The sequence below is a fragment of the Drosophila suzukii genome, unplaced genomic scaffold, assembly GCF_043229965.1.
Source record: "Drosophila suzukii unplaced genomic scaffold, CBGP_Dsuzu_IsoJpt1.0 scf_12, whole genome shotgun sequence".
Taxonomy (NCBI): domain Eukaryota; kingdom Metazoa; phylum Arthropoda; class Insecta; order Diptera; family Drosophilidae; genus Drosophila; species Drosophila suzukii.
In genome coordinates this window covers 644135-716223 of record NW_027255899.1, presented here as the reverse complement: position 1 = coordinate 716223, position 72089 = coordinate 644135, and the positions used below count along the sequence as shown (strand labels likewise).

The window sequence follows — 72089 nt, the reverse complement described above, 5'->3', positions numbered from 1 at the left end:
ACCACTTTTCCGATCGTTCCTATGGCAGCTATGTGATATAGTAGTCCGATTTTGATAAAATTAAATTCAAAACTAATTAAAAAATGTTATTTCCAAGCCTGGGAGGTTAAATGTACAAAAACACAAAAGATATATTATTTTTTAGTTTTTTTTTTCTATTATTCCTATGGGAGCTATAAGATATAGTTGTTCGATCCGACTGGTTCCGACTTATGTACACCTGCAAAAGGAATAAGACTTTTGGGAAAGTTTCAGCCCAAAGATATAATTTTTTTTAGGTTTTTTTTTAGGTTGTTCCTATGGGAGCTACAAGATATAGTTGTCAGATCCGGCTGGTTCCGATTTATATACTACCTGCGAAAGAAATAAGACTTTTGACAAAGTTTCAGCCCGAAAGCTTTAAAACTAAGAGACTAGTTTGCGTAGAACTGGACGGTCCTATACTAAGTGCAAGGGTACAATAATAATCCGATTTTTATTAACTTTAATTCGAAATTCCTAAAAATACTCAATTCACAATAGTATAAGATAGTCTGGGTATTCCCAAAACTGTTGAATTGCTGAGTTGTTGAATTTTAATCAGCTGTTTGTCAGCTGTTCCATACAAAGTCAACTGTCAGAAATTTCAGGAATTCAACAGCCTCGGGGCTGCTGAAAATTTTGTTTAATTGCTGAAAATCAGAGTTGTCGCTGTTCTCGACTTAAAGTTAGAGGGTAACTCTGGCCACTTGTAAACATGGAGGAAGTGCAATCGTATAAAATATGCAAGTAAAGGATATCTGATAGGATGCTGCCTGTAAGCAGTTCTAATAGTTTAGTTTTTTGGCATCTCGGCATTTTCTTTAATTTTAAACATAATCTATGCTAAACACAGCCTGGCAATTTGTCAATCTGACAAACAGCAGACATCTTAAAATTGAAATTTCAACTTCCTCTGACAAAATATCCACATCGACTGACTTGCTTAAATTTATAAGGCGTAATTTCTAATGAAAGAGGGTGATGGATATAGATCTCTTTGATGAAAAGGAATAGGAACTGTTTTGCGTTTTTGTGCCGATGAAATATTCTATGAGGTTGTGGAACTCTGAACAGTGTGTCCCCATATGAAATTAAATAGGCTGCTGTCAATCCCTCAATATATCCATATCCCACAATCGGCTATCCTGAATCTTCATTCGCCCCTGAATAAACCCCATTTTTTCATATACTCGGCTGCTGTCGTAGTAATATTTGGTCCCTCCTGATTGGCTTCATACTTTCTTCATACTTACTTCATAGTTTCCGTGATTAAGTTTTTTAGTTACTTTATATGGGACGAAACATTTTGGACGGAGTTTCATTCCAGTTCCATACTGTGTTCTTTTTATGGCAACCAATTCACCTACAGCATATTCAGTTTCTACCTTCCTTTTTTCCTTAAAACTCATTCTCTTTTCTTGCTGAACTTTCTCTATATTTTGCTGAGCTTTCTTTCGTATCTCTTCACGTTCGTCATTTAGTTCTTCTATTACTAAGTTTTCAAAAAGTTTCGAGAATTCGTCATCCCTCTTTCTCATATTCAATCCGGTCAAGATTTGGGACGGACTGTACTTAGTTGTTCGAGGTGGAGTGTTGTTAATTATCTGCTGAACTCTATCTACCCGACGATACCAATTCAGAGGGTTTTCCTGGCACATTTTGCTGAGCATCGGGCAATGACAATTTTGTGAATTCTTTCCACTTGGCCGTTACCTATGGGTTCACCTGTGGTGATGTGTAGAGGCTGGATTCCTTCACGGTTGCAGTACTCGTGCCCCTGTCAGTAACTATGAGGCGAGGACTGCCAAAAACTAAGACTAACTAAGACTTCTTCGGTTCCAGTCGACTTTGTTGGATAAAGCCAAACAAACTTGGAAAATCCATCCACGACAGCCAATATGTGGTTATAGCGTTTCTTCGTGTCGGTGAGGGGTCGAACGTGGTCGATGTGATAGGTTCCGAGAGGTTCCTGAGCTTTGTCAATGGAACTGAGTAACCCTTCCTTTTTTCCACGCTTGGAGTCGATGATCAGGCATTCCACGCATCCTTCGACAACTCGTTCTACATTCTGTTGAATTATATGGATATAATACGACTTTTCCAGAATATTGCGAGTCTTCTTTATACCGAAGTTGCCCTCCTTGTGTGCTACGCTAATAATTTCCACTTCCATTGAATTAGGAAAAAGTAGCAGTTTAAGAACTGCTTCCTTGTACAGGATATTATTTTTTAGGAAATAGTCTTTGTAGTCATCGTTGTTGGTTTATATGGATTTAACAGCTTTTATCCAGCTGTCGTTGTCCTGTGCCTTCACTAAACGTGACTTTGTGGAATCTGTGATTAGAAAGCATGACAATCGGCTAATGCATCCACGTGCCTCATCTTGGTTACAGCCCTGTGCTGTACCTTAAATTCAAACTCTTGCAGAGCCATGGCCCATCTGGCAACTCTTGGTGGTAGGTCATCCTTCTTGATCGTTATTGCGAAGGCGTTGCAATCGGTAACCATGGTAAAACACTTACCAAGGAGGTAAATTCGCCATTTTTTCAACGCATTTACGATTGCTAAAGCCTCGAGCTCGTAGGAACTGTACTTTTCTTCACAACCGTTTGTCTTCCTGCTCATGAACTCTACAGGATGAAACTTATGATCCTTCGAGTCTCTCTTCATTAAAACGCCTCCAAAGCCATATTTGCTTGCATCTGTATGCACTTCGGTTGTAGCTACCGGATCGAACAGCTTGAGTACTGTTGCTGATACTAGTATCTGTTTCAAGAGGTTAAACGAAAGTATTTCTTGCTCTGTCAACGTGAGATTTCTGTCGTCCTTTTTGTTGCTTTTCATCCGAAGAAGGTCGCTTAAAGGTTTCGCTGTGAGTGCGTAGTCTTTAATGAAGCGTCGCATATATGCGTGACATATCGGCAGAAAACAGCAGGAGAGTTTGAGATACCAAACGGTACACGAGTACCTTCCTGGATTCTTCGTCAATCGGCACATGAAAGAATCCTTTCATTATGTCCAGGGTTTTGAATATTTTTTCGAGAACATCGTCAATTAGACTCATCGAAAACTTTTCCTTCTTGGTTTTTGATTGAGTCGACGATAATCGCAACAAAATCGTCTGGATCCGTCCTCCTCTGAGGAGCTGGGTACAATGATTCCCTCTACCAACCATTCCTCCACTTGCTTCTCTATGAAACACTTGTTCTTGTATGACGCGTGTCTGGGGCGTTGATATACAGGAATGTCGTCTTCCAAAACGATTCTTATGATTACTTGAGAATCTATTGATTTTATTGGCTTATACTCTGAAACAAGCTTCTGTATCTTTAGCTTTTGACTGTCGTCTAGGTGAGATAAATTAATTTAGTAACTGAGTAGCATACGCCACCTGCTTCAAAATCGATGTCGAAGCATCCTACGGTCACAAGTTCGCCCTTGCATACCTCTCAGGTGCTTAACTTTTGGTTAATCCAATTGCATTTTTCTGTCTTCTACAACTGCTTGAATTTTGCCAATTCCAGTCCACTCAGCTACTCCCGCTCGTACTCTTCTACAATGTCGACATAACGCACTGCCTGATCGTCTCGGCCACTTTTTTGAAATTGCGTCGTTTGGAAGTTCTTGCAGCTTCTATATTCGCCACAGGGAAATTTTTGTTGTAGCAAAAGTGGCCACTCCGTTGCTATATGTCGTCCTTCTCTTCTCTCGCCAATAACTCCCTCGCCTTCGTCGCAAGGATCACCTCTCGTTATCCTCCTCTCACCTTCGTTTTCACCTGCAACCGTGTCGTCGAAATTCGATCACAGGCAATGCATCAAATTGTCGTCTAAATTTTTTTTCGTCGTGTTTCATCTGTATTGCTTTTCTTTCTATACTGCGTACATTATTTTGTTGCGGGTTTTAGCGGGTTAATTTTGTCTAGTCGATTTGTTTAACGGCTTAGATTTTTCTCGGCTTTAATTGTTTATATAACAGGTACTTCCCCCGCTTTTAACTGCTTCTTTTCAGCTTTTACTTCGTTCTTCGTCGCGGCAGTTTTTCGATGTGTTAAGGCACAGTTTTCTCTTTGTTCTTTTACTTGTTCCCGGACGAGCCCGCAATAATTTGTATCGTTTTAAAAATTTAAACGTTTATTTCGGGTATAGTTAAACATAGCTTAAAAGAGGGTGATGGATATAGATCTCTTTGATGAAAAGGGATAGGAACAGCTTTGGGTTTTTGGACGATGAAATATGCTATGAGGATGTGGAACTCTGAACAGTGTGTCCCCATATGAATATAAATAGGCTGCAGTAAATCCCTCAGTATATCCATATCAAACAGCCATTTTACACGTATTTTCAGTACATTTTTCACAACATCTCCGTTTTCTGAGATGTGGAAGAGAGCCAACATTTTTCCATTGTTAAAGCCAAATGGCCAGTTCTATCCTTCCGCTTTTTGCAAAAGCGTCCGGGAATTTTATAGCCTTTCAAATAAAATACTTTTTTGAGAAAACTTCCTTATGACCGACAAACAGTCTGAATTTAGGGAAAAGAGAAGTTATACGACTGCTATGCTAATTGTTGCAGAATAAATCAGAGTACAGCTAAACGACAGAAAAGTAACATTTTTAACTCTCTAAGATCACAGCAGATCCTAGGAAGCCTTCTGTTCCCACAATTTATTTGCTTTATACTTTTTAAAAAAGGCTCTGCATTAAAAAAAAATGTTGGCATGTATATGGATATTAATAATCAAAACCAAATGGCGTGTAACAAACTTGTGCAAGAAGCTCAAGAATCTACATGCCCAGTACCAACTTTTTAGCTTTTATAGTACCTGATCATACGGACTGACAGACGGACATGGCAAGATCGATTCGGCTAGTGATCCTGCTCAAGAATATATACACTCAAGACTATACATGGAAACGCTTCCTTATACCTGTTACATACCTTCCGACGAATCTAGTAAAAAGGCATTACTTTACGAGTAACAGGTATATCCATTTTAGAAACAAATAACTCAAACTTGATACTTATTAAATATTAGAAAACAGGAAAATAAGAGAAAAAAAATGTGTACCAAAATATGGAAGTAGGAACTTAATATGTGTTAGATATAAGTGTCACCCTATTCCTAAAATGCAGTCTGGTGGCATCCTCTTAAGTTATATTTATACACTTTCCGTGTTGAATAATCCGCAAGAGACTGCCATGGGAGAGCCACAGAAGAGAGTCATAAAAAGGCCAACGATCCGAGCAGACGTGATTGCAACGAACGGCAATAACGAACGCTACCAACTAAAACGTCTAATTAAAAATCTTATATTTTATATCCTAACGACAACATTATCATTTGATTAAAGAGTAACTAAAACTAAAACAGAAGGAAGCGTTCCGACCCCATAAATTATATATATTCTTGATCAGGATCACTAGCCGAGTCGATTTAGCCATGTCCGTCTGTCCGTCCGTTTCTACGCACACTAGTCTCTCAGTTTTAAAGCTATCGGGCTGAAACTTTCCCAAAAGTAGTATATAAGTCGGAACCAGCCGGATCGGACAACTATATCTTACAGCTCCCTTAGGAATAATCGGAAAACAAATTTTTTTATATTTATACCCGTTACTCGTAGAGTAAAAGGGTATACTAGATTCGTCGGAAAGTATGTAACAGGCAGAAGGAAGCGTTTCCGACCCCATAAAGTATATATATTCTTGATCAGGATCACTAGCCGAGTCGATCTAGCCATGTCCGTCTGTCCGTCTGTCCGGATGAACGCTGAGATCTCGGAAACTATGGGAGCTAGGCTATTGAGATTTGGCGTGCAGATTCCTGAGCCTCCTACGCAGCGCAAGTTTGTTTCAGTAGACTGCCACGCCCACTCTAACGCCTCAAACCGCCCACAACTGTGGCTCCTACAGTTTTGATGCTAGATAGAAAATTTTAACTGAAATGTAATGTTCTCATCAATACCTATCGATTGACCCAAAAAAAAGTTTGCCACGCCCACTTTAACGCCCACAAACCGCAAAACCCTGTGACGCCCACAATTTTCATGCTAGATAACAAATTTAAACTGAAATATATTGGTCTCGTCAATACCTATCGATTGATCCAAAAAAAAATTTGCCACGCCCACTCTAACGCCCATAACGCTTAAATCTGTATACCGCCGGTAGGTGGCGCATTTTAATCTCGCTTTGCTGCTTGCATATCTCCATTTAGCTGAGTAACGGGTATCTGATAGTCGAGGTACTCGACTATAGCGTTCTCCCTTGTTTTTTTTTAGTATAACATATTCATTTATTTAACTTTGATCGGCCAACTAAATGACTATAAATCGTTGTATATGAAGAGAAATAATTAACATGGATACATAACAGATAGGTGGTTAACAATATTTACAATAATTAAACAAAAACAATTTTACTGCTTTAGGACTCGAGAGACATGACGTCCTCTTGTCCAGAGATCACCGGGGTGCCTTCGCTTTAGTCTTCTTCTAGTCCTTGGGTGGGCCAAGGAAGCTGCTAGATGGTTTGTGTGTGCAGTGAGGCGTTCATTGTACCGACTGGAGTGCCGGTTTATCTGCTCCCTGACTGAGGGAACATGGAGGTCGATTGTTAGGGCGTCATTCCTGATGTACCACGGTGCATCTGCAATCATACGCAGCGCACCCTTTGGACTTTCATGACGTTAGAGTCTGAAGCCATACCCCATAGTTGGATGCAATACGTCATCGAGGGCACACAATTGCTTTGAACAGCAAAACTTTGTTGCCAAGGCTGAGCTTGCTCGTTGGCTTAAGCAACCAGTTGAGTTTCCTCAGCTTAGCTCTACAAGTAGCTGCTATTTTGGTTGTGTGCTGCTTCCAGGTGAGCCGCTTCTCCAGGATCAAACCCAAATATTGCGCCTGAGGTGATTGTGGGATGGTGATATCAAGAAGCTGTACTCTAGGAAGGATCTTTTCTCTCAAGGTGAAATTGCAGTGTTGCGACTTTCTTCCTTTTATGGATATGTTACACCTATTTGTCCACTCTCCGTAGGATTCGAGGAATTCCTGGGTGATCCTTGACGCTTCGATTGGGCAAGAGGCGTTCGCAAGAAAGGCAGTGTCGTCAGCGTATGTAGCCAGAATCGTGCCCGGCTTATTAGGACACGGTAGATCTGAAGTGAACAGGGTGTACAAAACGGAACCCAAAACGCTTCCCTGAGGAACGCCAGCTCGAACGATTCTGATGCTTGACCTTTCCCCTCTCACTTCCGCCATGAAATTTCAGTCAAGCAGGTATGATTTAAGTAAGAGGAATTGGCTAGTCGAGAGTAGGGACTTCTACTTATAAGGTAAGCCATCATACCACACGCGGTCGAAAGCTTCTTTAACATCGAGAAAAATTGCAGAGCTGTATTGCTTGTTTTCAAAAGCATCTAAAATAAGCTGGACAACTCGATGTGCTTGCTCTGGGGTTCCATGATGATGCCTAAAACCAAACTGGTGGTCGGGAATGGCATCCTGCACGCTTCTTACTCCCATGATTCTGCTAAGAAATATTCTTTCGAATATCTAGAGAATGTGGGTAGCAAGCTCATCGGTCGGTATGACTGGACAAGGTTCTCCGGTTTTCCTGGTTTTGGTATCATCGTTATCACAGCACACTTCCATTGAGGGGGAAGGAGCATCAAGGAAGGCAAGTGTTGCTTCAACATCCTCGCGGGTCACGAGTTCAAATGGCTGGAAGCGTTTTTCAAGTTCGTCTGCAAAAGCTAATGAAATTTCTGAGTCGGACCTGCACCACGTGTCATCAGATTTCTTTATGGGGATCTTTCGTAGGGGCTGTCGTTTCATATTCCGTGTGCATTTCCAGAGGTTAAAGCCGTAAGGTTTGGTGGGGTCAGCATTCAGGAGCATCTCATCGAAGTATCTCCGTTTAGTTTCATAAAGAAGCTTTTTAAGATCATCGTCTGCTCGTCGATATGCGTTTTTGTCGACAGGATCTTGAGATCTCATGTATCTGCGACGTAGGGATCGTTTCAGCCTTAGGTGAACTGGAGGGGCTTGATCTTGAGGTTGAGGACTCGGCAGCGATATGGATGTTCCGGACAAATAGCTCGACGGCGTCGTTGATGGCGTCAGGAGAGCGTAACACCATATTTAGGTTAACAAGCCGGTTGACTGCTTCTTGAAAGCGTGGGAGGCTCGCATTCCGAGGAAGGATGCAAGGCCTACGGGAAGTTTTTTGCGCAGCGACTCTTAGTTTCACTATCAATGGGATGTGATCAGAGCTTAGTTCAAGACATTCTAAGATGGAGAGACTCCGGGGCCGAATACCTCTGTAGACAGCAAAGTCATAGCGGCTGGCGTTCTTTGACTGTACGGATAGTGTGTTGGCCCTCCGGTTGCAAGGACCTGGACATTTGATCTTTGTATAAAGTCTGCCAGTGCTCTTTCGCGGGTGCTTGAGTTGCGGGATCCCCAGAGACGGTGGTGAGCATTACAGTCTCCTGCGATTATGAAATTTGTTCCCAGATCGTAAAAGAGTTTTTCAAAGTCGTCAGCAGTACATAGAAAGTTTGGTGGACAATAGATAGACAATAGCTGTTTCACCAAGGTCTGTTTTTACTTTGACGGCGACTCATTGAACATTTGCACTTTGTAGACTATAGAACTGGTAACATTGAAAACAGGATCTTATTAAAATTGCAGAGCCACCGCGTTTCCGATCAGCCGGATGGGTTGCTTGATGTATATCGTATCCTTGCAACTCGTAGTACGACCTCGAGCAGAAGAGTGTTTCACTAACCAAGATAGTGTCAATATTATGACATTTTACAAAGAGCTCAAGCTCAAGGGCTTTGTTGGCAAGGGCGTCAGCGTTCCACACACCAATGTTGAGGCCGATTTGACTCATGGTTGTGCAACATTGACTGGGTGAAACTCAGCGAATGCTGGAGCAGTTGCAGAAGAATTTTGAGGCAAAAGTTTTGAGAGAAGTCCCATCATAGACACCATCACCACGACTACCTTGACCACGGACGGCGTTTGCTTTGGAGTTCTGACCCACAAAGTTGAGGAACAGTGCCACGATGGGATGTGATATTTTTTTGTCGATATGCAACTGGCTGATAGACGACAAAGCCTTTATAGCTTGCTGTATGGTTTCCGCCACAGTTTACGCACTTGATTGGGTGAACATCCTTTACGCAGGCCTCCAAACCGTCTTGTAGACCACATCTGACGCAGTTGGATAGCTTTTGACAATGATTTTTAGTGTGTCCAAATGCTTGACAACGGTGGCATTCGACGACATCATCCTTTTTATAGGGGATTTCAACTTGAACCCGTTGCCGACAAAGTGTCTTAATTTCGTGAATTTCTTTGTTATTTGCTGCCGGTTCTGATTCTACAAAGACTAGATTCACAAACTTGGTCTTGTCGAAGCGTCTTCTAGGTCTATTCACAAATCGAACCTTGTGGCCAGTCAGGGTTAGACTTTCCTTAATGATTTCATCCGGGATGGAATGATGAACACCATGGATGACTACTCGATAGGATCTCTCTTCTTTTAGCTGCCACCAATGGAATGGCACTTTTTTAAGCGTTAGAGACTTGGTTATCGCTCTGTATGCATCTGGATCTGCAGCCAGAATAGAAACATAGTTGTTCGGGTGGCATTTCAGGAATTACTTGGACGGGTCAACGATCTTGTCAGTTGATCTAATAAGTCCGTTCAGATTCTCACAGTGATCAACCACAATTGGGGGTGGTTTGTGGGAGGGTAATTTCTTATGTTTCTTATTGTTGCCAACATTAGTGTTGACTACGTTGTTGTTGCTGGTAGAAGTACTGGCTTTTTCAGTGCCGTTGGGGCTGACCGTTTGAGAAACTTCAACGTCTATGTCCATGTTCGACAGTTCTGAAAAACGGTTAGCAGAGACGATCTTTTTTGGGCTAATCGAATTTCTTATTATTTTGGTGACTGAATTCGGTGATCTGGAGTCAAGACGGCGTTTGCTGTTTACCGATCTTGGAGTCCACCAGTCCTCATCCTCGGCATTTATGGCTGCTAGTTCCGGGTCAACTTCATTGGTTGGTACAGGTGAGTTGTTGTGAGGCGTGACATTATATGGGCGACTAAATTTTGTTAACAAGCAATTTAGCGCATCACTCATTTTCTTCTGTTGTAAAGCAACAGTGTTTCGGATGTTTAGCTCATCTTCGGAGTCTGAAAGACCAGCCATTTTTGCAATTAGGCACTGGTGTGCACTGCTTTACCAATTTGTGGTATACAGAAGGCCTCTGACCAGCCTGCTTTGAGGCGATTGTGGCCTAGGGGGTAGGGCGCAAGTCCCGCAATCGGGCGAGAGGCGGCAAATTCAAAATTTTTTTTTCTTTTGCTTGGAAGAAAATAAAGAATTCAAATATGTTTCGAATTCAAATTTGAACCACCTAGCGGTGATTTGTACGTACGACAAATGCAACTGTTAGTTTTTACTTTCTGTTCCACTTGTTTTGTTTTCGCGACAAGGCACAACTAATGGAGCATAAAAGCACTGACACCGCGACTTTAGAATTCGGATTCACAAAAGAAATAGGTTTTGCCACGGAGGTGGACTTGTCCATAGACTCTTCACAGGGAATTTCGCAGCGATGCAAAAACGCGTATGCACTGCACGAAAGCATGATAGAGACTAGAAAAAAAAACGAAGACTAAAAACAAGAAAGGAAGTTAACTTCGGCAAGCCGAAGCTTGTATACCTTTGCAGTTATATTTATTAAATTTAAAAATACAAAATATGTTATTCCCAATAGTATATATGTCAGAAAAAACCGAAGCTAATTTAATTTTATCAAAATCGGACCACTATATCATATAACTGCCATAGGAACGATCGGAAAATTGGTAGGAAAATAATATGAAACAAATCATAGCTTCGGTGTTTTTTTTTACATATTATCTTATACTATTGGGGATAACATTTTGTGTATTTCTAAGAATTTCACATTAAATTTAATAAAAATCGGACGACTCTAACATATAGCTGCCAAAGAAACGGTCAAAGAAATAATGAAATAATTATTACACCCTTGCATTTATTTTTATATTATTTTTTGTAATTGATTTTGCTTAGTTTTACAGAAATTGGCTTCTATTTCAACTATCAAAGCCCATAGCTTGGCTAAAATAACACGGATTTCAAAATACCATAGCTCTTCTAAAACTCTAACTCAACATTTAATATTTTTATACACTTGCAGAGGGTATTCTGATTTCCGTCAGAAGTTTGCAACGCAGTGAAGCAGACGTTTCCGACCCCATAAAGTATGAATTCTTTTGATCAGCGTCACTAGATGAGTTGATCTAGCCATGTCTGTCTGGCCGCCTGTCCGTCTGTCTTATAGCTATCGGCCTGAAACTTTCCCAAGAGTCTTTTTTCTTTTGCAGGTAGTATATAAGTCGGAACCAGCCTGATCGGACAACTATATCTTATAACTCCCATAGGAATAATCGGGAAAAAAGATTAAAACAAATATATCTTTGGTGTTTTTTAACATACAACCTCCTACGCTTGAAAATATCATTTTTAATTAGTTCTGAATTTCGAATTTTATTTTATCAAAATGTACCATATAGCTGCCATAGGAACAATCAAAAAATTTGTGTGAAAACATACATATTATCTAATACTATTGGAAATAACATTTTGTGTATTTTTAAGAATTTCGAATTAAATTTAATAAAAATCGGACGACTCTAACATATTGGTGTCAAAGAAACGGTCAGAGAAATAATGAAATATTTATTATACCCTTGCATTTATTATTACCGTACAGTAAAAGGGTATACTAGATTCGTCGGAAAGTGTGTAACAGGCAGAAGGACCCCATTAAGTATATATATTCTTAATCAGGATGTCCGTCTGCCCGTATGAACGCCGAGATCTCGGAAACTATAAGAGCTACAATACTGGGATTAAACATGCAGATTCCCGATATTTCTGCGCAGCGCAAGTTTGTTTTAGCAGAGTGCCACGCGCACTCGAACGCCCACAAACCGCCCAAAACTGTGGCTCCTACAGTTTTGATGCTAGAACAAAAATTTTAACTGAACTTTATTGTTCTCATCAATACCTACCCACAAGCCGCCAAAGCCGGTGGCGCCCACAATTTTAATGCTAGATACAAAATTTTAACTGAAATGTATTAGTCTCGTCAGTACGAATCGATTGCCACGCCCACTCTAATGCGCATAACGCTTAAATCTGTCTACCGCCCACATAAACATATTGACATCATGGGTAGGTGGCGCATTGCAATCTCTCTTTGCTGCTTGCATATCTCCATTTCCCTTTGGTACCATAAGCTATGTAACGGGTACGTGATTGTCGAGGTACTCGACTATAGCGTTCTTCCTTGTTTTTTTGTAAAAACTATTTGAATTTGAATTTGAATTTTTTCTTTTAATTTGACTACAAATTTCTTGGAAACTGTTATGGGAGTTATTTTTAGGTGAAAGGTTGGCAAAAATAATAATTAAAGAGAATTTTTTTTAATGTAATTTTAAGTTATACATAAATTAACAAAATTATGGCATCTCCGTATCTTTGCTTCTGTCAAATGGATTTATTTTTTTATAAGTGGTATATTGTGAAATCGTTCTGAGACCATAAAGAGAATCTCGAAACGTTTTACAAAGAATCACTCATAAGTGAAATCGTGCGAAAAATGAACGTATACGAACGATTACGTCAGCAAGAAAGAGCTACAACATAAGTGCGCCACATACCGGCGGTAGACAGATTTAAGCGTTATGGGCGTTAGAGTGGGCGTGGCAAATTTTTTTTTGGTTCAATCAATAGGTATTGACGAGACCAATACATTTCAGTTCTAATTTTGCGTAACAAACTTGCGCTGCGTACTAGGCTACGAAATTTAGATCTGAGATGCCATTTCTCTATCTTTGATAGTTTCCGAGATATCTGCCTTCATATATACGACTTTTTGAAGCTTATGGGCAGTTTGTGGTCGTTAAAGTGGGCGTGGCAAACTTTTTTTTGTGGGTCAATCGATAGGTATTGATGAGAACAATACATTTCAGTTAAAAATTTTATTCTAGCAGAAAAGGAGCCACAGCTTGGGCGGTTTTTAGAGTGGGCGTGGCACTCTGCTGAAACAAACTTGCGCTGCGTAAGAAGCTAAGGAATCTGCACGCCAAATCTCAATAGCCTACCTCTTATAGTTTCCGAGATCTCAGCGTTCATCCGGATAGACGGACATGGCTAGATCGACTCGGCTAGTTATCCTGATCAAGAATATACATACTTTATGGGGTCGGAAACGCTTCCTTCTGCCTGTTAAATACTTTTCGACGAATCTAGTATACCTTTTTACTCTAAGAGTAACGGGTATAATGACCGAGTCAGAGAAATCGTTGCGCGAACTTCAAGACAGATCTCTTCAGCCAAGCGGTATCTCCTCGCCAATCGAAAATTCTCAGAAAGCAAACGAAACTATGCCAGTTACAGAGGGCGGTGCAAACGTACAACAACATGTTAACATTTCTGTGCCTAACAAATCTCAACAAGATATTGCTACTTCTCAGCAACACGGTACGTCCCAGCTACCTCGCACCAATACGTTAACGTGTCAACATAATAACGAGCCCTATTTGCGAAAAATTTGTTTTTATGCAAATGTGTACATAATGACCAACCGCACTTGCTCCTAAAATATCAAACAAAAATTGCATCTATTTACTGAGATATCGACCTGTCAAATTTAACGTAAGCGACAAACCATACTTTAGTGGCCGCGAAAAAAAGTAAGCATTTAGGAGCATCAAACAAAATTGTTCAAGCTTAATTTAAGAGACATCGAATTGGTGGGAAGAAGGAAACCGAAAAACTTCTGTTGATCTTATCTCAAATTTGAATCTGCAAATTTTTGCTTTACGTACTATTGAATATTAAGGTGAGCAGTTGCTCTAGACAACATACAAAATTTTTATTGAAGTAAGTTAAAATTTATTATTTTTATTTATCCATTAAGTTAATTTGTGTTAGTTATCTGTCTTAGAAAAATGTAGTTTGTTCAGTGTTATATGTTAGAAATTCTGTGTTTGCAAGTGTTTACTTATTTTCCTCAAGGTTATTGCAATGTCGCTTGTGACCTGCAAAAGATATACGACTTTTGGGAAAGTTTCAGCCCGATAGCTTTAAAACTGAGAGACCTGTTTGCGTAGAAACGGACGGACAGACGGACATGGCTAGATCGACTCGTCTAGTCATGCTGGTCAAGAATATATATACTTTATGGGGTCGGAAACGTCTCCTTCACTGCATTGCAAACTTCTGACTGAAATCAATATACCCTCTGCAAGGGTATAAAAAACGAGCCAGGATCAATTTGATATGCGCCTGGTAAATTTGTGATTTTTAGACACATATCATTTTTACCATTAAATAATAACAAATTGATACCAAATTGATACGTAAGATATGCGCTCCAGCGCAGTCACAGGTTTTCGCGGCTTGTGGGCGTTAGAGTGGGAGTGGCTTATTCGCGTAACAAACTTGCGCTGCGTATAAGGCTACAGAATCTAAATTATAAATCCCAATTCTCTATCTTTGATAGTTTCCGAGATATCCACGTTCATATTTACGATTTTTTGAAGTTTGTGGGCGGTTTATGGGCGTTAGGGTGGGCGTGGCACTCTACTGAAACAAACTTACGCTGCGTAAGAAGCTCAGGAATCTGCACACCAATTCTCAATAGCCTAGCTCCCATAGTTTCCGAGATCTCAGCGTTCATCCGGACAGACAGACGGACAGACGGATATGGCTAGATCGACTCGGCTAGTGAAGAATATATATACTTTATGGGGTCGGAAACGCTTCCTTCTGCCTGTTACATACTTTCCGACGAATCTAGTATACCCTTTTACTCTACGAGTAACGGGTATAAAAATGTCAAGTTGTCGATTTCTCTCTTTTCCGAAATTTTTTGACATCGAAAAAGAGAGGATATAGCAATATGGCGACATCAATCACCTGAGTGGAAGCGAAAAAGATATGCAGGGTCCTTTTTTAGAAAAGATAACGCTGACTTTAAATAGTATGATGATATGCTTTATTCACATTCGACTCGTTAGCTTAGGTTTTACAAAATATACGTGTCCTATAGAACTGTACTTTGCGAGATTCTGGCAGCGAGTGAGTATATTGGTGCGTATATCTAACGTTGCAAGTGGGTATCGAGTACAACTTAGGAATATCGAGTATTACTTAGGAATATCGAGTATTACTTAGGAATATCAAGTACAGAAAGGGAAAGATATTAGATCAGTAGGTGAGACCGCATCTAGTGGTCCTTGTCTCTCCACTACCGCATCCCACAATCGGCCCCCCTGACGCAGGATTCATCCCGAATGCCTTCATGTACTCTGCGACGGTTGATGTCTTATACGGCCCATCAGCTTCTTCTACTCTTTCAACTTCGTATCTTCCATGGTTTCCTACTTTGACTACTTTATACGGCTCTAGGTACTTTCCTTTCAGTTTCAAACCAATACCATACTGGGTGCGTTTAATAGCTACCAAATCGTTTAACTGGAACTTCTTTTCGACCTTTCTTTTTGCATCAACAGTTTTCTCGATTTCCGCTTGGATACTCTGAATGTTCTCCCTTGCTTCCTTCCTCAGTTTGTCGCGTTCATCATCTAACTCCGAAATTAAACAATCCTGTATCAATGACTTGAGCTGGGCATCTCCTGAGATACGCATATCTAATCCTGTTAGCAGTTTGAATGGTGAAAATTTGGTACTCCTTGGCTCAGTGTTGTCAATGATCTGCTGTACCTTACCTACATGCTTATACCAGCACCCTGGGCTTTCAAGGCTTAGTTTGGAGAGCATCGGAAAAACTATTTTATGCATGCGTCCGTTTCCCCTTGGCACGCCTGTTGCAATCAGCAAATGTTCGATCTTCTCCCTATCGCAGTATTCCTTGAACAGGTGGGATGTGAATGCAGCTCCATGATGTGACACTATCCTATACGGATTTCCAAAAGAAACAGCCTGGCGCTCCAAACAAGTCCCCACTTCACTAGCCCCTGTGCTTCGTGTAGGATACAACCATACGTACTTGGAAAAGGCATCTACAATCACGAATATGTGATTATATCGTTTTTTGGTTAACTCCATCGGACGAATATGATCTACATGGTATGTGACGAGCGGCTTGTCTCCTTTGTATATTGGTGTAAGGAAACCTTCTTGCCTACCAGCCTTCGCATTCACAAGGATGCACTCTACGCAGCTATCGACCAATCGCGCTACTTTCTCTTTTAGCTTCGGAATGTAATACGACTTCTCGATCAAATCCTGAGTTTTCTTGGATGAGAAATGTCCTTGCTTGTGACTGTTTTGGATAATCTCGGTTTCCATGAGAGAAGAAACTCCTAGCAACTCATTATTAGGATCTTTGAACAGAACTTCGTTCACTATGTAGAAGTCTTCATAGCCTTTGGTCTCAACGACACTTTTGAGCACCTTCGTCCAATTATCTAAGAGCTGTGCTTCCCGCAAACGATGAAACGCATCGAAATGTCTCATCTTCGAACCTGACCTGTGCTCTATTTCGTAGTCGAAATCTTGTAGGTACATCGCCCATCTAGGTACTCTGAGCGGAATCTCTTTCTTCTTCATGGTCATGTTAAAGGCGTTAGAGTCCGTAATAATTTTAAACTTCTTCCCTAGAACGTACACCCGGCACTTTACCAAGGCTCCAATAACTGCAAGTACTTCCAGTTCATAGGAATGATACTTTTACTCACATGGCTTAGTTTTACGGCTCATGTAGAAAACTTGATGCCACAAGTTATCACAGGGGTCTCGTTGAAGCAAAACAGCTCCAAGTCCGAACTTGAATGCATCGGTATGAATTTCTGTGTCAAGCGAATGATTTTAGAGCTTCAGAACTGGTCCACTGATCAACGCTTCTTAAAGCTTTTTGAATGCTGCTAACTGCTGGTCTTGAAACTCGAACCTCAACTCCTTGCGCAACATATCGGACAACGGCTTGGAAATTACGGCGTATGCTTCCACAAACCTACGGAAGTACGACGTCAATCGTATAAATCTTTGGACTCCTTTCTGTCGCGCGGAATCGGAAAATCAGCAACTGCTTGAGTTTTCTCATTACCTGGCTTTATGGTACCGCTTTCGACGACATAGCCTAAGAAGTTAACTTTGCGCTTCAACACCTGACATTTATTCCAATTAATGCGCAAACCATATCCTTTTGCCACTTTCAAAACTCGCTTTAACTTATGCACGCCCTCATCGATAATCTTGCTCGAAATGATCAGGTCGTCCATGTATACAACTGCATCCTCATTCTTAATTGAATCACGCATAACAGCCATGATAAACCTGGTAAAAACTGCTGGAGAGTTTGTTATACCGAAGGGTACAAATAGGAACTCATACTGACCACTCTGAGTTACAAACGATGGCGAAACAGGCATGTGAAAGAAGCCATTAGTCAAATCTAGAGTTGTAAAAACTTGTCCGCCTTGTAGCTTTTCGATCACACAGTCCGTTTGAGCTGTTGGGAAGCTATCTCGGACAATCTTTTCATTTAACATTCTATAATCCCAACACAAACGCTACTTCCCGTTCTTCTTCTCTACAAGCACCACTGGCGAAGCAAACTCGAATGTACTAGGCTTTATTATCCCTTCCTCTAGCCATTCTTGAACCTGGTCATCGACAATTTTCTGATCGCAATAAGCTAAGGCTTGTAATTATCGATCAATGACTCCACTTCAGAAGCGTCAAACTTCATATCATCATCAGGTATGACATGAAACTCGACCGACGTCTCGATTCCATCGATTACAACCTTTGTTACGAAGCTTCCGAATGTTAGGACCTGACTTTCACTGATACCTGTCAAAACTCTCTGATTTCAATTCCAAGCTCGAAGAAAAGGACTCACGCGATGGTTGTGAAACGACTTCGTCCTGAACGACATTGGTTACTCTCTCTGTTTTGACCTTTACATCTGCTTTACACTGCGCTGCTCGGTGTCCTGGAAACATTTGGAACATTTCTCCTTCACGGGACAGTCTTTCTTCATGTGCGACGAATTCCCGCACCGAAAACATTTTTTAACTGATCCAGCTACTGCATCTCGTTTTGTGTCGTGCACAGCCTTGTTACCCTGTAAGTCATACTTGTTTACTGGTTTTGATGATCCACGTGATTTTTGATACGCGTCGATTTGTTGCTTTAGAACCTTGAGGTTTTTGGCCTGGTACAGCATTGCTTTATTTGATCTAGCATATGGGATGCCCTTAACGAAATACTCGATCAAACTTTCTTCCTCCAAACAAATGGGCTTTGCAAATTCCATAAGTGCATAAGGGAACTCGTGCAAGGATTCACCCTTATGCTGCTGTCGTTTTCCCAACCTGCGATGAACTTCTGCTGAGGATAACTTGATTCCAAACTCCTCCATCAAAGCCGATTTCAAACTTGCCCAGTCTTTGATATTCCTCTGGCTACGCACAAACATCTTTGCTGCTCCACTAAGCAACTGTTTTGCATACACAAACAACTGTAAAGGGTTCCACTCAACTGTAGCTGCACAATCTTCCAACTCTCCTATCCATTGGTTTATATCTGGGGAACTCGACCCAGAAAACTGCGAAACACTGCCCTCTACATCTTTCAACGTGAACCATGATCTAACCTGCCTTTCATTTCCTAGTCCTTGATGCCAACCTACTGCGGTTGGCCGATTTATAGTAGTTTCTGCGGACTTTACTGATAGACCATATTCACCACTATCCTCCGTTTCCGACTCACCATCGTTATTTAGAACAGGGTAACAACCTCTCTTTCAATTCTGCTTTCAATCCAGTCGTACCCAATTGCAACTCCGACAACTTCCGACGCAACTCTTCCACGCGCAATGCCAAGATCTCGTTTCTCTCAATTCCATCCTGTAGATTATTAAAATTAAACAATGTTTCTTAAATTTAGTATCATAAGCAAATTGTAAATAGATTAACCACCCTGTAACTGAAGTAAACTTTCCGGCAACACTTCGCAAAAGTTCAGCCACCCGCTCAATGATGACGCTTTTGGTCGTCGTCGTATTTCCTTGTAGCGTCACACATACAATGAAGACTTCCAAACTCAACTGGAACTTTCTGGATGCTTTCGTCTGCTGCCAAGATCTGTGCACCAGCCTTCCGCTTGCACAATCCTGCACGCATGTTCCGATGACCACACCTGATCCAATGTCTTGCTCGCTGTATCTCCACTGCTTCCAGCCCGTATCTGCTGCTTCTCCTAGATCTCCAGCCATGATCCGCTGCCTCTTAGTCCATTCCGCACTTCGTCCGCTAGCTCTCCAAGTTCTTGCCTTTGCAAAAGCCACCAACTGTGTCTGTGGGTGGTATCGAGTATAACTTTGGAATATCGAGTATAACTTTGGAATATCGAGTATTTCTTAGGAATATCGAGTACAGAAAGGGAAAGATGGTCCTTGTCTCTCCACTACCACATCCCACAGATATATTCGAAATTCGAAATGGCCTATTTCGATCATGTTGTCTCGCTTGCACTTACATACGTTTCTGTGGATTTTTTGACACTTGAGTTTTATCGTGAAGCCGGTCAGACGTACATTTTCAGTGTTTCCCAAAGTGCGCAGAACAAGGAAAAGGTGAGTTAACTTCATATATGTATAATGTGTATATGTCTAAAGTGATATAATAACATAGTAACATAATAAGCGGAAAAAACTAAAATCGTGTGCGATTTTCTTAGTGGCTATTTTTATATAACTTCCCTACGACAACAAAAACACGTGCAACTATGTATGTACATACATACGTATGCGTAAGCGTGTGTATGTGTAGGGGCTTTTTCAGCGTGAAAACAAAATTAATAAGTATGTACATCTAACAATAAACATAATTGCATTTAAACAAAAACATAAATGAGCTTAAATTTATGTTTAGATGTATGTACAATGCCTGTTAATTATTTTTTCAACGCCGCCCTGCAAAGTCGCTTCTCATGTACATACATATGTATGTATAGACAGATGCACGCGATTTTCATTGCTTTTCAGAAAATGTTGCTTATTCTTGAAAGTCTTTCACAAATTTTCTGTTATTACACAATTAATTAAGGTTTCAAATTTTAGAGAACACTTTTAAGCTTATGTGGTGGATGCCGAATTGGAATCTTATACGATTGTATAAAAACTATAATTATAAGTTTATCACAATTAAGAAATTTTAGTAAATAAGTATACATTAGTAAAAAAAATGACCCAATGTAAATATCTAAAATAATGTGTACTGTAAATATTTTGTACAAACTGTAAATAGGTAAGAAATCGTATTTGAAAATCAAATAAAAGAAATAATAAAAAAATTTGGTAAATTATTTTTTTTATTTAAATTTGTCTTTGACATTATAATATCAAATTAACAACAATATCAATTTGGTATTTTTAATATCCAATCTACAACAATGTACATTTAAAATTATAACATCAAATCTAGAACAATATCAAATTTACAATAAAAAAATCTTAAAAAAATTTATACCGCTTAATGTAAAAATGATATTACCGAAATATCGTTTTTACCATTTCGAACATATCAAATTGATATGTGCCGTATCAAGGCCGAATCGATACTGGATTTCATCAATTTTACCGTCATATCATATCAATTTTTTTTCTGTGTAGTTTATAAACTGTAGAATCAAAATATCTTTAAATAAGTTTAAAGACTAAAAATTACTTTGCCAAAAAAATTCTATTCCATACAGAAAAAAAACCGAGCCAGGATCAATTTGATATGCGCATGGTAAATTTGTGTTTTTTAGACACATATCATTTTTACCATCAAATAATGTCAAATTGATACCAAAAAATGTCAAATTGTCGATTTCTCTCTTTTCGGAAATTTCTTGACATCGAAAAAGAGAGGATGTAGCAATATGGCGACATCAATCACGTGAGTGGAAGCGAAAAGGATATATTCGAAATTCGAATTGGGCTAATTCGAACATGCTGTCTCGCTTGCACTAGGATGCGTTTTAGTGGATTTTTTGCCACTTGAATTTTATTTTGATGCAGGTCGGACGTGCATGGTCAGTGTAGTGTTTCTCCAAGTTGAAAAAAACAGGTAAGTAAACTTCATATATAATGTGTATACGTATAAAGTGTTATAAGAACATAGTAAGTGGAAAAAAATTAAATCGTGTGCGGTTTTCTGAGTGGCTTTTATTATACGACTGCCCTACGACAAGAAAAACACGTGCAACTATGTGTGTACATACATACATACGTACGTATGTAAGCGTGCGTATCTGTAGAGGCTGCGCCGGCGTGAAAACAAATTTAATAAGTAACATAACATAATTGCATTTAAAAATTAATTTTTATTTCTACGCCGTCCTGCAAAGTCGCTTCTCATACACACTTATGTATGTATGGACAGATGCACGTACTTTTCATTGCCGTAAGAATGAATGTGCGTGTGAGAAACTAAAAATGCTAAATCAAGACACACATTGTCATACGCACATAGTTACGCTTGCACATACATATGTATGTATGGACAGATGCACGTGCTTGTCATTGTCGTAAGAATGTGCGTGTGGGTAGTTTAAAAAAATGCATAAGTGAAATTTATATATCGAGAGTTTATTTAATTTCACTTGTGCATTTTTTTGCTTTTTTTTCTACTACAATGTACATTTGAAATTACAATATCAAATTTACAATAATATCAAATTTACAACAAAAACATTTCAAAAAATTGATACGCTATAATGTAAAAATGATATTACCGAAATATCGTTTTTACAATTTCGAACATATCAAATTGATATGTGCCGTATCTAGGCCGAATTGATACTGGATTTCATCAAATTGACCATCATATCATATCAATTTTTTTTTCTGTGCAAGCCAATTTCATGACGAATATTATAGCCTTTATTTTCGTAAATAGGGCTAGATTATGTCGCAGCCTTTCGGCAACATTTGATCTTTCCGCAGAACGTACATTCCTCAACGTCTCCGCCAAATCTCGTTAATCCGCAAGCAACTACTTATTCGTCAAACCCAAACTTGAATCTTCCGATCCCGCACGGTCGTCTGGAACACGGTTACGCAACTACGGCAACTACTTCCGGAACTTACTCACAGTCACACTTTGGTTTTAACCAATACAGTACAGATTCACAGCATCGACCGATGTACGAGTATAACGAAAATCCGTATAACTCGAATACGCCGAATTACTTATACAGTCACGGCCCAACGGGTTCTGTAAACAGTAATAGTTCTTAAGGTAATATTACTGAAATCGTATCGCTCCTCACGGAATTTAACCCATCATCAGCAAAATCTTTAGATTCGCAACAATTCGTCAGACGCGTTAACTTCAGCAAAAGATGCTAGGTGCAGCTCGTTACTAGGTCGACCAGCGGAAGAAGTTCTTCAAACATGGCCGGACTTAAAATCAAAGTTCCTTAATGATTTTCCATGTTTTAGCAATGCCGAAGACGTTCACCTTAAAATGTCTTAAATACGTAGAGATCCCCATAAGCCACCACAGGACCATTTCTATAAAATGCTTGCAATCGGTAAATAGGGTGAATTAAGCGATTCAGCAATTTCGACACACATCATCGACGAGATTAATGATTACGATCTTAAAAAAAAGATGTCCAATAATTATGCCACTTGAAATAATCTTTAAAGATATGTTCTTGCCTATTCTGCGCATAACTTAATACAGCACAACCCTTTTATATGTCCGGAAAACGTGATCCCACCGCTCAAAAACAGTACGTACAAACGAAGAAAATTGTTATAATTGCCAAAAGGTTGGGCATTATTCCTCAGCGTAGGTCTCGCTGCAGTTACTGCAATCGTACCACACACGAATCAGCCAATTGTCCCGAAAAGCGAAAAGCAGAACCAAACATTTATAAAATCGATTCTAATAGACAGTCAGACATTTGCAAGATTTCATCTGTCATAGTAAATGATACAAAAGCCCTTGTAGATCCTGGAAGTACACGTACGTTAATTCAAAAGTTATTTGCGAAAAATGTAGGCGTCTCACAATGTTGTGCTGTCACTCTAAACGGTTTTGGTGGCGGATACTTTTTTGTCTTATCTTAATTGAAGAAATTGTTTATGAATCTGAAATGCTAGACATTAGCGAAAATGTCCTTTTGGGAAAAGATATCCTGTGCCGCGAAGATAATAAATTTATTATTCAGGGAACTGAATGCTTCGTTAAGAAAATTTGAAAAATCGCAATCACAGAAGACAGCGAAGTGGTAGATAACGAAGTTCTAAAACAAGTCTTATCAGAGAATTCGTCTTGTTTGCGGATACTACCAATGAACTGGGTAAATGATCACTTACTAAAATGGAAATCAGTTCTGTATTACATCAAACCATACCGTACTCCGTTCGCACTTAGGCCCATCATCGCCAATATAATTTTCGATTTGCTTAAATGCGATATTATTCGTCCCTCGAATTCGGGAATTTTCGCCGTCAATAAAAAGAATGGAGAACATTGCCTTTGTGTGGATTACCGCCGACTTAACAGTATCACGCTGAAAATCCCATTTCCTAATCCAAATTTGGAAGAACAGTTTGCCCGATTTGCAAGCCACGCATATTTTACGCAATTAGATTTACGCATGGGTTACCATCAAATCGAGGTAAGCCAATCATCGAAACCGTACAATGCATTCGTTACTTCTGATGGCCACTACAGAATGCATTTTGGTCTTGTCAATGATGCAGCTGTTTTTCAAGCCGTAATGAATAAAATTGTCAAATGTATGGAACCAAGTGAAGTACAGTAGTAGGGAAACGCGGATTCTGGGACAATTAGCATATTAATGGCCCCCGCCCCCCCTCCCCCCTCATTAACGTATGCGGGTTCTGGGACAATTAGCATAATCCAATAAATTAACTGATTTTAATGGGCTTTGAAGTCATAAAAACGTCACGATCATGTCTATAAAGAGTAAAATTAATTGACCCATCGCCCCCACATCCCCATGTGACAATATTGATCATGTATCCTTCCCCTCATTATGTGCAATTAATAGTCAGGTGAGAAAGGTGCACGTGAGAAAGGTCGCACAACCATAGTATCCAAAGGTTGTTATCTTAGAGGAACATATCCGATCATGTTGGGGAAAGGTGTGATCACGTACCCTTTTGCCTCATTATCACAGGTGTTGCTGTGCACGTGTGAAAGGTCGCACACCCAAAGTATTCAAAGATGGTTATCTTAGAGGAACATGTCCGATCATGTTGGGGAATAATGTTTCCTATGATTGTAAAACTAATTTAGAAATCAAAAGAACCCCAATAAAATAAATCTCACAAGTTAATGATTCTCAGATGTGGAATATTTTCAAATACACATTTTTGTTTCCGCCCCAGAACGTTTAACTGGTAAATTGTCTAAGATTCTCTCCTTTCCACAAATGGGTCATAAACATGTCATAAAAGGGATTCAAGCAAGAGCTACCCGAACATGCGCACCTGTCAATTACCTGACCGCAATAAAAGGGACACATGCACAACCCAGAAGGCGCACGCTCATTGACAAGATCATGGGCCTCACGCCAACGACCTCATACGACCTCATACGACGTTCCCATAATAGGGGTTGAAATCACGACCGCGCAACAACTCGCAAGTAGCCGACATATCTCAGTCAAGGAAATATTTTCCATTCTCCGCACCTGTAATTTTAACTCGAAATAAAAAGTCAGAAGTTTATTTTGTAGCATAATAATACATTTATTCATTTATTTTGGTATTGCGAACATGTTTTATTATGTTATTTAATCATTTTCATTCTTTTTTCTAGATTATAGTATATATTCATAATGTTGAGTGCTTCCTTTTTGTAATCAGAAATTCGATGGCATACACAAGTATCAACTCCCTCAGAGGCTGCATCATTGCTCCACACGCAGGTGTTCATATGATTTCCATGAATTGATGTTTTCATGTTACCTCGTTCACATTCAAAGAGTTTGGATTGTATGAACTGGAGCCGTACATAGTGTGCATTAAACAGAATTCCGTCAAATACATTCAGCAAGTTATTTATTTTAACTGAATGCATGTTGTCTATCTAAGTCAACAATCTCGTCTTACCCTTTTAAATATGCTTACACAATTTATAAGAAAATTTTATACAGGTTTTCATCTTCTTCTTTTACCCAAAAATATGCATTCTCGAAATTCAACAAATGAAAATCTTTGATTTTTCCTCTTCATTTACTTAAAAATGTGATTCTCGAAATTCAACAAATGAAAATGTTTGTTTTTTCCCAAACTCGAAATGATTTTTTCCAAACTGTCCCCTATTGGCTACCTGAGTATGATGGTCTGTATAAAAAATGACCTTTCCTTTCTCACCTGCAGCAAAGTATGTGCGACCTCTTCTAACCAACACTCTCCTTAATTCTATGATTCTGTGTCTCCTTTATCGATTTGATGGTGTCCTATTGGTTACACATGTATCAAATATTTTTCAAAATCAATACTTCTCATCTCTTCTAACCAATGAATAGTCGATATAACCTACTAAAATTACCTTAGTTTTTGAATTTAAAAAAATCTTAAGTATGCACCTCTCATGTTCAATATTATCGTACACGCCCACTTCAAACACTATAAATGATCGAGGACAATAGTTAGTCTACCAAAAATAGTCTTGAAGTGGGATACTCTGCTACGTCAAACACAACTTGAGTAAAAGACAATGTACATTTAAAATTATAACATCAAATCTAGAACAATATCAAATTTACAATAAAAAAATCTTAAAAAAATTTATACCGCTTAATGTAAAAATGATATTACCGAAATATCGTTTTTACCATTTCGAACATATCAAATTGATATGTGCCGTATCAAGGCCGAATCGATACTGGATTTCATCAATTTGACCGTCATATCATATCAATTTTTTTTCTGTGTAGTTTATAAACTGTAGAATCAAAATATCTTTAAATAAGTTTAAAGACTAAAAATTACTTTGCCAAAAAAATTCTATTCCATACAGAAAAAAAACCGAGCCAGGATCAATTTGATATGCGCATGGTAAATTTGTGTTTTTTAGACACATATCATTTTTACCATCAAATAATGTCAAATTGATACCAAAAAATGTCAAATTGTCGATTTCTCTCTTTTCGGAAATTTCTTGACATCGAAAAAGAGAGGATGTAGCAATATGGCGACATCAATCACGTGAGTGGAAGCGAAAAGGATATATTCGAAATTCGAATTGGGCTAATTCGAACATGCTGTCTCGCTTGCACTAGGATGCGTTTTAGTGGATTTTTTGCCACTTGAATTTTATTTTGATGCAGGTCGGACGTGCATGGTCAGTGTAGTGTTTCTCCAAGTTGAAAAAAACAGGTAAGTAAACTTCATATATAATGTGTATACGTATAAAGTGTTATAAGAACATAGTAAGTGGAAAAAAATTAAATCGTGTGCGGTTTTCTGAGTGGCTTTTATTATACGACTGCCCTACGACAAGAAAAACACGTGCAACTATGTGTGTACATACATACATACGTACGTATGTAAGCGTGCGTATCTGTAGAGGCTGCGCCGGCGTGAAAACAAATTTAATAAGTAACATAACATAATTGCATTTAAAAATTAATTTTTATTTCTACGCCGTCCTGCAAAGTCGCTTCTCATACACACTTATGTATGTATGGACAGATGCACGTACTTTTCATTGCCGTAAGAATGAATGTGCGTGTGAGAAACTAAAAATGCTAAATCAAGACACACATTGTCATACGCACATAGTTACGCTTGCACATACATATGTATGTATGGACAGATGCACGTGCTTGTCATTGTCGTAAGAATGTGCGTGTGGGTAGTTTAAAAAAATGCATAAGTGAAATTTATATATCGAGAGTTTATTTAATTTCACTTGTGCATTTTTTTGCTTTTTTTTCTACTACAATGTACATTTGAAATTACAATATCAAATTTACAATAATATCAAATTTACAACAAAAACATTTCAAAAAATTGATACGCTATAATGTAAAAATGATATTACCGAAATATCGTTTTTACAATTTCGAACATATCAAATTGATATGTGCCGTATCTAGGCCGAATTGATACTGGATTTCATCAAATTGACCATCATATCATATCAATTTTTTTTTCTGTGCAAGCCAATTTCATGACGAATATTATAGCCTTTATTTTCGTAAATAGGGCTAGATTATGTCGCAGCCTTTCGGCAACATTTGATCTTTCCGCAGAACGTACATTCCTCAACGTCTCCGCCAAATCTCGTTAATCCGCAAGCAACTACTTATTCGTCAAACCCAAACTTGAATCTTCCGATCCCGCACGGTCGTCTGGAACACGGTTACGCAACTACGGCAACTACTTCCGGAACTTACTCACAGTCACACTTTGGTTTTAACCAATACAGTACAGATTCACAGCATCGACCGATGTACGAGTATAACGAAAATCCGTATAACTCGAATACGCCGAATTACTTATACAGTCACGGCCCAACGGGTTCTGTAAACAGTAATAGTTCTTAAGGTAATATTACTGAAATCGTATCGCTCCTCACGGAATTTAACCCATCATCAGCAAAATCTTTAGATTCGCAACAATTCGTCAGACGCGTTAACTTCAGCAAAAGATGCTAGGTGCAGCTCGTTACTAGGTCGACCAGCGGAAGAAGTTCTTCAAACATGGCCGGACTTAAAATCAAAGTTCCTTAATGATTTTCCATGTTTTAGCAATGCCGAAGACGTTCACCTTAAAATGTCTTAAATACGTAGAGATCCCCATAAGCCACCACAGGACCATTTCTATAAAATGCTTGCAATCGGTAAATAGGGTGAATTAAGCGATTCAGCAATTTCGACACACATCATCGACGAGATTAATGATTACGATCTTAAAAAAAAGATGTCCAATAATTATGCCACTTGAAATAATCTTTAAAGATATGTTCTTGCCTATTCTGCGCATAACTTAATACAGCACAACCCTTTTATATGTCCGGAAAACGTGATCCCACCGCTCAAAAACAGTACGTACAAACGAAGAAAATTGTTATAATTGCCAAAAGGTTGGGCATTATTCCTCAGCGTAGGTCTCGCTGCAGTTACTGCAATCGTACCACACACGAATCAGCCAATTGTCCCGAAAAGCGAAAAGCAGAACCAAACATTTATAAAATCGATTCTAATAGACAGTCAGACATTTGCAAGATTTCATCTGTCATAGTAAATGATACAAAAGCCCTTGTAGATCCTGGAAGTACACGTACGTTAATTCAAAAGTTATTTGCGAAAAATGTAGGCGTCTCACAATGTTGTGCTGTCACTCTAAACGGTTTTGGTGGCGGATACTTTTTTGTCTTATCTTAATTGAAGAAATTGTTTATGAATCTGAAATGCTAGACATTAGCGAAAATGTCCTTTTGGGAAAAGATATCCTGTGCCGCGAAGATAATAAATTTATTATTCAGGGAACTGAATGCTTCGTTAAGAAAATTTGAAAAATCGCAATCACAGAAGACAGCGAAGTGGTAGATAACGAAGTTCTAAAACAAGTCTTATCAGAGAATTCGTCTTGTTTGCGGATACTACCAATGAACTGGGTAAATGATCACTTACTAAAATGGAAATCAGTTCTGTGTTACATCAAACCATACCGTACTCCGTTCGCACTTAGGCCCATCATCGCCAATATAATTTTCGATTTGCTTAAATGCGATATTATTCGTCCCTCGAATTCGGGAATTTTCGCCGTCAATAAAAAGAATGGAGAACATTGCCTTTGTGTGGATTACCGCCGACTTAACAGTATCACGCTGAAAATCCCATTTCCTAATCCAAATTTGGAAGAACAGTTTGCCCGATTTGCAAGCCACGCATATTTTACGCAATTAGATTTACGCATGGGTTACCATCAAATCGAGGTAAGCCAATCATCGAAACCGTACAATGCATTCGTTACTTCTGATGGCCACTACAGAATGCATTTTGGTCTTGTCAATGATGCAGCTGTTTTTCAAGCCGTAATGAATAAAATTGTCAAATGTATGGAACCAAGTGAAGTACAGTAGTAGGGAAACGCGGATTCTGGGACAATTAGCATATTAATGGCCCCCGCCCCCCCTCCCCCCTCATTAACGTATGCGGGTTCTGGGACAATTAGCATAATCCAATAAATTAACTGATTTTAATGGGCTTTGAAGTCATAAAAATGTCACGATCATGTCTATAAAGAGTAAAATTAATTGACCCATCGCCCCCACATCCCCATGTGACAATATTGATCATGTATCCTTCCCCTCATTATGTGCAATTAATAGTCAGGTGAGAAAGGTGCACGTGAGAAAGGTCGCACAACCATAGTATCCAAAGGTTGTTATCTTAGAGGAACATATCCGATCATGTTGGGGAAAGGTGTGATCACGTACCCTTTTGCCTCATTATCACAGGTGTTGCTGTGCACGTGTGAAAGGTCGCACACCCAAAGTATTCAAAGATGGTTATCTTAGAGGAACATGTCCGATCATGTTGGGGAATAATGTTTCCTATGATTGTAAAACTAATTTAGAAATCAAAAGAACCCCAATAAAATAAATCTCACAAGTTAATGATTCTCAGATGTGGAATATTTTCAAATACACATTTTTGTTTCCGCCCCAGAACGTTTAACTGGTAAATTGTCTAAGATTCTCTCCTTTCCACAAATGGGTCATAAACATGTCATAAAAGGGATTCAAGCAAGAGCTACCCGAACATGCGCACCTGTCAATTACCTGACCGCAATAAAAGGGACACATGCACAACCCAGAAGGCGCACGCTCATTGACAAGATCATGGGCCTCACGCCAACGACCTCATACGACCTCATACGACGTTCCCATAATAGGGGTTGAAATCACGACCGCGCAACAACTCGCAAGTAGCCGACATATCTCAGTCAAGGAAATATTTTCCATTCTCCGCACCTGTAATTTTAACTCGAAATAAAAAGTCAGAAGTTTATTTTGTAGCATAATAATACATTTATTCATTTATTTTGGTATTGCGAACATGTTTTATTATGTTATTTAATCATTTTCATTCTTTTTTCTAGATTATAGTATATATTCATAATGTTGAGTGCTTCCTTTTTGTAATCAGAAATTCGATGGCATACACAAGTATCAACTCCCTCAGAGGCTGCATCATTGCTCCACACGCAGGTGTTCATATGATTTCCATGAATTGATGTTTTCATGTTACCTCGTTCACATTCAAAGAGTTTGGATTGTATGAACTGGAGCCGTACATAGTGTGCATTAAACAGAATTCCGTCAAATACATTCAGCAAGTTATTTATTTTAACTGAATGCATGTTGTCTATCTAAGTCAACAATCTCGTCTTACCCTTTTAAATATGCTTACACAATTTATAAGAAAATTTTATACAGGTTTTCATCTTCTTCTTTTACCCAAAAATATGCATTCTCGAAATTCAACAAATGAAAATCTTTGATTTTTCCTCTTCATTTACTTAAAAATGTGATTCTCGAAATTCAACAAATGAAAATGTTTGTTTTTTCCCAAACTCGAAATGATTTTTTCCAAACTGTCCCCTATTGGCTACCTGAGTATGATGGTCTGTATAAAAAATGACCTTTCCTTTCTCACCTGCAGCAAAGTATGTGCGACCTCTTCTAACCAACACTCTCCTTAATTCTATGATTCTGTGTCTCCTTTATCGATTTGATGGTGTCCTATTGGTTACACATGTATCAAATATTTTTCAAAATCAATACTTCTCATCTCTTCTAACCAATGAATAGTCGATATAACCTACTAAAATTACCTTAGTTTTTGAATTTAAAAAAATCTTAAGTATGCACCTCTCATGTTCAATATTATCGTACACGCCCACTTCAAACACTATAAATGATCGAGGACAATAGTTAGTCTACCAAAAATAGTCTTGAAGTGGGATACTCTGCTACGTCAAACACAACTTGAGTAAAAGTGAAAAAAGTGATCGTGAAAAAAGAATTTTACCAAAACGAATAAAATAAAAATGAATAACCAAAATCAGTTTTGTCATTCCTGCAAGTGTTTCTTGCTAAAGAATAAGTGGGCAAATCATGTCCGTTCGGAGTTGCATAAGCGAAATGCAATTCAACCCCTTGACGGAAGAGTCAAAAAAATTTCTGAGGGATTCAAGGGCAGAATACTACATTACATGTATGTAAACGATGGATCGGATTTGATCTTACCAGAGAGTTTCTTGAGTGAAGCTGGATTGTCCCTGCTACCTCATCTCAGCATTCTGTTAGAAAGTTATACTTCAGCAGAAGTAAACTTTGAACTGTTTGCAGAGTATATACTTTTTAAAGATGAATCTGAAGAAATTGAAATGAAAAGTTTTAAAAGTAAAATGACGATCATGAATAAAGATTCTGACTTAAAAAATATCTTCCATGAATATACCATGGAAATAATTTCAAAAACACAAGAATTTCAAGAGAGAGATAGTGGATGGTCTCTTATAAAATTGATTCGCTTGGAAATGAATGTGAATCATTATACACCGATGGCTGGTTCATCTTTCATACCACTACCTCGTTTCCTTTTAACGAAAAAAGCAATAGTTAACGTTTGTAACGAAAATGATCATTATTGTTTTAAATGGGCTTTGATTTCTGCCTTAAAAATTGTTAACAGGCCGCAAAGATGTTCGGCATATAATATTGATATATCGCTGGAGATAATTCGTATAAGTGATGAAAAAATATTGGATTTCACAGGGTTGACTTTCCCCCTTGAAATAAAATGTATAAACAATTTTTTAAAGAAGAATACTCATATGAGTTTAAACGTATTCGGATATAATGAAGAGACGAGGGAAATAATTGGACCGCTTTTTCAATCGGAAGTGGAAAAGCCTCTTCATATCAATATGATGTTTTTGGAAGAAGGTGGAAATGGACATTACATGTACATTAAAAATATTTCAAGGTAAATTCTTTTATACATTTTTATCTCTTTTAAGCAATTAACTAATTTGTATATATTTCTCTTTCAAAGACTAATGACTGCTCAAAGAGGAAATCAGAGGAGGGCGCAATTTTTCTGCAATGTGTGTTTGAATTTTTCCGGAACCCAGGAAGCTGCATTAAAACACAAGACGCTCTGCAGTAGGAAGGTTTCAAAGATGCCGCACCCCCGGAACAACACACTGGAATTAACCCAAGTTCAACATCAGCTTTGTGGGGGCCAGTCGTAAATGGAAATAAAAACTTTTGAGAGAAATTAGAGTAAAGTCATTTTGCATGTAAATTCGCATATGTCTAACAGCTAAACGTAGAGTATAGCAGAGAGCAACGAATATCGTCTAGCTGACCCGCTTACACGTATAGTCTGTCAGCATAGCAGCCTCTCTTTCTCGCGCGCACCGAAAACGTGTGAAGGCGGAAAGGAGAACAGAATCTGGAAAGATCCCGTTAGGTGTGCTTAGCAACGCCGCAGCGTACAGCCAGCTTCTCGCGTCAAGAGTTCTCGTTCACTTCGTTTAAAACTTTGAATGAAAACGGACGCAAGGCTGCTGCCGTAAGTAGAATACAAACGGAAAATTACAACCCACGCGGTTCGAATTCTGTCTAAGTGTGTGTGCACCAGCCAAGTCTAAGCTAACAGGAGGATCATATATAATTTTACACCCAACTACTGGTAAATAAGAACGCACAAATTTAACCGCACAGGCAGGCTATTAAGTGGCGTGTATTTCTATGTATTTTTTTTTTGTAATAGGAAAGGAGAAGAGGTTCTGTCGAAGCCGGCCGGCAACATCAGCGCCAGCGCGGCGTGATTACACCGTTTTTAATTTCGCAACCGGTCGGCCAAGACGAGACTTTTTTTTGGGTGTCAGTTCAAGTCAACCTGCCACGGCGGGGTTGCCACCTGCGGACACGTGTCGCGCTAGGTGCCCCCTGCGATCAGCAAAGGCGCGAACATTCTGGAAGGTGACCTAGGCTACAGATTGCCGCGAACGGCGTAAATCTCTGGCCCGGCATCCCACCAACCGCATGCCACGTGCGGCCTTGTAGGAACCGCCCTAATCGAAGGAAGTCTACCTGAGTGACCACTGTGGCTAGTGCATAACCTCACCCACACGCGCCACGCGCGGCATCCACCGCCCCAGCTCTGGCTAAGCCATAGAGCGACATTTTGGAGGGTTATGGTACCAGTACAGCAGTCATTTTTGGACCACTGATCGAAGCCGTGGTCATACTTGGATGAGGAAGTGAACGGATACCGGATGTGACTTTTGCTGCTACACCCACATCGCCTCACCAACACGCGCCACGCGCGGCAAAGGAAGTCTCAGCTCTGACTAGTCCAGTGAGCAGTATCTCGGAAGGCGTGTTGTAAGCGCAGCAGACCCGGCACTTCGCCCGTATTCGCCACGTGCGGCTTGCCGATGGGAATAGCCTCGCCATAGGCGAATGTATTCGAAGGAGAGCAACAGACCCGGCACTTCGCCCGTATTCGCCACGTGCGGCTTGCCGATGGGAAGAGCCTCGCCATAGGCGAATGAATTTGGAGGAAAGCATCGATTGATCAGACCCGCTGTCTGGCATGCGAAGACGCAGATCCCTTCGTATGTAGTGAGCTGTCGGAGGCGCTAACTTTTGTGTAGTTTAACTTTCGATCTATGTAGAGTAATTTTTCGGTACTAGCTCATGTAGCGTACCTTTGTATTGACTTAGTAGTAATTTTTCTTTGAGTTCTGACAATGACCATCCGTACATTCCACATAACTGATCTTGTCAGAAATTAATATGATAACTTGTCTTAAAAGCATCCTTGCACAGCGTCTTCGATGGGCCCACCGAACCTGCATCGCCGGAGTTTTGCGTAAGTGAAATATTGTTACCACCATATTGATTTTCTGACATTTGACCCATATATAAACGATATTATGATTATGCGTGCCAAAGCAAACGGACGATTATTCGGTCAGATTGAGTCTTGTTATATTTTGAGTTAAATTTGATTTTTAAAGATGAAAGAATTTAAGTTGTATTGAAATCATGATTGTAGTTTCTAATTTTCTTTTGTTAATTGAAGTTGATAGTTCAACAATGGTTGAATAAATTTGTAACACGGAATCGTGATTGATCTTGCTATGCCGCAGCTATATGAAGTAAAAATGTGAATAATGAATAAACATTGAATAAGGGATAACCGCAAACAATTTCACACGAGTTATCATGGTAGGGAGGGTACAGAAAGGGGCGGCAATATCATCGAGCCACCCTAACTCTTAATGTTTCCTGATTCGCTTGTGCCTTCAACGTCCGTCCGCGTGTCTTGAGTCCGTTTACACCCATTATTTTGTTGTTCGATCCTTTTAGATTACCGCTTAGTGCACTTAAAACTTTTTTCGCGTAGTACGGTGCGTGTTATAGAGAAGACTAGGAAGATCCCACGACAATCCGACGAGCTTAGCACCGAGCAATGCTAGAAGTGCACGAACCCGAATCTTCCTATACACTAGGTTATCCATAGCCTAGTGAACGCAGGCCTAAAAACCCTAGCTGTCTACTACATAAAAAAAAAAAAATGGCGCCCAGAACGTGGGGCAAACCAATCAATATTTACGTCCCTAGAAACCGAAACCGCCTAGATTCTAGTTGATTTCTAAGCGCAGGCTACTAGGAGGAGGTTTAACTTCACGTATTGCTTTACCAGTTTTCAATTAAGTCTTTGTTAGAGTCTGCTGAAGTTTAGTTTTCTCTTCTCGGTTTATTCAATGATCACTTGTATCTTGAGGCCGGAACAGCGACGACGATTCGAGAATCTGCGGATCGGGTCGACCACTCAGATCAAGGGGGTCATGTAAACATGTAGAATTGGAGGTTAACGAGAATAAGAAAGTATTTGTGAATATGGATGTCGGTAAACCAGGTCTCTAGGAATTGCGATTGTATTTCGAGTTATTACGGAATAGTCGACCAGAACCAACAGGTTACTTGAGATCTCATTTCAATGAAATTTCTTTAGACTTACTCTTAGATCACGATCGTCTGAGCAATGGAATTGCAAAGTATCGGAGGAACTTCGATCTTTGACCGGTTCAGAACACGTAACTCGGGGAGTAAGCATTCAAAACAATTTTAGCTAGTGTTATTTTATTTTTTTTTTGCCAAGCAATCAAGGAACATTAAAGAGTTTAATTTATATAGCGAGCAGGAACTTATAGTAATATCAATCACGATCCAGTTAATGTTTTACACAACAAACTCAAGAAACTAGTGTTTAGTGAAGATGTCATTGCGTCACAGCAATCTCGATCTACCAGCCGCAATAGGCGGTGAGATTACATCGTGTACGATTTGTACGCAGCCATTGATCGCGAACGATATAACAGCATCTACCCCATGCGGTCATACATTCCACCAACAGTGCATCAGGGATTATATACTTGATTTTCACGGATGTCCGGTGTGTAACAGGGAGTGTACTATACAACAGTTGTCTATGCCGATCAACAACTTGTCAGCAGAGTTGTCAGCTGCTGATAGAAGGACAGGAGAAGCTAACGCTGCTAACGGCAGTATCGCGAGCAATGATGTGAACAGAGGAAGGACAGGTGGAAGAAGAGGAAGAAATACAGGTCAACGCAGAGGCGCTGGACCGCGAACAGGAATGACACTGAGATCAAATCGCAATAACCCAGCGAGTCACCACGAACGTAGTCTGGACACAGACTCGATAATAGATACTTCTAGGGCAGAGAATTTAGAGGAAATAGAGCGAGTAGTACAAACAGCCATGCAGGTGCAACAACTGAACCTCAGACAAGAACTATCTGATTTCATTAGGGCACAGATAGCAAATATGCAGATTGCTAGTTCCGCTCAAACCCCAAGTAGGAGGTTGGATGAAAGGCAGGGTCAATCAGGGGAAGCTCATTCTGCAGGAACAGTTTTTCACGACATTCACCCAAACGCTCAACGCGTCAGCAGGTCAAATTCCGCAGTGCAGCCAGAGAAAGTGCCGAACATCATTCAGAGCTGGCACATCAAGTTTGATGGATCCAAAGACGGGTTACAGACCGAAGAATTCCTGTATCGTGTACAAGCATTAGCTCAGCAAAATTTAAATGGAGATCGTCAGCTTTTGTGTGACCATTTACATTTATTTTTCGTGGGGAAGGCCAGCGAATGGTACTGGAAGTTCCATCGTTCATGCCATCAATTTAATTGGATAGAGTTTTGTAGAGAGTTCAGAAATAAGTTCAAGGAGAGCGACAACGATATGGACATTTGGGAGTTTATAAACAGCAAGCGTCAAGCTGAAAAAGAGTCTTTTGAGGATTACCAATTTCAGGTGGAAAGACTCGTTTCTCGTTTGAGTACTCCGATCTCAGAAGAATCGTTAGTGAGGCTTCTCATACGACATTCAAAGCCATCTCTGCGGTACGAACTTATTCATTTACGTATAGTTACGTTAGCTCAGCTCAGGGAAGAAGTCAGAACTCATGAACAATTTTGTAGACAGATGAAAGCACAAACAATGAAGAGTAGTTTTCATCAACGCGCTTTTGTTTCTCAGATAGAACAAGATTTTGACGACAGCGAATCAGCTGAAGTGGCAGCGATACAACGCAAGCAATTGAAGTGTTGGAACTGCGAAAAGCTAGGTCATCGTTTTGATGAGTGTTTCGAAGCTCGGACCATCTTTTGTTACGGATGTGGAGCGAAGAACACGTACAAGCCCAAATGCCAAAAGTGCAACCCTTCGGGAAACTACACTATGGATGCGTCGGTCAAGAACCACACGTCGCATCCGAGGCAGTAAAATCCGATAGTGGTTCCCAAACAGATAAATTAGTAGAATTAGTCTCAGACAAGTCGATCAACCAACCGGACGAACCCGTATCAACTAGTGTCAAATACCCACAGCCATATCATATTAGAGCAGCACGTTATGCAGCTGCTAGACAACGGATCTTCGGAGACGTCAGTTCTTGCATTCGCGTGCGTAAAACCAAGCGTTCAACCAAGCGAATGCGAAGTTTTTGGAAGAGAGTTCAAGGAAGTCGCCAAAAGCTGATCTCCGCACTCTTTATGAACTCAGACAGCCGATTGTATACCGACATAAACGTAGCTGGTCATCACTATGTGGCTCTACTGGACTCAGGTGCTTCCATAAGTTGCATCGGTGGTACGGCAGCAAAAGTATTGGGACAGCATCCCAAAATGCGCAAGTGTTCTGGCAAGATTCGAACAGCCAACAATGACGAGTGTTCAGTTGTCGGAAGACTTGAGTGTGAAATTACCTATCGTGAAATTACCAAGCCGGTACAGTTTTTTGTTATACCAGACCTTAAGCAAGATGTTTATCTTGGAATAGATTTCTGGCGTGATTTTGGATTACTCAGTAAGATTCTGGATAGTAAAGTCTCAGTTTCAGAGTTAGACGTAGGTCGAGAAGACGTAGCCGTTGAGTCGCCCAAAGTTCACGTGCTGTCAGCACAGCAAAAAGAAAGACTAGACTTAGTCATAAATAAATTACCATCTTATGAAAAGAACGGTCTAGGTCGAACACATTTGATGGAGCATATTATTGACGTAGCGGACGCGAAACCAGTAAAGCAGCGTCATTGGCCAATCTCGCCGGCCAAAGAGGATCTTATGTTTTCCGAGTTGGAGAATATGTTAGCGTTAGGCGTGATTGAAGAATCCAAAAGCCCATGGAGCAGTAACTGTGTTCTCGTGAGGAAAGGACAGAAAGTTCGCTTGTGTCTCGATTCTAGAGAAGTGAATAAGTTAACTATAAAGGACGCTTATCCACTACCGCACATAGACGGGATACTTAGCCGATTGCCTCCCGCGCGCTATATCACAGGCCTTGATATGAAACACGCTTTCTGGCAAATACCTCTCGAGGAAAAGTCCAGGCAGTATACGGCATTTACAATACCTAACAGGCCCTTGTATCAATAAAGGTGATGCCTTTTGGTCTATGTAACGCTGCTCAAACTCTGTGTAGACTAATGGATTTGGTTATTCCAGCGAAATTGAGGACGAGAGTATTCGTTTATTTGGACGACCTCTTGGTTTTGTCTGACGATTTCGAGTCGCACATGAAGCTGTTAGAAGAAATCGCAGGCTATCTTCGTGAGGCGAACCTGACAATAAACATAGCCAAATCAAAGTTCTGTATGACTGAAATTAAGTACCTAGGTTTTGTCATTGGTCACGGTGAGCTGAAAGTTGACCCGGACAAAGTAAGTGCAATCGAGAAGTTCCCTGCACCTACAACCGTCAAACAATTGCGCAGATTTCTCGGTCTAGCAGGTTGGTACCGGCGCTTTGTGAATAACTATGCCACGATTGCCGTTCCGCTAACTGATCTGCTCAAGAAAAATAAAGTTCTGTCGTGGACTCAAGCGGCAGAGGACGCTTTTAACCAGCTAAAAACCAAATTAGTCTCATCTCCAATCTTGAGGACACCAAATTTTAAGAAACCTTTCATTCTGCTTTGCGATGCAAGCCTGTACGGGCTCGGCTGTGTATTAGCTCAAGAAAATGAGGATGGAGTCGAATTACCCATAGCGTGTATGTCTGAAAAGCTGTCTAAAGCGCAGCGAAATTATTCGGTCACCGAATTAGAGTGCTTAGCAGTCATTAAGGGCAACAATAAGTTCAGAGCCTACGTTGAAGGTCAAGATTTTTGTGTCATAACTGACCACGCTTCACTTCAATGGCTAATGCGACAAAAGGACTTGTCCGGCCGTTTGGCTAGATGGTCCATTCGTCTGCAAGGGTTCTCATTCACGATCAAACATCGCCGTGGATCAGAAAATGTTGTGGCCGATGCACTTTCGCGTCGCGAAGAAGAAGTAGTGTCTTGCATCTCGGACGGAGGACCCATTATTGACTTAAGTTCAAAGGAGTTTAATTCAGAACAGTACCTCGAACTGAGAAAACGGATTCATGACAACCAGTCAAAGCTACCCGATCTCAGGGTCGTGGATAATTTTGTGTATAAGAGAACCGAATTAGCGAAAGGAGACTTGTTGCAGGAAGAGGAATCATGGAAACTTTGGGTTCCAATCAACCTCGTCCACCAGGTTTTAATACGGGCGCACAATTCCCCCGATGCTGCACACATTGGAATGAACAAAATGATTGAGAAACTCAGGCGGCATCTATTCTGGCCAGGAATGGTAACGCAGATTCGCAGCTTTGTTTCACAGTGTTCCATTTGCAAGTCGACAAAGAGCCCAAACAAAGTTCTTAGACCACCCATGGGGAGACCCACAACTTCAGACCGCCCATTTAAGAGACTGTATATGGATCTTCTTGGCCCATACCCACGGTCCAAGAAAGGAAATATAGGACTTTTGATAATAGTTGACCACTGTACAAAGTTTCACTTCCTACAGCCATTGCGAAAATTCACGTCACGAGAAGCACGTGTTTTACACCTTCGGTACACCAGAGTCCATACTCACGGACAACGGGTCGCAGTTCAAATCAGGTTATTTTAGAGCGTTCTTAACGAAATTCGGAGTCAGGCATATTTGCACAGCAATTTATTCGCCACAAGCTAACGCAAGTGAGCGAGTAAATAGATCGATACTAGCCGCAGTTAGAGCTTATGTCGGCGCTGACCACACTAACTGGGATCTAAATATCGATGCGATAAGCGCGTCTTTAAGATCTAGTGTACACCGCAGTACAGGATTTTCCCCGTATTTTCTCTGTTTCGGTCAGAACATGGTAGCCAACGGACAGGATTACGAATTGCTTAGGAATCTGGATTTGTTGACCGACGATGTGGCACTGAAAACACCTGACATGTTGCAAGTAGCACGCCAGCAAGCTAAAAAGAAGATTTCAGAATCACATGCCGCAAATGCTAGGGTATATAATTTGCGTAGCCGAACCGTTCAATTGCACGTTGGAGACACGGTATTCGCTCGCAGTTTCGCCCAGAGTAACGCAGCGAAAAAGTTTAGTAGCAAACTTGCGCCTGTTTTTATCAAGGCATCGGTGACGAAAAAGATCAGTCCGACATATTACGAGTTAACGAACGAAGCAAATAAGTCCTTAGGAGTATACCATTTGAAAGATATCAGAACCTAAAATGTGCATATCATGGAGCTGACTGACCCTTTGTTTCTTTCAGTTAACTCCTCTGTGAGGTCAATCTCTTGCCGAGTTAACTGTGGTGTGGGGCCAGTCGTAAATGGAAATAAAAACTTTTGAGAGAAATTAGAGTAAAGTCATTTTGCATGTAAATTCGCATATGTCTAACAGCTAAACGTAGAGTATAGCAGAGAGCAACGAATATCGTCTAGCTGACCCGCTTACACGTATAGTCTGTCAGCATAGCAGCCTCTCTTTCTCGCGCGCACCGAAAACGTGTGAAGGCGGAAAGGAGAACAGAATCTGGAAAGATCCCGTTAGGTGTGCTTAGCAACGCCGCAGCGTACAGCCAGCTTCTCGCGTCAAGAGTTCTCGTTCACTTCGTTTAAAACTTTGAATGAAAACGGACGCAAGGCTGCTGCCGTAAGTAGAATACAAACGGAAAATTACAACCCACGCGGTTCGAATTCTGTCTAAGTGTGTGTGCACCAGCCAAGTCTAAGCTAACAGGAGGATCATATATAATTTTACACCCAACTACTGGTAAATAAGAACGCACAAATTTAACCGCACAGGCAGGCTATTAAGTGGCGTGTATTTCTATGTATTTTTTTTTTGTAATAGGAAAGGAGAAGAGGTTCTGTCGAAGCCGGCCGGCAACATCAGCGCCAGCGCGGCGTGATTACACCGTTTTTAATTTCGCAACCGGTCGGCCAAGACGAGACTTTTTTTTGGGTGTCAGTTCAAGTCAACCTGCCACGGCGGGGTTGCCACCTGCGGACACGTGTCGCGCTAGGTGCCCCCTGCGATCAGCAAAGGCGCGAACATTCTGGAAGGTGACCTAGGCTACAGATTGCCGCGAACGGCGTAAATCTCTGGCCCGGCATCCCACCAACCGCATGCCACGTGCGGCCTTGTAGGAACCGCCCTAATCGAAGGAAGTCTACCTGAGTGACCACTGTGGCTAGTGCATAACCTCACCCACACGCGCCACGCGCGGCATCCACCGCCCCAGCTCTGGCTAAGCCATAGAGCGACATTTTGGAGGGTTATGGTACCAGTACAGCAGTCATTTTTGGACCACTGATCGAAGCCGTGGTCATACTTGGATGAGGAAGTGAACGGATACCGGATGTGACTTTTGCTGCTACACCCACATCGCCTCACCAACACGCGCCACGCGCGGCAAAGGAAGTCTCAGCTCTGACTAGTCCAGTGAGCAGTATCTCGGAAGGCGTGTTGTAAGCGCAGCAGACCCGGCACTTCGCCCGTATTCGCCACGTGCGGCTTGCCGATGGGAATAGCCTCGCCATAGGCGAATGTATTCGAAGGAGAGCAACAGACCCGGCACTTCGCCCGTATTCGCCACGTGCGGCTTGCCGATGTGAAGAGCCTCGCCATAGGCGAATGAATTTGGAGGAAAGCATCGATTGATCAGACCCGCTGTCTGGCATGCGAAGACGCAGATCCCTTCGTATGTAGTGAGCTGTCGGAGGCGCTAACTTTTGTGTAGTTTAACTTTCGATCTATGTAGAGTAATTTTTCGGTACTAGCTCATGTAGCGTACCTTTGTATTGACTTAGTAGTAATTTTTCTTTGAGTTCTGACAATGACCATCCGTACATTCCACATAACTGATCTTGTCAGAAATTAATATGATAACTTGTCTTAAAAGCATCCTTGCACAGCGTCTTCGATGGGCCCACCGAACCTGCATCGCCGGAGTTTTGCGTAAGTGAAATATTGTTACCACCATATTGATTTTCTGACATTTGACCCATATATAAACGATATTATGATTATGCGTGCCAAAGCAAACGGACGATTATTCGGTCAGATTGAGTCTTGTTATATTTTGAGTTAAATTTGATTTTTAAAGATGAAAGAGTTTAAGTTGTATTGAAATCATGATTGTAGTTTCTAATTTTCTTTTGTTAATTGAAGTTGATAGTTCAACAATGGTTGAATAAATTTGTAACACGGAATCGTGATTGATCTTGCTATGCCGCAGCTATATGAAGTAAAAATGTGAATAATGAATAAACATTGAATAAGGGATAACCGCAAACAATTTCACACGAGTTATCATGGTAGGGAGGGTACAGAAAGGGGCGGCAATATCATCGAGCCACCCTAACTCTTAATGTTTCCTGATTCGCTTGTGCCTTCAACGTCCGTCCGCGTGCCTTGAGTCCGTTTACACCCATTATTTTGTTGTTCGATCCTTTTAGATTACCGCTTAGTGCACTTAAAACTTTTTTCGCGTAGTACGGTGCGTGTTATAGAGAAGACTAGGAAGATCCCACGACAATCCGACGAGCTTAGCACCGAGCAATGCTAGAAGTGCACGAACCCGAATCTTCCTATACACTAGGTTATCCATAGCCTAGTGAACGCAGGCCTAAAAACCCTAGCTGTCTACTACAGCTTCAAGTTCCATTTGTTGTCTACGCGGATTTTGAATGCATTCTGGATCCGAAAAATCTTGAAGTGAGCCCCAAATTATTTAATATTAATGAGCATATTCCAATATCATATGCGTATTATATAAAGTGTGCTTTTGATTCTAGACTAGATAAATTTGTTTTAGAAACAGGAAAAAATTCGGGAGTAAGTTTTGTAGATGCATTGATAAAAAATTTAAGTAAATTGAGTGATGACTACTTAAATAAAATAGTTCCTATGAAAATGACTTTGGATGACCAGCAAATATTTGATAATTCATTGAGTTGTTTTATTTGTCAGAAAGATTTAGGGACTGATAGGGTTAGAGATCATTGTCATTTCACAGGTCGCTTTAGAGGTGCAGCCCACTCTAAGTGTAACTTGGATTATAAAGTTAACAAATTCATACCAGTATTTTTTCATAATTTTTCGAAATACGACTGTCATTTATTTATTCAAGAGTTGGGAAAGATTCCCGGTGAAATTTCCGTAATACCAATAAATAAGGAAAACTATATTTCTGTCTCAAAGAAAATAAAAAGTTAAGTGGAAATAGTTTTGAAATTCGTTTTCTCGATACATATAGATTTATGCCATCAAGTTTAGACACCCTAGCTTCTAATTTAGTTGATGATCAATTGAACACTGTTAAATCATTTTTCAGTAATGATATAGAATTTGGACTAAAGCGTAAGAAGGGTATATTTCCCTATGAATATTTAGACTCCGCTAGTAGACTCGAGGAAACTTCCCTCCCACCAAGGGAAGCATTCTATAGTAATTTAACGGAAAGGGAATGCTCTCAGGAAGATTATGATCAAGCTCTTAAAGTTTGGTCGCATTTCTCTTGTTCCACTCTTAAAGATTATTTAGAATTATATTTAAAAACTGATGTATTTCTTTTAACCGACATTTTTGAAAACTTCCGAAAAATTTGTATGCAAATTTATTCACTTGACCCAGCTCAGTACTTTACGACACCAGGTCTATCTTGGGAGGCAATGTTAAAATCTACAAATATTCAACTTGAATTGCTGACAGATATAGATATGTATAGATTTATTCAAAGTAGCATTCGAGGTGGTTTAGTTCAATGTTGTCATAGATATACAAAAGCAAATAACAAATATTTGTCAGTTTATGATTCCTCGAAGGAGTCTTCATTTTTAATGTATGTGGATGCGAATAACTTGTATGGTTGGGCAATGTCACAACCTTTACCATATAAAGATTTTAAGTGGATGTCTACCACAGATATAGACAATTTTGATATTAATAATATTCTAATTGTTGGGGCGGTGCGGCTTGATCGATGGAATTGTTGAAGCCCCAAGATCGAGTGGTACGCATAAAAATACGCGGGTACTTTTGGGTTTTTACGCGACGTGCGTAGGTGTTTATTATTACACTTTGAAACATGAACTGCTTAAGCCTAACTTAACTTAAGCGCTCCAGAGCAGAGCGGAGACTTAGGGGAGAGATGGAGAGGGAGAGCGGACGGCAGTGCGAGCGCGCGAGATATAGAAATCTGGATAAAACTGCCGCTCGACACTGTCTCCTGAAATTAAACGCGCTTTTGGCGTGAACATTCTCCCCCCCCTTGCGAGGACACCCGTAGCAAGAACCTCAGGATAGTAGGCTCAGGAATATGTTGGAAGTGTAGATCGGTCGTCCGTATGTAGGAGAGTGTGGTGGGCCTTTCCACACTTGTGGCAGTGATGACCACTGCGGCAGGAGTCCTTGGAATGATTGTGAGCCAAGCAATTGGAGCAGTACTTCTGGATATGTACTTCCTGAAGCCGATTCTGGGGGCTTAGCCGTAGAAAGTGGTGGCACTTCCGTAGAGGATGGATCTTTTGGCAGACTCGGCATTGGTAGGATTTAATACCTCGAGTACGTCTGCCATCCAAGGCGGGGTATGGAACCCAATATTCGGATGGAGTATTCTTAGGAGGAACTTTTTGTACGGAAACTTGCGTTGAATAGGACGAAATGATGTGTGGAACTGAGGCGGATACTGGCCTTGGAGGGTCGGATGGAATCGTCGGAGTAGTAGGACCGCTGTTTCGATGCAGCAATGTGTGATGCCGATCTTGGCAAGTGAGACAGTTGTGAGCGCTTGTGCAATCCCGGAATTGATGGCTACTTGCAAAGCAATTGGAGCACAACTGCTTCCTTTGGATATAGGCTAAGCGATCTTCTACCGTCATCTGTAGGAAGCGTGGACATATACGCACGGGGTGGTTCTTCTTCGAACACAGATCGCAGCCTTTGGTTATCGGAACTAACCTTGTGTTGAAGGAATTTATTTTTGGAAATTCTGCCTCTCGATTTGTGTCTTTGGACTGGACGTGGTGGAAATTGGCAGATCGGAAGCTATCGACGGCCTCAAGAGTTAGATGGCGCTCCGTCAAATATGCATCAAGCTCAAGCCACGTAGGAATTTCGGCTTTATTTTGGATGGATTGCTCCCATAATGAGAGAGTGAGCTTTGGTAGTTTTGTCGAGCAGATATAAACCAGGATAGGGTCCCAATTCTCAATATTAACACCGGAAAATTTTAAGGAAGTTAAGCAACCTTGAAAAGTGCGTTGAAGTTCCTTTAAGGCTGCTCCCGACTCCTGTGCTATGGATTGCACATTGAAAAGTGTTTTCAGGTGACTGTTCACCTGCAATCGCTTATTTTCGAAACGCTCAGTTAGGTTATTCCAGGCTGAGCGAAAGCCATCATTGGTGAGTGGGGATCTTGAAACTATGGAATGAGCTTCGCCACTTGTTTTTGAATTTAAGTGGAATAATTTTTCAACGGGCGTTAGACTCGGATTGTCTATGTATATTGCCGTGAAAAGGTCCCGGAAAGTCGGCCAGCGAAGATAATCGCCAGAGAAAACCTCTGTGTCGATAGGAGGGAGCCGACAGCCATAAGACGTCGAATTTTGGGACGGAACTACTGGAGCTTGAGGTATTTGGGAGGAGCCTTTTTGGATTTGTTCCATCAGCTGCGCGGCAAATATTTCGTAAGTGGAGTACGTTTGGTAATACTTGGACTTTAGTATGGATTTTGTGTCTGCGGCGCTCTCGCCTGCAGCTATAATGCAGTCGGAGCATATGTCGTATGCTGCCTTTACCGATTGCCACAAGGAATTGAGGTGATCGCGACGGATGTTACAGGCGGATAACGTTGGTGTAGGAGCACCTGGAGCGTTCACAGTGGCCTCAAAGTGGATCAGACAGTCAGCTGTGGCCATAAATCGGGTTAAAGCGGATTTTACTGATGTTGCCATGACGTTAAATAATTTAGAATTTTAATTCAAATGTAAGGAAACGGATTGGAATTAAATTGGAGTTTAGGAACCAATTAAGATTGTAAATATATACGGCCACACTGTCGGATAGGCAATAAATATTTATTATATCGGATGGTCGGACTTATGTAAAGAATTATGGACTTTAATATTGTATGTTTGGATGGAACATTTATTGTGAGCTCTTGACCCACTGTGCACTGGCGAAGGTATCGATATACGTATGTATGTGTGTACATATGTGGATTGCGAGTAGCAGAATAACGTTGCGGGAATGGGAGACTTCGCTTATGTTTGTATGTCGGTGCGTTTGTTTGTCACCTGCACAACTAAATTGCAAACGATTTGCTGGAGTAAATTTGTGGATATTGTCACTTTGTTTTTAATTTTAGAAATAGTTTAGCCGTATTTCTAGGTCGAGAAAAGTAGTTGGAGTGGACTGTATTAGAAAAAAGTAGTTCGAGTGGACTGTATTAGATTGTTTTTGTAAATATACACATGCAGCTGGAACACAGTAAAAAATAAAGAGTGCAAATCTTAAGGAAAAATTTTATGACCGGGAATTTTTTACTGCGGCTGAGTTATATTTTACACACGATTGGAATTGAAAATATATTTGACAAATATTTTCGTTGAATAGTAGCACTGAAATATTTACTGGAATTGTTTCAAGTGTGCAACCGTGGGCAAAGGAAACTGGAATATTGTCGGGCACAAGTAACGGAATTGAAATACATATATTAAATGCCGTTGCGTCGGATTAATCTCTTTTGGATTTAGACAATATATCATACAGAAAGTTAGTCAAAATAGGGTTCGAAAAACTGGCTGTATGACCGGCAATTATAGTAAGCGGAACTTATCTGGAGTGTTTCAAGCCTGCTGGGACAAAATCAAAGGAAACTCCAGGAGAGGAAAGTCCAAAGATTTTGAAATCCGGTTCGAACTGGACCAAAATGTTGGGGCGGTGCGGCTTGATCGATTAAATAATTGAAGCCCCAAGATTGAGTGGTACGCATAAAAATACGCGGGTACTTTTGGGTTTTTACGCGACGTGCGTAGGTGTTTATTATTACACTTTGAAACATGAACTGCTTAAGCCTAACTTAACTTAAGCGCTCCAGAGCAGAGCGGAGACTTAGGGGAGAGATGGAGAGGGAGAGCGGACGGCAGTGCGAGCGCGCGAGATATAGAAATCTGGATAAAACTGCCGCTCGACACTGTCTCCTGAAATTAAACGCGCTTTTGGCGTGAACACTAATCGATAGCAAATACGGTTATTTTTTGGAAGTGGACTTAATATATCCATACCGTTTACATGATCTTCATAATGATCTTCCATTTTGTCCGTCAAACTGTCTGGCCTCAAAAGAGGATAAGGTAAAACAAGGAAGAACGCTATAGTCGAGTACCTCGACTATCAGATACCCGTTACTCAGCTAAATAGGGATATGCAAGTAGCAAAGCGAGATTAAAATGCGCCACCTACCGGCGGTATACAGATTTAAGCGTTATGGGCGTTAGAGTGGGCGTGTCAAATTTTTTTTGGACCAATCGATAGGTATTGACAAGACCAATACATTTCAGTTAAATTTGTTTATCTAGCATGAAAATTGTGGGCGTCACAGGTTTTCGCGGTTTGTGGGCGGTAAAGTGGGCCTGGAAAACTTTTTTTTGGACCAATCGATAGGTATTGATGAGAACAATACATTTCAGTTAAAATTTTTTATCTAGCATGAAAATTGTGGGCGACACAGGTTTTCGCGGTTTGTGGGCGTGGCAAACTTTTTTTGGGTCAATCGATAGGTATTGATGAGAGCAATACATTTCAGTTAAAATTTTCTATCTAGCATCAAAACTGTCTGAGCCACAGTTTTGGGCGGTTTGTGGGCGTTAGAGTGGGCGTGGCACTCTACTGAAACAAACTTGCGCTGCGCAGGAATCTCAGGAATCTGCGTGCCTAATCCCAGTATTGTAACTCTCATAGTTTCCGAGATCTCAGCGTTCATACGGACAGACGGACAGACGGACAGACGGACAGACGGACATGGCTAGATCGACTCGGCTAGTGATCCTGATCAAGAATATATATACTTTATGGGGTCGGAAACGCTTCCTTCTGCCTGTTACATACTTTCCGACGAATCTAGTATACCCTTTTACTCTACGAGTAACGGGTATAAAAATTAATTGCTGACCTGGGAAATAAGAAAAATTATGTAATACATTATCGGAATTTGCAACAATGTATACAGAATGGGTTAGTATTGAAAAAGATCCATAGAGGTGTTCAGTTTTTACAAAAGCCTTGGTTAAAGAAGTACATTGATCTAAATACTTTACATAGGCAAAATGCAAAAAATAAATTTGAAAAAGATTTTTTTAAATTAATGAATAATTCTGTTTACGGAAAAACAATGGAAGATCCCGAGCGCAGGGTCGATATTAAGCTTGTTAGTACATGGGAAGCTCCGGATAGCTCGAAGACTGGACGAAAAGCACATTGTGCCAAAACTTTAATTTCAAAATCAAATTTTCATAGTGCAACTAAAATAAATGATAATTTCTATGCAATTCAAATGAAAAGATTGTCCGTTCTATTTAATAAGCCAATGTATTTAGGATTTGCAGTATTAGACTTATCGAAATGGAAAATGTATGATTTTCACTATCAATATATGAAGCCAAAGTTTCAGGAAAAGTCTTAAATTATATGGATACTGATTCATTTATCTATACAATAAAAACTGAAGATATTCGTAATGATCTTGAAGCAAAATTTGATACATCGGACTATTCAGATGAAAGAATTAATCTATATAACTTTAAAAGAGTTAACAAAAAAAGTTTAGGGTTTTTTAAAGATGAGCTTAACGGTAAACTCATGACAGAATTTGTAGGCCTGTGCTCAAAGGTTTATTGTTATAAAATAGATCAAGTTGAATCTTCACATAATAAAGCAAAGGGAGTGAGTTCACGAAATCTTACAATTGAAGACTATAAAAATGTTTTATTAACTGGGGCCTCACTATATGGTAATAGAACAATGTTTAGATCAAAAGCACATAAAATAACTACAGTTAAAGTAAATAAAAAAATTCTTTGTGGCAAAGATAACAAAAGAAAACGTAATGTTAATGGAACACAATTTTTAGAGTTAAGAAATGAAGACCATGGTACGACATCAATAAAACATCAGAGATTAATTGAAAAAGATATTTTAGAAAATGTTGAATGGCTAGAATCAAATTAATTTTGCTTGGGTGAGATGATACAAAATAATTATGTGAACGGTGGAGAATCATTAGGTAGCCTTAAATTTCAAAAGGAACATATTGAAAAAGAACTATTTTATAAATCAGTTGAACTGGAGATGTTTTATTATGATCGAGACCTTGGGAAATATAAATGAAAATGATTTTGAGATTGTAAAATGTTTTTTTATTATATTTAATTTTAGTTTAAAACATTGTACAAAAATGTTAATATTAAACTTAATATAAGATAAAATAAATATATAAATAAAAATTAATATACAAATAAAAATTAATTAAATAAATCATTTATTATACTACAAAATGTCTTCCTTGTTTATCCAGCTAGTCTTTGAAAACCCGAGCCACTTAACCAAAACTTTATTTCCTTTTCGCCTTACAACTTTTTCAACTAGGTATGTGTGGGGAAATCGTGTTTTTTTCAGTTCTTCTTTATAGAATCCGCCCTGAATCGGGCTACCATCTAAATCTTCAAGTAAGTATGTATTAGGGTATGTGTTCTTCACCTTTCTAATTTTAAAGATTTTTGTTGTATAGTTTGGGGAATACCCTTTCTCAAATACATGTTTATATTTACTGATACGAACGTGGTCCCCCTTACGGAATTTACTTGCAACAAATATTTTCAGGTGATTATACGATGTTTGTTTTTCATTTGAAGAATTGACTTTACTTGGACTCATTTTTATTGTTCTATGCTCTCTATTATTATATTTATTAATTAATTGTTTATACATATCTATCCACTTATATTTTCCATTGAAACTAAACTCACGCCACATTAATTCTTTAAGAGTTCTATTGAAACGTTCAACTATTGATGCTTTTAGAGCACTGAAGGTTGAATAATGATTTATCCTATAACTTTTCATTAATACCTTAAATTTAGAATTAAAGAATTCAGTGTCATCATCAGTTTGCAGGTTTCTTGGTGTTCCATGACCCGATTTAAATATTCTCTCCATGGCTTGGGAAACATCATTTGCATTTTTTTAATTTTAATGCCTCACCCCAAGCATATTTCGAAAATGTGTCTATAACAGTCAACAAGTATCGGTACCCATCATTAGATTTTGAAAAGGCTCCCATTTCAACCAAATCTGCTTGCCACAGATCGTTTATACCCCTTGTAATCACTCTTCTTCGTTGAAAGTTTTTTCGAGATGGTCCGTGCAACTCATTTACGATTTCTCGCTTAATCATATTCTTCTAATAGGCTGAAAAGCAACACCTTCTAACTCAATTGTGGTTTTTTTCGGTAATGATATCGGTTTTGTTACATATTTAAATATATAGTCCTCAATGGTTTTAATCTTTTCCAGAATTTTGGCAAAAATTTGGTCAGCGCTGTCTGCCCTCTTACTATTTAATTCAATTTTATTTTCTAAGCTTGAAATTTTTGTGAGTCGACGATTAACATTTTGAGTTATAATTTTTCTTAAATCTTCTCCCAACTTTCCGAGGATCTCATCAGTATATTGTTTCGTTGCTAGATCATTGTTGTCTAAAGGCTTAGATCCGTTTTTGATACGTTTATTTTGAGCATTTAGATTACCGTCCTCATCGATGAATAATCCCTCAGTAGAATAACCACGCCTTTTCAAATTTTCTGATCGTTCCTTATCAACAGAAAAATGTCCAAACTTGTCGACAGACATGATGTTTATAAATGTAAAACATATTTGTCCTTCCTATTTATACTCATTAATATATAATCCTTTCTTCACGCAATTCCTCTAATATTGAAAAAATTTCGTTATTGTGGCTGGTGTTACCCGCTCCTTTTGATGCTACTAAAATTTCCAATCGTTCGACTAACTCATTTACATCATTCCAATATACATAGTTTGGATTTGATTTCTGAAGAGTCATGTAACCAAAGCCTGTTTTTGAGCGAAGTGGAGTAGACGTTGTAGGACTGAAATCTTTGTCTATCAACTTCTTAATAATATGGCTATATTTGTATGCTCGTGTACCCTTGATTCTGTTATTAGGTTTAAAGCCTACTCTATGTATATTCGTTTCTAAAATAATTTTTTTATACATTTTCAAGTCTTGATCACCATAGTTTTCAGGTTTACTAAGAAAAATTAGAGAGTACAGACCAGGAGTCAGATCACAACTCATTCCACTAGAAAATGTTATTTTATTATTTTTAATTTTTAATTCTTTATCTCCCAAAGTTAATGAATTGTTTGCGCTTTTTTTAGGTCCATAACCCTTATCCTTATTTTCCTTAACAAGTTCATGTAAGGGTTCAGTAATAGGTTTAAAAGTTTCCTCCAATTGTAAATTCGTATGATTTTTGACTTGTTTGAGATCATCGAATTTTCGCTTCAAAGCAAATCTAGCTTTGGTTAACTGTGACAAAATATTCATTGTAGTATATTGTTCAAACTTTATAGGTGAAAGATTTAAAATTTCCGAAATTCATGTAGTCACTCGTCAGTTACTAAACAAATACTGTTTAGGGAACGCCAAGATCTGTAATATTTATATACCATTTCCGAATAAAAAAAAAGATTCGATACATTTTCTTCATTATATTTTAAAAAGTGTATTTATTGTCATATTCTTAAAATCTCAATCTTTTTAATGATTACTGACTTATTTCTAAATACAAATTACAAATTAAATACAATTACAAAATACTTTTATAAATATTAAATTTTCCATCAACCATTTCATTGATGATATCATCTTGAAGAGAGGTGTACCTTTCCGGCATGTACAGAATGTGCTCCTCCAACTCGAGAGCAATAGATTCTCCAACCTTTGTTGTTTTGCGCTCCGCCTTGAGGATCGGGAATCTTACATTTTCAGGCATCCTTGTCTTCGATAGCAGTTTCTTTTTATTAAATTTATTGAACTCTTTAACTACAATGTTCATCTGGTTTTCCTGATTCATGATGGTTGTTGAGTTTTTTGGACTTGATACAGTTGTTCCACGTTGTTTTTAGCTGTATTTTGATGTTTACTACCTGTTTAGCAGTTGTTCAGTACTTGTTTCGTAGTTGCTTACTACTTGTTTTAGCTGGGTAATAGCTGTTATTAGATGGTTATTTTCTGTTTAGTAGCTGTTAACTAGTTGTTTACTAGTTGTTATAAGCTGGTCACCAGCTGTTTTGAGCTGTTATGAGCAGTTATAGGCTTTTTTTGTTAAGAATGATCAAAAATTCTTGTCCTCTAGATGACGTTCGATGTGAAGTAAAAACTTAGACTGTGAATTTGAACGCGTGCAGGTCCACTTTTTATACCATACAGAGTTCACACATACACGTACCCATACATTGATTTTCAACCCCCCCAAATGTAAATTAACCATTTAAATATACCGGTTTTGACTCCACATTTTCTACGAAAGAAAGTAGAAAAGCGAGGCACAGGTGTCCACAGTTGTATGTATCAAAGTCTTGAACTCTATCGTAGTTGTATTGTATTCTATGTCCCAAGTATTTCACAACTTCTCTAGGTGGCTGAAGATTTCCAAAACTGTCGAAATAATGTATATTATTTTTATTTTTATTATATGCAACCCAATGTGTACCACTTGATCGTGAATTATCTAAGTTTACTATACCACACTCCCTACTTTTTGGTGCTTCTGGGAGTAGATCTCTCATAAACACCCCTCTAAAATGTGGGATATATTTCCTAGCAAAATGTATAATGTCGATATTTGATAGTGGTCTATTGGGTAGCAGAGAAATTAGTTTTTTCGCTTCTTAATTCCTTTCCCCTTACTATAAGGCTTAAGAAAGAAACCATAACCCTTTCTATAGGGCTTGAGATATAATCCTTCTCCTACAGCAACACTTTCAATTTTCCTATTGTGACGTTTTTTCTCCTCCATATCTTCCTTAGCCATTCTCGCATTGTTAATTGTTTTTGCAATTGCTGCACTACCACTTGCTAAACTACCAAGAGCGCTGAGGGCTGTCAAGATCGGCACGATTGGTAGAAAACCTCCAATTTTGGGTACATTAATTACACGAGGTACTTTAACATTTTTCTTAGAGCCCATTGATTGATGAATTGATTTACGTGCAACTTTAATTGCACTCATAATGTCTAATGGTTTTTGTTTTTTTAATGTCTTAGTAGCAGCATTAATTACAGTCGAAAGGTTTGTCTTCTTCATTTTATTCTTCAATATCTTTTTCCTTCCTTTCTTTTCCGTTTTATTCAATCCCATACCAAATTTTTTCTTGGCTTTCATTATATTTGTAACAAAGTATGCTGCTGCTCTTTCACCAAGACTGCTATCTGGTGCCTTGACACGCGACCAGGCTTTGTCAATTAATATGGAGTCTGCCCTATGTCGTTCACTCAATGCCTTGTTTTGAGAATATGCGATATCGTGCTCTTTGCAAGCTTCATCCAAGCTTGATCACCACGTTCCAACCGTTTCTGTAATTTTGTACCCGGTCCACAAAAATTATATCCCGGAATATGGGCTTCAAACGGTAATGTATTAATTAGCTTATCGACAAGACCACCACCGTGTTAACAATTAAAAATACGACTGATACGATTATAAAAACGTTTCCCCATTTTATTGATGTTTAATCATCAAAGATTTCTCATTGAATGAGGTACATTAGGTTAAAAGATGCGTTTAATAAGTCAGAAACAAAAAATTGTAGTTAGAAATATTAACGATGAAAACGAGAAAAATCTACCGCCACGACATAGTGCTCTCTTACCGAACACAATAAGGGCTCTAATTGTTGGGCCTTCGAATTGTGGTAAAACTAATATTATTTTAAGTCTAATAGAGAGTCCTAATGGATTAAAATTCGAAAATGTTTATATATTTTCAAAAAGTTTATATCAACCTAAATATGAGTACTTGGAGAAATTAATCAAACCGATTAAAGGAATGGGATATCATACATTCTCCCATAATGAGGGTGTACTAGACCCCAGTGAAGCTAAAAACAATTCCATTATGATATTCGATGACGTAGCTTGTGAAAAACAAGATAACATAAGATCTTATTTTTGTATGGGTCGACATAAAAATATCGACTCTTTTTATTTATGTCAAACGTATAGTCATATACCTAAACATCTGATTCGTGACAATGCCAACTTTATTATAATGTTTAAGCAAGATGATTTAAATATGCGGCATATATATCGGGACCATATTAACACTGATATGAATTATGAAACATTTGTGAAAATTTGTCAAAAATGTTGGGAGGATTTGATCAATTCATTATGATTTAAGGAGTAATTTCAATATAAAGCTTGGTTAGATACTTACAATCCCACAGTTTATCAAGAGATTTCAATATGTCTAGTGTAGTATGCACTTATATCGAATATCTACTGTAACAAGAGTACTTGAAACAAACACACTGTAACACTTTGTTGCAGTGTTTATATAAACAAAAGGCTCGGTCAAAAACCCTAAGTGGCCGAAACATGAGTCGATCGGCGCGCTCAAAGAAAGTGCAAGTGTCAGCATTCTGTTGCACACGCCGGCCGCTCAGCCAAACTCAAGTACATACACATGCCCTCGCGCTCCAGCCAAAGAGAGCATAATTAAATACACTTTATATACATAAGGTATACATAGCCATCTCTCTGCCGCCCAACTGTAAGCAGCGCAGCTACGAGAATTAGGCTTACTTAGATCCTAAGGCAAATTGTAAAATCAGAAACAACTTGACGTTGGAAGCGGCATTAACGCTGCTCCTGCCAAGCAAACCAAATAAATAAAGAATGTAACAAAACTACCAAAGAGATGCGTTATCAATAAAAATGGATAAAGATTATTAACATTTCCAACACAAGGAGTTTCACACAACATGGCGACCGTGACATTGGTCCTAAAGGATCTGGACCTGGATCTGGACATGGATCGGGACTTCGAAAAATAAGAAGACAGCAACCAAGGCGACAGCAGCAATCAAAAGCAACAAAGACGACAGCAACAACAAAGGCAACAACAGCAAAAACGGCAACAACAACAAGAACAAGAGAAGAAACGCAGTGAGTAGAGTGTGATGTGTGCCTAAAGAAGTGGCGTGGTCAAAAGATTAAAAGCCAGAAAGGCTCATCTACTGAAGCTGCTCAACAGCGGCAAAGCAATACAGTGGAACGACTCGGTAAAAATACATGCCGAAGTCGAATACCTAAAAAATTTGCTCTCAGAACGAAAAAATCAGACCACAGCTACAGCCACATCCACCTACCCTGTAATCCAAAATATTTCAAAAAATAAAAACGCATTGCCTCCTCCAGATAAAGTTGCCATACAAAAACTAAAGAAGACGTGCCCAGATGACTGCGAGGGACCACTGTGCTCCCCGTTCTGCGAGTACACCTGTGTAGCCAGCACCGGTGCCCCAACATAAAGTACACCTGTGCAGCCAGCACTGGTACCAAGGAAGTGTGAACCGACAGCGCTACCAAGAGCGCATAATTTTTTTATCTTTGCACTGCGTTGCAAAAATTTTTTTAATTGCACTGCGATGCATATTTTTTCATTTATATTATAAAAACAATTGTAAAAATTGAGCGACATAAAAGTTGCCGGATTAGAGTATGGCCTGAAAACCATACACAAAATAGGCAGGAAATTATATGTAAAATATGATAATAATTGGTCAAAAAGTAAAAGTAAAGTAAGATCAAAATTAATAATTGATACAAAAACAGTGGATTCCACTGCAAATGTTATTAATAAGGTAGAATCAAACCCCATAGACTTAGAATTAATTCATACATTGCTTATAATAATTGTTGTAATAATGTGCGCAAACTGTTTTTATAAACTTTATAAATTGCACAATAAATGTCTTAAGAAAAAATATATGAGCCAGGCAAATGATCTGGACAAAATTTAAACATTTTGGCACAAACAACATTATTATAAAAATATTGCTGTATTTAAATTTTAAAAAAAAAGTTAAAGAAAATGGAATAAAAAAACAAATAAATAAATAAAAACAAATTAATTAAAAATGGCTACGCTAAAAGCAATTGCAAACACATTTGATAGGGACATCTATTTTAGAGAAAGAATTCTGCAATTAGTTGCACCAACTTCAGTAAGCATTTACGAGATAGAAAACTTATATATTGAAACATTTAATTTAGATGCCTCTCCACTTATTCATTGCACAAGCACCCAAAAGGCAATTGTCCTATCAACCATCCCAGGGGTACAGGTTAGATCAGTAGTAGACGAACACCCAATACTAGGTAAAACAATAGTAATGATGGTCTCCAAGAAATAATTCATCTCCACAATATAATGGAATGGAATGAATTATATAAGCAGCTAAATAATATAAAAGTTGACTTTGACAAATCATATAAGTCACTTACTCAAAACAGGCCAATTCAAAAGAATACCATTAAAAAACATGTGGAAATTCTAGTAAAATGCTTTAATGAAGCACGAATACTAATATATGGCCAGAAGGAAAAATTAAATCAAGATCATTGGTCCCAAGTATCAAAATTTTTGATCAGACTACGATATAATTTAATATCAATTAAACAAAAGTTTAAGTTGGACATATCGGTACCAACTATACTTAACACCTCCCTAGCAGTTGAAACTGGTGATGAATCGGAATCAACAAAACAAACTGACAGTGACCAAATAGAATCAGAAGACCTTACAGAAACAAATCCTAAAATAGAAGAGCAAGATTTAAATAATCTTACTATTCCAGCTGTTTTAATGTCAGATCTAGATAATTCTACAGATTCTGATGATAATTCCATAATAGAAAATAAAATAAGAAACAATATCACAATGGCACAATCTAATATTGATTTCATTAACACAGCATCCAAGCTTATACCAGTTTTCGATGGTAAATCTGAAAACTTAACAAGTTTTATGGATGCATTAGAAATAGTAGAATCAATAAAAGGCGAACACGAACAATTAGCAGTTTCAATTATAAAAACAAAGCTAAAAGGTGTCGCCAGAAATCTAATCGGAGATGAAACAACAATAGCTGAAGTCATTTCCAGATTAAAAAACAACGTCAAAGGCGAATCTGTAGAAGTGTTGTCAGCAAAACTGATGAGCCTACAACAACGCAATAAGACTGCCAACCAGTACACACAAGAGGTTGAGCAGATGACGAAATCCTTAGAAGGTGCATTTATAACAGATGGCTTATCCCTAGAGTTAGCCAGACGTTATTCCACTCAACATGCAGTGAAAGCAATGACTAAAAATTGCCAAATAGATAAGGTAAAAACTATAATGCAAGCCGGTACCTTCAATACAATGAATGAAGCCATATCCAAATTTGTAAGCAGTTGCACAGAAGCAACCGGACAGCCAAACACTGTCCTATATTACAAAAATTACCCGCAGCGCGGTGGAAATCGCGGACGAGGTAATAATCGAGGTAATAATCGAGGTAATTATAACAATACCAGATATTATCAGAACAACGGATATAATCAAAACAATGGTTATAACAGAAATAACCAAAATAACAATTATAACAGAAATAACAACCGTGGTGGAAACACCAGCGGCGGAAACAGCCGTGGGGGAAACAACAACCACAATAACAATGTTAGAGTGGCACAAACAAATTCGGGAAACTCCCAAACACCTTTAGATACACGACAGTAAACAACATCAAAATTCACACTTTAAATCTCAGTCAAAATACATTTGTCACTTTCACGAACGTAGCAACAGGAAAAGAATTAGTTCTCTTACTAGACACAGGTGCGGAAATATCCTTATTGAAGGAAAATTCTGATAATTTTCAAAACATTCAAGATAATTACATCATAAACATACAGGGTATAAGTCAGGAAGTTACCAAATCAAAAGGCTTAACTTCTATTGAAATTCAAACTTCTAAGTACATAATTCAACATGATTTCCATATCGTAAATATGCAATTCGCTATTCCATGTGATGGAATACTAGGAATCGATTTTATCAAAAGATACAACTGTCAATTAGACTTCAAGCCGTCTGAGGACTGGCTTATAATAAGACCAAATAACCTAAAATATCCAATTTATGTTCCAATAGCATACAGTTCTGGCAACAACTCCCTAATTCAAATTCAAATTCAAATTCACTTGCATTATCCTTGAATGGAAATAGTTCCATTATAAATACAAACTTTTTTCCACCTATCGAATTGAATGGTCGATATGAGTGCGCTCTTATCGATTTTAATATGTATAATTCGATTCCAAATATTGATGAAAAAAATAACCTCTTCCACATCGGTGACAAGGTTATTACAATTCCAACTGGATCATATGAATTGAATGATATCACCGATTTCATTTACAATAAACTAAAAGACTATAACCTTGAAAGTACATTTAAAATTCAAAGTAATAATAATACACTTCAAGTTGAAATAACTACCATGCGAGAGTCAGTTTACTTTAATAAGGAAAGATCGGTTTGACAGCTGTTTGGTTTCCATCAAAAAGTACTAGAACCACATCCTACAAAAACCTATCGATCAGATCAGACCGTGAACATATTAAAAATTAATACAATTCGTTTGGAATGTAATATAATCAGCGGTTCATATGTAGATAATACACTGTGAGGAGTTGAATAACTCCCCACAAATAGAACCAGCAGCAGATGGCCGGCCGCTTACCAGATACGCGGCGAACTCGCGTAGTAACGGCGAGGCGGGGAGAACGAGAGAGTTTGGAGACCAAGGGTGGAGATCGAGAGAGAATGGAGACTTCGCGGGCAGAGCAAGAGTGCCGTGTGCAGAAGAGGATAACAGAACTCCACTGGACTTTGGACTCTCCCGTGAACTTTGGACCGGGAGAGGAAGTGCCACATCTCGGCAGTGGAGCGGCACACAGGCGTGCCACAAGTGGCACGGGAATCAGCGGAACGGCAGCAGTGGGCGGAACATCTATTGGAAGCGGTACATAAAGGACAAGTGGGTCATCCAGGAGGCACGGACTTTGGACCCAGAGTGGAGAGATCCAGCGGGCCGTGCGCAAAAGGGAAATAACGGTGCTTGGAGGCCCTATATAAGGCCGCAGAGCGCTGGCAGCTGGATCAGTCGATCAAGAGGAGTCAAGCCTTCAAGATCAGTCAAAGTACCAAGTGAGCAATCAGTCAAGCAAGTAATCTACGAGGGAGCTACAACCAAGCGAGTCGTCGGAAGCAGCGCCGTGGGAAGCATAGAAGGAGCAAGATCGCCACGTCGAGACGTTCGGGATTAGGACATCAGGAATCTCCGAATTGAGACACAGGTGGCTGAGTTCTGAAAGGCATCACGCGGCTAAGTCAAGGCGTTTGTTTTCTAACTTTGTCACGACCACACCCTGGCGAGTCGCCCGGCGGGTCTGTCAGAGACAAGCAAAAGAGTCCTACGACGAAGAGCCGTCAGCTTGGGGAGGAAAGTTGTCTGCGACCCAGCGTACCTTGCCCGACCAAGCAGGACCTGGCGTGACGGACGAGCGGTAGATCGATTTGTGGTTTCGAAAGGCGTCAGCCTGGAGAGCCCTGCGATTACCGGCGAAGTTCCCGAGCAGCGACCGCACAGCTCCCCGAGCGCCAGAACAACGAGATACTGGCCAGAAGACAGCGCAGAGGACATCGACAGCGACGCCAGCAGACATTTCCGGCAGCCACGTTACCATCGCCGCGCGGAGCTCATCGGGGAGCGCAGGAGCGTCGCGGACGTCACGCATTAGGGTGAAGCCGGGTGGAACGTTCGTCTGCGCTAGGCGTAAAGCGAAGTGAACCGCTAGGCAGTCTTCACTGTCAGCGCGAACTGAGCAAGAACCTAGCGGGACCGTCCGGGACAGAGCAAGGGACAGTATTGCCTCGAAAGGCGTCAGCCTGGAGAGCAAGGCTTGTTCACCCTAGTCTGAGAACGGTGACGCTTCCCTAAGCCCACAAGGCCGAATTCTCTGCGGGTCTAAGGCGCGACAAGCGACCCCGAGGCAACGCGTCGGCAAGCAAGCAGAGGCGGCCACCACGAGCGTCCCGAGACCCAGGATCCAGAGGAGGACGAGTCAATGCGTCGAGAAGCCAGAAGGAGGAGCACCAGCAGCCGACGGAACCAGAACAAGGAGACACAGAAACCAGCATAGCCACACACCCGCTGTACCAATACCACGAGAATAAATCCCACTGTTACCATTTGAACACTTTGTTTTCTCACTGATCTACGGGCAATCACGTCATATAAATTTGGTGGGACGAACACACAATCTTCTGAGCTAGCCGCACGAATCTCGTAGCGAGCAGACATACAAAAATCAGTTCGTTACATCTGGCGCCCAACGTGATTGTCCCAACAGTGAGAATAGCACAGTAAAAATGGGAAAGAAGTGGATTTACCGCCTCAAGAAGGAAGACTTCGCCCATGTCGCACAGAGGCTCAACGTCGCCCTGGAGGGCAGGCTAGACGACATGAGGAAGGCACTATCGGAATACTACTCCGAAACAGAGAACGATCCACAAGTCGTCGACATCTGGGCCGAGCTAGAGGCGACATACTACGACAGAGCCGGCCCAAGCATTACGTTAACGAACGCTGAAGGGGACAACCTGGTGGCAAGCCTGAGCGTTGACAACATACAGAAAGAGGCCCACAGGAGAGAGTCAAGCCAAGAAAAGAAAGCAGCAGCGCTGATCCCGAGACCAAGCCAGTCGGACTATGCAAAGGTCGCTAAGCAGGTCCGCGAATGGTCGTTCAGGTTCGACGGGGCGGAAAAACCATTCGAGTTCCTGGAGCAGGTAGAATGGTCCGCCAACACGTACGGTTTGGAGCTTGATATGATCCCTCGAGCGATGCCGGAGTTGCTAAAAGGAAGGGCCTTGAAATGGTTCATCGCCAACAATAAGCAATGGAGAACATGGGCAGAATTCATTGAAAGCTTCCACACATATTTCCTGCACAGAGACTTCTTCACCAGGCTGGCGGACCAGGTCCGGCAAAGGAAGCAAGGCTTCAGCGAGTCGTTCAAGGACTACATGATCGACATGCAGACGATGGTGAGGCCACTTAACTATTCTACGAAAGAGACGTTAAGGGTCATTAAAGAGAACTGCACCCCAAGCCTACGAATGTTCTTAAGAGCATACAAAGTGTCGGACCTGGACACGCTAATGATCCTAGCAGACGAGTACGAAGAACTTGAAAAGGAACGGGAAGTTTTTGCACAGGAGAACAAGTTCTCAAGGACCAAGTCGGCGTCACCAACACAGGTGACATGCAGAAGATGCGAGGAGACATATAACCAGGACATACGAGGAAACGACCAATGGTCACCACCACACCAGGCCAGACGACAGCAGGCAGAAGACGCACCACGCGGAGGCCATTGGGCACCACCCCCACAGCAACAGAGACAGCCAAACAATACCTTGTGGAGGCCGCCAAGCAACACACAGAGGCCACAAGAGGCCACCCATATCACAGACCCGCAGGAGGCCTGTCGGAAATGCGGTGGGAACGGACACTGGGCTAGAGGATGTCGTAACCAGCGGCTGCTGTTTTGCTGGATATGCGGCAAGGTGGGTGTTAGGAGCGTCGATTGCTGCCAACGATCGGGAAATGGCCAGCGATCTCAGCCGCAGAGAGGCGAGCGGGGATCGCACAATGCCACCTCTCCAAACTAACGGGCGAGCTAATCGAGGAGGAGCAGCAGTTGTCCGCAGCTGTGATGATTGGTGGGAAAAGCTACAAAGCCACAATCGACACCGGAGCAACGGCAAGCTTCGTTAGCGAAGAATTGGCGGACAATATTGCTGCTCTAGGAAAGATTACAAGGACGAGACGGCAAGTTAGGTTGGCAGATGGAAGGTGCGGCGGAATTAATGCGCAGCTCGAGGTGGAGGTCAAATTCGGCAACAAACAAGTGACCATGAGCCTGTTGATTTTACCCGGGGTAGTGGATCCATTAGTGTTGGGATGGAACTTCCTGAAACAAGTCGGAACCGAGATAAGGTGTGCTGGACACGAAATAATAATACCAGCCAGGAACCGACACAATGGATGGCTCGAGGAGAAGCTATCAGTAGCAGTCGTTCAACAAGTAAACGAGTTGGACGATACTACAGCGTTCCTTGAAACAGAGCTGGCAGACTTCAGCACAATGTCGGGAACATCGAATATGGCAGAACACCAGATCAAAATGAAGGACGACAAGCCAATCAAGCAGAGATACTACCCAAAGAACCCAAAAATGCAAGGGGAAATCAACGCAAAGGTGGACGAGCTTCTCCAAATGGGGTTCATAGAGCATTCAAAGAGCCCATTCAGCTCCCCCATCGTGATGGTGAAAAAGAAGACAGGCAAGTGGAGACTGTGTGTCGACTTCAGGCAGATCAACGCGAAGTCAGTGAAGGATGCCTACCCAATGCCCCGCATAAACTACATCCTAGATCAACTAAGAGAAGCGCGGTACATCAGCAGTTTGGACCTGAAGGATGGATACTGGCAGATCCCACTAGAAGAAAGTAGCAGGCAATATACAGCATTTACGGTACCAGGCAAAGGTCTGTTTCAGTGGAGGGTAATGCCGTTCGGACTTCACTCGGCGTCGGCAACGTTTCAGCGAGTCTTGGACCAAGTAATTGGCCCCGAGATGTCACCTCACGCGTTCGCTTACCAGGATGACATAATAGTGATCGGTCGCACGCTGGAAGAACACAAAAGAAACCTGAAGGAAGTGTTCCGGCGTCTAAAGGAGGCAAATCTGAGGCTGAATCCAGAAAAATGCCAATTCTTCAAAAAGGAGCTGCTGTACCTGGGTCATCGAGTGACTAGCGAGGGAGTAGGAACAGATCCAGAAAAAGTAGCCGCCATCGCCGAACTAGAACCGCCATCGACTGTCAAAGAGCTCCGGCAATACCTAGGAGTAGCGTCGTGGTACCGCCGGTTTGTACCAGATTTTTCCAGAATCGTCAAACCCCTGAACGACCTGCTGCGCAAAGGCAGTAAGTGGGAGTGGACACCAGAGCACCAGATGGCGTTTGAGGAGGTTAAGGCAAGACTCGTGGCAGATCCAGTGCTAGCATGCCCGGACTTCAGTAGAACTTTCATCCTGCAAACAGACGCCAGCGACTACGGCATCGGAGCGATACTGACCCAGGACACCGAAAAGGGCGAAAGAGTAATCTCCTACTCGAGCCGAACACTGAACGGCGCGGAAAAGAACTACTCGACAACGGAGAAGGAGTGCTTGGCGATCGTCTGGGCGATCCGGAAGCTCAGGCCATATCTGGAAGGTTACCACTTTAAGGTAGTAACCGACCACATGGCCCTGAAGTGGCTCAACAGCATCGAGAGCCCTTCAGGAAGGATCGCCAGATGGGCCCTGGAGCTACAACAGTACGACTTTGAGATAGCGTACAGAAAGGGTCAGCTAAACGTGGTGGCCGACGCATTATCAAGACAACCACTACCGGAAACGCTACGAGGTTTAAAGGAGGCATCGGCAACTACAGCTTCAGGAGGGTGCAGCTGGATCAAGGACATGGGCGAAAAGATAAGGACCCAACCGCAGAAGTACCCGGACTATGTTATGGATGGTGAGACACTGTACAGAAACATACCTCACCGAGCAGGCAGTGAAGACGTCGCGTCATGGAAGATGTGCGTCCCGAAGTCGCTACGAGAAACGGTGTTGAGGGAAAACCACGACGCACCGTCCGCGGGACACGTAGGAAGCCGAAGGACAATTGCACGGTTGGCAGCCCGATACTACTGGCCAGGCATGCATAGAGACGCCCGAGCCCACGTACGAAAATGCGAGATTTGCATGCGGTTTAAGCCCAATCAGATGCAGGCGGCTGGGAAGATGTTGACCCAAGTGCCGGAGGAACCATGGGCCACGGTATGTGCAGACTTCGTTGGACCCCTACCAAGATCTAAGCACGGGAACCAAATGCTGCTGGTCATGATAGACAGGTTTTCGAAATGGACGGAACTGGTGCCCCTACGCAGTGCGACGGCAGAGTCGCTCAAGAAGGCGTTTAGGGAGCGCATAATCGCAAGGTACGGGGTCCCGAAGGTGGTCATAACGGACAATGGAGTACAGTTTGCAAGCCGCATATTTAAAAATTTCCTGGCTGAGATGGGTATCAGTCAACAATTCACCGCGCCATACACACCACAAGAGAATCCAACCGAACGAGCAAACAGAACGGTCAAGACCATGATTGCGCAGTTCGCAGGACAGGACCAGAGAAACTGGGACGAGAAGTGGCCGGAGATTATGCTAGCAGTGAACACGAGCACATCGGAATCCACCGGCCATACACCGGCGTTTCTTACCCAGGGAAGGGAACCACGTCTACCCAGCAGCCTATACGATAAGGAAACCCTAGACACTGGACGAGCTACGGAGACCCCTGAGGAAAATGCCAACAAACTAAAAGAGGTATTCGAGATCGTGCGGCGAAATATGGAAAAGGCGTCCCAGGACCAAGCCAGACACTACAATCTGAGAAGGAGGCAATGGTCACCAGCGGTGGGCGACATAGTGTGGGCCAAGGAACATCACCTGTCCAAAGCGGCCGAAGGATTCGCTGCAAAACTAGCCCCGAGGTACGATGGCCCTTACCAGGTTGTAGATTTCGTCTCTCCAGTGATCTGCCAAATTCGCCACACACAGTCGAAGAAAGAAAGGACAGTTCACGTCGGCGAGCTCAAGCAACAAGTAAACGAGCAGACAGCAGAAACATCAGATGTCTAACAACGGGTACGAGGCGGCAGGATTAGGCGTCAGGCCGAAGCGAGAGTCATCCATACGCCACACGGAAAGGACAATCAGGATAGAACAAGGACATGGATAAGGATCACACGTTGATCCAGACTGCGAGGCCACAGGATTAGGCGTCAGGCCGAAGCGAGAGTCATCCACACGCCACGCAGAAAGGTCAACCATAAGGGTAGGGCACAAGGACGTGGATAGGGATGGATGGTGATCCCGACCGCATGGCAACAGGATTCAGCGTCGGGCAGTTGCCAGAGTCATCCGCGATAACGCCAGGCGGAAGGGACACTTACAAAACGGCACAAGGATACGGGTAACGTAGAAGAGAGTATGCGCGGAAGGAGACAAGCAACACAAGACGCGCAGTCCAGACATACACCGCAGCATCCGGAGATTCTATACGGAATGCGCCGGACGAGCTCGTCTAGTTGTTACCCGAGGAAAAGGGGAGGACGGTGCAGAATCAGATCTACACCGTAGCCAGCTGGTCACAAAAAAAAAAAAAAAAAACAGAAGCACGCACCACACCAACAGTTGACTAAAAACAAGAAAAGGAACGGGGCATGCATGGGCCGCACCAGCAACCTGAAATTTAAAGGGGGCTTAATGCAGGAAGCAGAAAGACATCATAAATACTTACCGGCCGTCCTGGTTGCGAAGCGAATGCGAAGTCCTCTCCGCAACCGCTCTCAAAAGCTGCCAATGTGGAGTCAGATGCTGCCAACAGAGGACGAGTGAAGGGCGAGAGAGGACGAAAGGATGAGATGAAAAGGAGTGAAGGAAATGCAAAAGAAACTTACCTATGAATTTCATAGTATGAAAGTTGCAAAATCACCACGAGCCAGGGAAGGGGGCGCCTCGATAGGCGATCGATTGGCACTGGACGATAGTGCGATCGATGGGCACACGACAATGGAAATATCGGCCAAGGTGGAAATATCGCAAACGAGCAGGTGGCAACGCCGCACCGTCGGTATCGATATGCGAATAAATATCGATCACGCACGAATGGTGTGACCAGGCGGAGGAAACACGGAAAGGAGTGAGACGCAGCAATGAGCAGCGAGCTGGGGATCGATAGCCCAGGAGTATCGATGTCCCAGTGGGAACACAGGAAATATCGGCGCGGGAGATTTAAAGTTGCTACGAGGCGGATGACCCCCGCTGTAGAAACTCAAGGGAGTTAAGAGCGTCGAGGGAGCATCGAGGGAGCAACGAGGGAGCGCCGCGGGAATCACAAGGACTCAAAGGCTAGGATAAGCAAGGAAACGCCGGAGAGTAGGAACCAGTCTTAAATATTTCCCGAAGTAAGGGGGGAATGTGAGGAGTTGAATAACTCCCCACAAATAGAACCAGCAGCAGATGGCCGGCCGCTTACCAGATACGCGGCGAACTCGCGTAGTAACGGCGCGGCGGGGAGAACGAGAGAGTTTGGAGACCAAGGGTGGAGATCGAGAGAGAATGGAGACTTCGCGGGCAGAGCAAGAGTGCCGTGTGCAGAAGAGGACAACAGAACTCCACTGGACTTTGGACTCTCCCGTGAACTTTGGAGCAGATGGCCGGCCGCTTACCAGATACGCGGCGAACTCGCGTAGTAACGGAGCGGCGGGGAGAACGAGAGAGTTTGGAGACCAAGGGTGGAGATCGAGAGAGAATGGAGACTTCGCGGGCAGAGCAAGAGTGCCGTGTGCAGAAGAGGATAACAGAACTCCACTGGACTTTGGACTCTCCCGTGAACTTTGGACCGGGAGAGGAAGTGCCACATCTCGGCAGTGGAGCGGCACACAGGCGTGCCACAAGCGGCACGGGAATCAGCGGAACGGCAGCAGTGGGCGGAACATCTATTGGAAGCGGTACATAAAGGACAAGTGGGTCATCCAGGAGGCACGGACTTTGGACCCAGAGTGGAGAGATCCAGCGGGCCGTGCGCAAAAGGGAAATAACGGTGCTTGGAGGCCCTATATAAGGCCGCAGAGCGCTGGCAGCTGGATCAGTCGATCAAGAGGAGTCAAGCCTTCAAGATCAGTCAAAGTACCAAGTGAGCAATCAGTCAAGCAAGTAATCTACGAGGGAGCTACAACCAAGCGAGTCGTCGGAAGCAGCGCCGTGGGAAGCATAGAAGGAGCAAGATCGCCACGTCGAGACGTTCGGGATTAGGACATCAGGAATCTCCGAATTGAGACACAGGTGGCTGAGTTCTGAAAGGCATCACGCGGCTAAGTCAAGGCGTTTGTTTTCTAACTTTGTCACGACCACACCCTGGCGAGTCGCCCGGCGGGTCTGTCAGAGACAAGCAAAAGAGTCCTACGACGAAGAGCCGTCAGCTTGGGGAGGAAAGTTGTCTGCGACCCAGCGTACCTTGCCCGACCAAGCAGGACCTGGCGTGACGGACGAGCGGTAGATCGATTTGTGGTTTCGAAAGGCGTCAGCCTGGAGAGCCCTGCGATTACCGGCGAAGTTCCCGAGCAGCGACCGCACAGCTCCCCGAGCGCCAGAACAACGAGATACTGGCCAGAAGACAGCGCAGAGGACATCGACAGCGACGCCAGCAGACATTTCCGGCAGCCACGTTACCATCGCCGCGCGGAGCTCATCGGGGAGCGCAGGAGCGTCGCGGACGTCACGCATTAGGGTGAAGCCGGGTGGAACGTTCGTCTGCGCTAGGCGTAAAGCGAAGTGAACCGCTAGGCAGTCTTGACTGTCAGCGCGAACTGAGCAAGAACCTAGCGGGACCGTCCGGGACAGAGCAAGGGACAGTATTGCCTCGAAAGGCGTCAGCCTGGAGAGCAAGGCTTGTTCACCCTAGTCTGAGAACGGTGACGCTTCCCTAAGCCCACAAGGCCGAATTCTCTGCGGGTCTAAGGCGCGACAAGCGACCCCGAGGCAACGCGTCGGCAAGCAAGCAGAGGCGGCCACCACGAGCGTCCCGAGACCCAGGATCCAGAGGAGGACGAGTCAACGCGTCGAGAAGCCAGAAGGAGGAGCACCAGCAGCCGACGGAACCAGAACAAGGAGACACAGAAACCAGCATAGCCACACACCCGCTGTACCAATACCACGAGAATAAATCCCACTGTTACCATTTGAACACTTTGTTTTCTCACTGATCTACGGGCAATCACGTCATATAAATTTGGTGGGACGAACACACAATCTTCTGAGCTAGCCGCACGAATCTCGTAGCGAGCAGACATACAAAAATCAGTTCGTTACAACACCAAATCATACATTACATGAGTTTGGCATTAATGTTCCGCCTGGGTATAAAATGACAGTGACACCACATAACCTAATTTATTTACCAATCAACTGTGACGAAATAAGCGCACTATCTATTCGCATAGTTGATCAAAACGGTGATTTGGTGAATTAACGTGGTGAAAACGTTTCGATTCGCATGCACATTCGGTTAATAGAATGATTATTTATAATAAAAGACGTAGCTTAAGTCCTCAGCCAAGCATTACTAATTGTAAAGCTATAGAAAGAGGATCAACAGTAAAAAGAAGCTTACTTACTTTGAAAAATAAATTTTTTTTAAAGTCGTTAGGCTTGAAGCTTCGAGTATAATATAAAAGGTGGAAAGGAAAACAACGAACGACATTTTAAATGTTCGAGAAAAGGTTTACTCAGATGAGAGTATTTCGAAGAAAGAGTTTCATACTTATTCATCGGATAATCAAACATTTAAACCAAACGATGAAATTCGAATTACTATTCAAAATCAAGACTTTTACGTGCTTCCTAACGAAAGTTACCTTAATTTTTAAGGAATTATTAGAAAAGATTCACCGAATGGACTAAAACTGATAATGTTACCACTTTTTTTAAAAATAATTGTATGGCTTACTTTTTGGATGAAATTAAGTATGAAATAAATGGATGTGAGATTGATAAAACACGATTTGTCGGTATGACTACAACCCTAAAAAATTATATATCTCTAGATAATCTTCAAAGTCAAAATCTATTAAATTCCGGATGGAGCAGTGGGGACGAAATATCTACGGGACCCCACTTTAACTTTTCTGTACCATTAAAAAATTTATTGGGATTTGCTGAGGATTATAAAAAAGTTTTGTTAAATTGTAAACACGAACTAGTGTTGATGCTAACTAAGAATCTTGGTGATGTGTTTGAACAAACCAGAAATGAACAAACTTTTAAGTTGGAAATGACGAATATAACCTGGAAAATTCCCCATGTAACTCCGAGCGATTTTGCAAAAATTAAGATGTACGATATTATTAAAAGTGGTGTAAACCTACCATTCGCATTCCGGAGTTGGGATTCATATGTTAACCCCAAATTGGGGTATGGAAGTCAACACAGCTGGAATGTGAAATTGTCGGCTAACCGCGAAAAACCAAGATTTGCTATAATTGGATTTACACTAAATGGAGAACTTATCACAAATAACTTATCAAACTTGAAAGTTCACTTGAATTCAGAGTCATATCCATATGATAATCTGAATGTTGATTTTAGTAAGAATCAGTATGCTCACCTATATGAAATGTATACAAGATTTCAATCTAGTTACTATAATCGTGAATCACAACCATTTTTGACCCCAAATGAATTGAAATTGAAGGCCCCTATTATTGTGGTTGATCTTTCATATCAAAACGAATCAGTGAAAACTGGTCCTATTGATGTGAGAATTTCAATAGAACTGAAGACACCAAGTCATGAAAATACCCAAGCTTACTGTCTCCTCATACATGACCGTTTAGTTGAATATAACCCATTAAACGGACTAGTACAACGAGTTGTTTAACATTAGAAAAATGTTGAATGATACTGTTTCGATTGATGTTCAAGGTTTCTTTGATAATAATAATAATTTTATTTTAAAGGAAATTGGAATTGTATTCGAAAAAGATCCAAACTTGAATAATAGTATTTTAATAGAACCACCATATGATTTTACTTTGCTAAATACAAAATCTCGAAAGACTGCAATTTGGTTAACCAATACACATCACAAAATTTTTTGGAACGATGGAGAGAACAGTTTTCCACAAACTCGAAAGTATCTAAGGACAATTACAAGCGGAAAACAAATTATTTGTAAAGGTGTGGAAAAGAAACGATTTCTAAGAAGTTTTTGGGAGTCGTCAGCTCATTAATATCGAGGAAATGGGCTGTCCGTCATTAAACAGGTTTAAAGGAAACCGGTTTCCCTATTGTGAAACACACCTTAAGGGCGGGGTTTGTGCTCTAAACAATGCATGCATTATTTAGACATTTTTTAAAAGTAGCTCCAAAACAATAAAATAATTGTTATACATCATTTTAAAGTTGAGACTAGATGTGTAAAGACCTACAAGAAAATAGAATTAACAAAATGAAATTTCATGAGGAAATTGACCAATTTATTGAACAATTTAAAGGAGAGATAACTGGTCAGCATTTTCAATATCTTCTAAATACAAAATCTATGTTCATGAATCGAGGTGGACATGATCTCAAAACTACGAATTATGGTGAACACTTTACATTTTGTAATCCAGAAATGACGTCGGAAACGTGCGCCTGCTTCTTCTATGCAAATCGTCGGAATCAAAGCAGAAAATTAATTTCTATGTATAACAAAAATGTTCGCAATACCAAAATAAATGAATAAATGTATTATTATGCTACAAAATAAACTTCTGACTTTTTATTTCGAGTTAAAATTACAGGTGCGGAGAATGGAAAATATTTCCTTGACTGAGATATGTCGGCTACTTGCGAGTTGTTGCACGGTCGTGATTTCAACCCCTATTATGGGAACGTCGTATGAGGTCGTATGAGGTCGTTGGCGTGAGGCCCATGATCTTGTCAATGAGCGTGCGCCTTCTGGGTTGTGCATGTGTCCCTTTTATTGCGGTCAGGTAATTGACAGGTGCGCATGTTCGGGGGGCGGTTGCCTTTAATATGCTGTTTGTCCCAGAATCCGCGTTTCCCTACTACTAAGTACTCGAACATTTGGAAGACGTAATAGTCCCGAGAAAAACAGTCCAAGATGGTATACAACGTCTCGAAAAGTTTTTAAAAATTCTTGAGGAGGGTGACTTAACTCTTCGCTATTCTGCAATCGGAAATAACGTTCCTAGGTCATATTGTAAATCAAAACGGAATCACTGCAGGCGAGAATAAAGGTTGCACAATTCGAAACTCTAAAGTTCCAACCAACGTCAAAGAGGTCAGACGATTTTTGGGGCTCAGGGGACTCTTTCGAAAATTTGTAGAAAGTTATTCGTTAATTTCTACGCCTCTAACCACTCTTTTGCGAAAAACTGAACAACAAGTAGCTTTCAACAAAGTTATCGAAAAATTGTGATCCGTACCAGTCCTAGTTCTATAAGACTATTCAGCGTAACAAGAGGTCTACACCGACGCCTGTGCTGTTGGGCTAGCAGGAGTGTTACTACAGTCCTTCGGTCAAAAGGATTGGCGACCTGTTTTTTTTTTATATATCAGCTGACAGTAAGTGCCACAGCTACGTATGAACTCGAGACATTGGCTGTGGTAGACGCGCTCCAAAGATTCCGGGTATACATTTCAGAAGAAACAATTTCGTCTTATAGCTGAGTAAGTAGAATTAATACTTTAGGTAGCTTGTTGGTGGGTCAAGATATTGTATTACCACTGCGATTTCTTTCACCGAGATGGTAGCAAAATGGCTCGTTGATGCTTTGAGTAGTTCTCCTGAAACGCCTGTAGATGAAATAATATGCACGATAGAAATCGATGGCTGTCTTCTTACTATGCAACAACTGGATCAAACGCTCGCTGAGACTATCGACATCTTAAAGGCTCAACGCCATAAAGATAAATTGAAACAACTTCAAGCTGTAGATCGTATCGTAAAGTCGAAAATGGTAAAGCTTCCGTTGTGCCAAAAGCAGTAAGATGGCGTATAGTACGGACGTGTCACGATGAGGTAGGGCATTTCGGGCTAGACAAAACTGTTTAACGAATTTACCAACAATAGTTCTGGTTTCATATCATCATATCGTCATGCATTGAATGCTGTTACTACAAATCCA

The 72089-nt window shown here is 40.9% G+C and overlaps 1 protein-coding gene and 1 pseudogene across 1 annotated transcript; one reads left to right on the top strand and one right to left on the bottom strand.

The window, feature by feature from the left end:
* Window positions 1–18070: 18070 nt before the first annotated feature.
* Window positions 18071–18589, bottom strand: LOC139354656 (uncharacterized). The gene has a single exon (XM_070998901.1). The coding sequence runs from the start codon at window positions 18587–18589 to the stop codon at window positions 18071–18073; it is 519 nt and encodes a 172-aa protein (XP_070855002.1).
* An 18334-nt stretch (window positions 18590–36923) lies between these two features.
* Window positions 36924–64840, top strand: LOC139354655 (uncharacterized; annotated as a pseudogene).
* Window positions 64841–72089: the final 7249 nt, after the last annotated feature.

Bases quoted from the DNA above. Each gene is read 5' to 3' on its own strand.
- LOC139354656 (XM_070998901.1), bottom strand. From the start codon at position 18,589: ATGTTTGTGCGTAGCCAGAGGAATATCAAAGACTGGGCAAGTTTGAAA.